Source organism: Zingiber officinale, chromosome 10A (genome assembly GCF_018446385.1).
Source record: "Zingiber officinale cultivar Zhangliang chromosome 10A, Zo_v1.1, whole genome shotgun sequence".
Lineage (NCBI taxonomy): Eukaryota > Viridiplantae > Streptophyta > Magnoliopsida > Zingiberales > Zingiberaceae > Zingiber > Zingiber officinale.
This window is the reverse complement of record NC_056004.1, coordinates 77652425-77724513: the sequence shown is the minus strand read 5'-3', so window position 1 is coordinate 77724513 and position 72089 is coordinate 77652425. Positions and strand designations below refer to the sequence as shown.

General features: G+C 37.7%; 2 protein-coding genes across 2 annotated transcripts; one reads left to right on the top strand and one right to left on the bottom strand.

Annotated features, from left to right (window-relative positions):
- Positions 1–12017: 12017 nt before the first annotated feature.
- LOC122026245 (UMP-CMP kinase 3-like) lies at positions 12018–49327 on the bottom strand. The gene is made up of 8 exons (XM_042584908.1): positions 49098–49327; positions 45769–45821; positions 45426–45477; positions 39813–39930; positions 39559–39718; positions 33124–33204; positions 32915–33022; positions 12018–12348 (listed from the first exon to the last, which is right to left on the bottom strand). The coding sequence occupies exons 2-8, from the start codon at positions 45799–45801 to the stop codon at positions 12208–12210; spliced, it is 693 nt and encodes a 230-aa protein (XP_042440842.1). The 5' UTR covers positions 45802–45821; positions 49098–49327; the 3' UTR covers positions 12018–12207.
- On the top strand, positions 21925–22908 carry LOC122026244. Its single transcript, XM_042584906.1, has 2 exons — positions 21925–22075; positions 22168–22908. The coding sequence occupies exons 1-2, from the start codon at positions 21930–21932 to the stop codon at positions 22775–22777; spliced, it is 756 nt and encodes a 251-aa protein (XP_042440840.1). The 5' UTR covers positions 21925–21929; the 3' UTR covers positions 22778–22908.
- Positions 49328–72089: the final 22762 nt, after the last annotated feature.

Genomic DNA, 72089 nt, shown 5'->3' with positions numbered 1-72089 from the left:
TATTGTATTTGATGGTTTAATCACACGCATTACTATGATCTTAGGATGTGATCTGCATGGACTCGAGGAATTTAAAGGTAGTTTGAGGATTGATCTGTAAGTTTTCTTAGCTATGAAAATGATTATTAAGGAGAGTGAGAGTTATTGTCTAGCTCTGAGAGGCCAGCTACACCTTCGACTACCCAATCTTGATGGCACCACCATCCAGCGCCAAGCTAATTGGCGCATGACCAATGTTGCATCGATCCCTGACCCCATTGAAATGGAGCTTCCTGATACCCCATCAACTAGACCCGACCCTACTAGACATTCTTTTGCTTTTGATGATTCTTTTGCAGGACACTCTAGATTTGACTTCTTAGATTTACGCACATCCATCAATTCCATCCAAGCCAAGCAGGATAAGCATAGACACTTCCAAGAGGAGTAGAGGCCCATCTCGGATGAGTGATACCACAACGTGCAGAACTTCCAGAGAGAGGATGATTTCAATACCCAGGTTAGTGAGTATTTCTGTACCGAGGTGAAACATTAACATAGTCAGGAGGAGCATTGGCGAAGAGCAAAGGAGTATCACCGCGAGATAGAGAGGGTCCGCTAGCAACTTGATAACATATACGATTGTCATGCTTATTTGAGTAACCTCCCTCGTTTCCCTCATTTTCCTCTTCCTTCATGGTAATTTTATTACCATTGAGGGCAATGCTAATTTGAAGTATGGGGGAGTTTTAGTTAGGTTTTCTTAGTTTTGATTAGTCTTTAACTTAATATTTGCTTAATTCACCATGTGTTTAGTTTTATTTTGTCACATCAGCATGTTTACCATGACATCATGCATTTATTTGCTTGTTCCTTATAGCACAACATTAGCATGATGAGCTTTATGTGTGTGTGAAAATCATACTCATATCTTTAGCGATTTGTTTTTTCCCCTATCTAAGGTAGCAAACATGAGCATTGTCAAGTCAGAAAATTTTGGTGTTGGCCTACTTGCTAGTATCTTTATACTGTTCTCACTTATACTTGATTTTGATAGTTGTTTATCTAAAAATAGTTTTGATTCATAGAGCTAAACTAGTACTTTTGTTTTCCTTAGTGGCCTCTCACTGTATTTTGGTTATTGGAGAAAAACTCAGATCATAGTATTCATTTGGAAAAATTAAAATTCAAAAAATTAGAGAAAAAATGTGTGTGAAGAAAGTTTTTTTTTTTTACAGTATGAAAAAAGGGATAGAAAATAGTTGTCGTAGGTGAAAATGGTATGATATTTCTTTAAGACCGAGTTAGGTTACTGGAGAAATTCCTATCAGTTTCTCTTGATACCGAGTACTCATTTGAGACTTTGCGTAGATATAACAACTTAAGAGGGATGAACCTTGTCTGTAGCAGGTAAGTGCCTATCATCGAAGATATTGAGAACACGATTAGATAACAATTTAACTAGGATTGGTAATTGAAACTTGAGAGTCGAGTCACATTACACTGTGCTCTTAGAAATTTCATGTCAGGCTACATTAAGATTATTTGTATGTCTTTGCTCACTAGTGAAACTATTAGATAGGATTTGATAAATTTGCTAGGGATTATGATGTATCATTCACGCACATAGGTTTAGATTGTAAGTTTTACTTGAGAACAAAAAAAAGTCCAAGTCTAGGGGTATTTAATGCGTGTGTTTCATGCATAGTTTTCGGTATTATTTTGCATGCATTTTATTTTATTAAATGAGCATATTTGGCATACATTCATTACCTTTACACTATTTTCATCCTTTTTACGAAAGTAGTCAAGACCTCTCAAGGGCACCATTGGCTATCACAAAACTTAATGGATTTAACTCCATTCGGCATCACAAAGTAAGTGATATCACCTAGAGGATCGGGTGCATCATGACAATAGTCTCCCTAAGAAAATAGTTACTCTAGTAGGTTACCTAGAAAAATATGCGTCACGTTTAGGCAGACACCCCTACCAACATCCTGGTACAGGTGTCAATTCGGATGGGTCTGAACCTGAATAAAACATGGAACCCCTAAATCCGAACAAGACCAACTAGAATCCGACATGAATAACACGATTAAAAATAATTTTTTTGCCATTTTTCCTATAATTTTTCTCTTTTATCTCAATATTTCATCATTATCATATTAATATTGATATTGATATACATAAATGCATCTTAATTTTAAATAAAATTTGATTTAATCTAAAAAACCAACTAAAATCTAAATTTAGGTCAACCTGGGTCAACCCTAGTCAACCTAGGTCAACTCGAATCCGATCCAAAAATCTCCAACCTGAAAACCTTCCAATCTGAATCCGACCTGAATTCAAAAACCCCCAACCCAAATTTTTTTTTTTTTCTGGTTAACTTGGGTTGAGTCATCGGGTCAGCTTCATTTTTGACACCTCTACACCCCAGTATCACTCCAAAAGAGGATTTTGGATACCTTAGGATAGACCACCTTCACATAATTAACGTAGAGGTAAAGGTATGAATTCCATTTAGGATGTTAGTAATCATTAAGACGAAACCAAAATCCTAGAATTGATCCCCATAACTAGTTTTTCCTTGACTTTCTTCCTTGTTTTCTTATTTCCTTTTCTTGTTTACACAATTCTTCTATGATCCTGTTGGGAAGCTGAGAAGACGAACCTGTCGGTGTGACGTGTCTGGAAGGTTGACCGTATCCCCATGACCCGGATGGTGATCTGTCTCCCGTGTTGACCAAGTCGTCCGATGTCTTCTGGTCAACAACACCTGCAACCAGTGACCGGGTTGCCCCGATCCCTGGTACCTCGATGCTCGAGGTGGGTCTCGCGCACAGATAAGCATCCATATAATAATAGGACAATAAAATAAGTACAAAATGAATACGACGACATACCCTGGCCCCGAGGGCGCCCTCGGATGGATGGGTGAGCTGATCAAGTCATCGCTCGACTCTGGATAGCAGATAAATATCCATTAGGTGGGTAGCTGGCACCGGTGGCTCGGATCCGAATGCGCTATGGATCCGCAGGACGACGCCCTGTCCGACTACAGCCTCGGCTCGCAGGCCGGAATACAATAACGGCACGAAGGCCGAACACACTCTCGGCTCGCAGGCCGGCACACGGCACGCAGGCCGGATAATATTAATAACAAACATAATAATGATGCAGATAACGTAACATAACGGCTCGGTGGCCGAAACTACATCGGCTCGCCAGCCGAACGCCCTCTCGACTCTAAAGCCGGCGTAGACAAATGGTATGAGCGGCATCAGCCGCTGGAGGGGGCTGCCCACTGCCGTAAGCAGCGGTCCACTACCGAAGGCAGCGATAATGGCTGCAAGAGGTGGAGGCGATGCCCACTAGGGGCGGCATCACTTGCTGGAGGGGGTGTCAACGACCCCTGGGCGTTATGGTACGTGCTGGCGGCGAAGCCCGCTGGTCGCAGTGCGTAGGGGTGACTGCGACGCGTGGAGGTGGCGGCAACCGGCGGCTGCTGCGACGACGCATGCTGGAGGAAACTTCGGGGGCGTCAAGAGGGCGTTAGGCAGCATGTCGGCTGGAGGCATCTGTCGGGAGGAGAAGGAGAGGGGAGGGAGATGGCTCGCCGGTGGCGAGGAAGAAACGGCCGCGGCTGTGCCTCCCTTGCATCGTGGTGGCGGCGAAGAAGCAAAGACACGAAGCGGCCGCTCGGTAGCGGCGTCGAGATGAGGAGAAGAGAAGAGGAGCGTCGACGACGAGGGAGAGGGAGGGAAGTTGGCCGGCGTCGGCGTCCTGCGCGAGGGGGCAGGCGGCGCCCCTTAAAACTCAAACTCCCCCCTTCCTGCCAGCACGATGAACAGTGCCTTTTAATACAACAAACCCTCAAAAAGCCAAAAGACCAAATTGCCCTTCCTCTTCCTTCTTATTCCCTCTTTACCCCTGCACTATCCGCATCACAAGCCTCCCCTTCAAGTCTAGTCGAAGGAGGCGCGAGTCTGACTGACTGGATAGTCTATCACAAAGCTGAATCACTCCCAATAATCGAGTCAAATCATTGGGTCGAACGAACGGTCGCGCGATACCAGTCGGACGACTATGAGAGTGCTGATCGAGCAGCACCAAGAATAGTCAACGGTCGATCGTAAAATACTGGCACGATAATCGAGTAAAGCTGAGTGGTCGATGCCTAACGGGCGCAGAGCCTTTGAGCTATCCCGACCCACGACCAGTGAGGACTCTTGTTCGTGACCATCGGCGATAGTTCGATATGTTCCGCGACTCGTGAAAACTGCTTGACCCCGAACGGGGGAGATAAATGCTCGTAAAGACTGCTCGACCCCGAACGGGGGAGATAGATGCTCGTGAAGGCGGCTCGACCCCGAACGGGGGAGATAGATTCTCGTGAAGACTGCTCAACCCCAAACGAGAGGGATAGAATATCTAAAACTAGTCCTAGACCAGTGACGAATGCTCGACCCCGAACGGGGGAGATAAAATATCCGAAGCTGGTCCGAGACCAGTGAAGAACGCTCGACCCCGAATAGGGGAGATAAAATGATAAAATATCCGAAGCTGGTCCGAGACCAATGAATAACGCTCGACCCCGAACGGGGGAGATAAAATATCTAAAACTGGTCCGAGACCAATGAATAACTCTCGACCTCGAACGGGGGAGATAAAATATCCGAAGCTGGTCCGAGACCAGTGAAGACCGCTCGACCCCGAACGGGGGAGATAAAATATCCGAAGCTGGTCTGAGACCAGTGAAGAACGCTCGACCTCGAACGGGGGAGATAAAATATTCGAAACTGGTCCGAGACCAATAAATAACTCTTGACCTCGAACAGGGGAGATAACATATTTGAAGCTGGTCCGAGACCAGTGAAGACCGCTCGACCCCGAACGGGGAAGATAGATGTCACTCGACCCCGAACAGGGAAGATAGAATATCCGAAGCTGGTCCGAGACCAGTGAATGCCGCTCGACCCCGAACGGGGGAGCTAGAAGATCCGATAAGCTGGTCCATGTAGCGGTCTTCAAGCCAGAGTTTTTATAGTCGCCGGTTCGACTCTAGAGTTTAACGTCGCCGCTCGACGGTCTTCAAGCCGGGGTTTTTATAGTCGTCGGTTTGACTCTAGAGTTTAACGTCGCCGCTCGACGGTCTTCAAGCTGGAGTTTTTATAGTCGCCGGTTCGACTCTAGAGTTTAACGTCGTCGCTCGACGGTCTTCAAGCCGGGGTTTTTATAGTCGTGGTTTGACTGTAGAGTTTAACGTCGCCGCTCGACGGTCTTCAAGCCGGGGTTTTTATAGTCGTCGGTTCGACTCTAGAGTTTAATGTCGCCGCTCGACGGTCTTCAAGCCGTGATTTTTATAGTCGCTGGTTCGACTCTAGAGTTTAACGTCGCCGCTCGACGGTCTTCAACAATGAGCTTACAGCTTAGATAATATACGCCCGGTCGATCGGCACGGGGTCTTCGACATCGAGCCGGTGGCTCGGATAATATGCTCCCAGTCGATCGGCACGGGGCCTTCGGCATCGAGCTCGTGGCTAGGATAATATACTCCCGGCCGATCGGCACGGGGCCTTCGGCATCGAACCCGTGGCTCGGATAATATATGCCCGGCCGATCGGCACGGGGTCTTTGGCATCGAGCTCGTGGCTCGGATAATATACGCCCGACCGATCGGCATGCGGTCTTCGGCATCGAGCTCGTGGCTCGGATAATATACGCCCGGCCGACCGACTCGGGGTCTTCGACATCGAGCCGATGGCTCGGATAATATACGGCTCGGATAATATACGCCCGGCCGACCGGCTCGGGGTCTTCGGCATCAAGCCGATGGTTCGGATAATATACGCCCGGCCGATCGGCACGGGGTCTTCGACATCGAGCCGATGGCTCGGATAATATACGCCCGGCCGATCGGCACGGGGTCTTCGGCATCGAGCTCGTGGCTCAGATAATATACGCCCGACCGACTGGCTCAAGCCCGTGGCTCTGATAATATACGCCCCGACCGACCTGGTCTTCGACATCGGCCGATGGCTCGGATAATATCTCTTCGGATAATATCGCCCCCGACCGGGGGTCTCATCGTCGCCGGCCGATCGGCACAGGGTCTTCGACATCGAGCCGATGGCTCGGATAATATACGCCCGGCCAATCGGCACGGGGTCTTCGACATCGAGCCGATGGCTCGGATAATATACGCCTGGCCGACCGGCTCAGGGTCTTCGACATCGAGCCGATGGCTCGGATAATATACGCCTGGCCGACCGGCTCGGGGTATTCGAAATCGAGCCGATGGCTCGGATAATATACGCCCGCCCGATCGGCTCGGGGTCTTCGACATCGAGCCGATGGCTTGGATAATATATGCCCGGCCGATCGACACGGGGTCTTCGGCATCAAGCCGATGGCTCGGATAATATACGCTCGGCCGATCGGCACGGAGTCTTCGACATCGAGCCCATGACTCGGATAATATACGCCCGGCCGATTGGCACGGGGTCTTCGACATCGAGTCGATGGCTCAGATAATATACGCTCGGCCGATCGGCCCGGGGTCTTTGACATCGAGCCGATGGCTCGGATAATATACGCCCGGCCGACCGACCCGGGGTCTTCGAAATTGAGCCGATGGCTCGGATAATATACGCCTGCCCGATCGGCACGGGGTCTTCGACATCAAGCCGATGGCTCGGATAATATACGCCCGACCGACCGGCTCGGGGTCTTCGACATCGAGCCAATGGCTCGGATAATATACACCCGGCTGACCGGCTCGGGGTCTTCGAAATCGAGCCGATGGCTCGGATAATATACGCTCGGCAGACCTGCACGGGTTCTTCGACATCGAGCCGATGGCTCGGATAATATACGCCCGGCCGATCGGCACGGGGTCTTCGACATCGAGCCGATGGCTCGGATAATATACACCAGGCCGATCGGCACCAGCGCGGGGGTCCTCGACCGAGGAACTAGGGAAAATCATATAACTGAAAGGGAGAAGATAATGCAAAAACTGACCGAGGTCATGAGGATGGTAGAATTTTCCGGCGTTGTCCATCTTCACGTTCCAGATCAGGTGCGTTCCCACAGACGACGCCAATTTGATCCTATCGGGAAGCTGAGAAGGGGAAGCTGAGAAGACGAACCTGTCGGTGTGACGTGTCTGGAAGGTTGACCGCATCCCCATGACCCGGATGGTGATCTGTCTCCCGTGTTGACCAAGTCGTCCGATGTCTTCTGGTCAACAACACCTGCAACCAGTGACCGGGTTGCCCCGATCCCTGGTACCTCGATGCTCGAGGTGGGTCCCGCGCATAGATAAGCATCCACATAATAATAGGACAATAAAATAAGTACAAAATAAATACGGCGACGTACCCTGGCCCCGGGGGGCACCCTCGGATGGATGGGTGAGCTGATCGAGTCATCGCTAGGTGGGTAGCTGGCTCCGGTGGCTCGGAGCCGAACGCGCTATGGATCCGCAGGACGACGCCCTGTCCGACTACAGCCTCGGCTCGCAGGCCGGAATACAATAACGGCACGAAGGCCGAACACACTCTCGGCTCGCAGGCCGGCACACGGCACGCAGGCCAGATAATATTAATAACAAACATAATAATGATGCAGATAACGTAACATAACGGCTCGGTGGCCGAAACTACATCGGCTCGCCAGCCGAACGCCCTCTCGACTCTAAAGCCGGCGTAGACAAATGGTATGAGCGGCGTCAGCCGCTGGAGGGGGCTGCCCACTGCCGTAAGCAGCGGTCCACTGCCGAAAGCAGCGACAATGGCTGCAAGAGGTGGAGGTGATGCCCACTATGGGTGGCATCACTTGCTGGAGGGGGCGTCAATGACCCCTGGGGGTTATGGTATGTGCTGGTGGCGAAGCCCGCTGGTCGCAGTGCGTAGGGGCGACTGCGATGCGTGGAAGCGGAGGCAACCGGTGGCTGCTGCGACGACGCATGCTGGAGGAAACTTCGGGGCGTCAAGAGGGCCTAAGGCAGCGTGTCAGCTGGAGGCATCTGTCGGGAGGAGAAGGAGAGGGGAGGGAGACGGCTCGCCGGTGGCGAGGAAGAAACGGCCGCGGCTGTGCCTCCCTTGCATCGTGGTGGCGGCGAAGAAGCAAAGACATGAAGCGGCCGCTCGGTAGCGGCGTCGAGATGAGGAGAAGAGAAGAGGAGCGTCGGCGACGAGGGAGAGGGAGGGAAGTTGGCCGGCGTCGGCGTCCTGCGCGAGGGGATTGGCGGCGCCCCTAAAACTTCAAACTCCCCCCTTCCTGCCAACACGATGAATAGTGCCTTTTAATACAACAAACCCTAAAAAGTCAAAGACCAAATTGCCCTTTCTCTTCCTCTTATTCCCTCTTTACCCCAGCACTACGCATCATTCTACTTTTGATTTAGATAGTCTGCTTCGCAATTTTACGAGTACTCAATTTACAATTCATATGAGATCGATGACAATAATACTGTACTTGCATCAGTAACCATATTATATAGATCATTATGTAAGCAAATGCATGGAATAGAAACAAGTTAAACCTGAGTTAGAAAATAAGTTAGTTAATTCTGGTTCAAATGAAGATTACAACAAAGTTAAGGATGAAAAATATAAATTTAAGAGAACAAGTAGAAAATCTTAAATTAGCTTTAGAAAAGTTTTATGCTGGATCTTGCAATCCGAACTTCTTGCAATCCGAACAAAATTTAGCTGACAAGAATTAATATTTAGAGGACTAAGATATAATTTTAGAAATCTTAAGGGATAAATTATAAAAACATTAAAAGTTTAATTCCTCAAAAATATTTGATAAATCCAATTTATTTTGGGTGCCAAGAACTTTGACCACTTAAGAGAAATCCTAGAAAAGTCAACCATAGAAAAGAATTTATTAAATGGTTATATGCATAATTGAAAATAATTTTTCTCTGGACTTTGTTTTTTTTTTTTTTCAAAATTATGTTTCTGTGAACATGTAATTAAAATTTCATGATTTTTCCATGTGTTAGAAATTTTTAAATAATTTTCTAAAGAAAAAACATGATTTATGGAATTTTAAATTTAATTCTCAAAAAATGAAATGAATTTTTCGTGCAAATCATTTTTCTTGAAAAATATGATAAGTTTTCTATCAGCTATCAAAATTGTATGATTTTTAGATGTTCAAAAATTTTCAAATAATTTTCTAAGTAAAATCATGAATATTAAAATTAGAAAATTAAAAAAAAACTTTCATGACAAATATTTTTCTGTGATAGTACTATTCATAGTGAGAGTTTTAATAATTTTCTAAAGGAATTCAGGTTTATTAAAATTAAAAAAAAATTAATTTACGATGAAAATTAATTGTGTGATAGAAAATAGTGGGCTCTATACCTGATAAATATTTCATATTTTTCTACTATATGGATAAATTTTACCAAATTTCTAAAAAGAGGGAGTAAATTTGTGTTTAGAGAACCCAATTTTGGTTGTTGTCTAAATGAGGCAGAAAAATTGAAAATAATGAAATTAGGGTTAAGCACTCTTTTATCAATTTTGTTTACTATTGATTTATCCTAAATTAATCTAATTTGACAAACAATAAAAAATGGGAGATTGTTAAAACCCAAGGGATTCGAACCACGATTGTTTTGATGTGTTGTCAAACTAGTCTAAGTTATATCTTGCTCATGTCACTAACTTGTGTGTCCAAATGTGCAAGAACTTAGAAGAACACATATGTACTAATGACTCAAGTTCTGGTGAAGTACAATGACAGGTTGTATGGGACACTCAAGGAATTAGAAAAGATGACGAACATCAGAGACGACGGACCTTGGCAAAAGATGCAAGCGAGCGTGAATGATGACATGGGAAGGGAGCCGACGGGCTCCTACATCTAAGGGACGAGAAGATGCTAAAGAGTACTCTAGTATCCGTGGAATGAGAAGCCAGGAGGAATTATGCACAAGGTAAGTTAGTGGCACGAGAGTTGAGTAAAATGTAATTAAACTAAGGTAGACTAAACTCTAGCTGAATTAGGGTATAATCGACTGAGTCAGGAATTTTGGGCAACCATATTAGTGGTTTGGTCAACCAAAGCAATGGATAAATGTTATCTATTCATAGGATATCGACGGAAACAGATCGATCAACCAACTGACAAGATCAGGCGATTGAAAGTCACATGGAAGTTGATTTGGTAGTGGAGATCCGATGTAAGCGAGATCGACTAAAAGCCACGTGGAAGCTGATCTGGCAATGGAGATCCGATGTAAGTTGGATCGGGAGACCGAAGATAAAGATCGAGCAACCGAAGGAAACGTCGTAGTAGATATAAAAAAGTTATTCGAAGTTGATCAAGTTTTGGTTGACTGGTAAGTGATAAGGTCTACCGAATTGATGTCACATTAACAAAGGGATGAGAGAGGACCATCAAGTGGATGAGCTTTAGCTGCCACATTATTGATTTTCGATCGATCGAATAGCCTATCCGGTTGGCCAAATGAGCCATGTCAACATCTCGAACAAAGACTATTAAAGGAGACGAGTTCAGTTGAAGTACAATACATCCATGATCAATGCTTCAATTGTTTTCAACAGAGCTCTCCTTTCTTTCTTATTGTGTTCACTTGTTGTAAGATGATTCTCGGCCTTTGACATTTTATCGAATAGGAGAAAGTTCACAGACAAGCACTAAACTTTGTATAAGAACTTGGGCGTAGCACCTGAGGGTTGTGAACAAAGTAAACGACTGCATCTCTCTTTTTATGCTTGCTTTTACTTTTGTCTAATGTGTTTGTCTTGGTTAAACCGTTAGCAAGAGAAACATATTATTTTAATTACAGATATGTTATTCATCCTTCCCCTCTAGCGATCTGAATCGTTTCCGTAGCACCAACATAATATAAATTAAGGATACAGTAGATACAGCAAGAAATGGAGAAGACATGAGCCTGACTAATAACTAGTCAAGTCTTGAGAGTGCAACTAACTTCTCGAATGAGAAAATCATGTGCGAGGGGCCACATATATAGATTTATATAGATGCTAAACATGATCTATTAATGCGGATGAACAAATACAAGATGTTGTTCCATGCAAAGGCTTCTTGGAGATATCAAGAAAAAGATACTAGAATTTTATCAAGTTGTTATACCTTCTAATCTGAGATTTGGCTTCCTAAGATAAGAAAGCCATCAATCATGATCGAATTGGTGTTTAGAGTTTAGTGAATTTTCTTTAATAAGTTATCGAATAATCACTTTGCACTAATAACTATTTATTATGTAGCTAAGTTTGGCCAAAGTGTTTCCTACCATTGAAACATTTACTTTGTTGTATCGATTGAGAAAAATTACGAGGCAAGAAGTCAGTTCAATTATATTTTTGTTTTGGGTTTGTTCCAATGCTTATGTTGATGTATTAAGGAGATATGAAAATGTTAGTTTAGTGAGAGGCATATTCTTTTTTAAATTATTCCCTAGAGGTTGAGTTGTTGTCATGTTCGGTTGATCTTGAGCCTTCTAAGTTGTTCGTACATTTATACTTATAGATATTCATAAATTTGAGGTGGGTGCTTCTATCTTTGAAAAGGGATTAAAACAACATTAAATTAGCACATGTTTCCGTTGGAAATATTTCATTAGCGTTCTTTTTGAATATCCTGATGTCTATTTTTTATAAGTAAAATGAGTATATTAACCCAAAAATATGATGCACAAATTAATCTTTGAACATTATAAAGTGTCAAATCTTAATAGATGTTTAAGGTCCTATACTCATTTTTTATATTAGATGGTAGTGTCCGGACAGAAAAAAAAATGCAGAGCATGGTAAATATTGTATCGAAATGCAGTCTACAGTTTGCTTTGGTAGATGAGAGAAAATATGATACATCTGTAAGATATTGAACTTGCAGGACTCACTAGCAGGCATTATATACAGTGACAGGGGTATTTCAGCTATTCTCCCGCAAATATAGAAATCTCAGTGCCGTTAATGTTTAACTGAAATCTCAATAATAAGTTTTAAAACTAATCAAGCGGGTAAGAGAGATGTATGCATTCATCCATGAGAGGTCAGGCATATTATCATGGAATAACCAAAGAGTTGACAAAAATCCAGCTCTACAGATCCTACCTTATTTTCTTAAGGAAACAGTTAGCCAAGGTAACTAGGAGAAAAAAAGAAAGAGCAAGACTACAACTTTCCATTAATGCAGGACCACTTTTTAACCATTCATATCTGGCTGGGATGCCTCAGGCAGCCTCAATCTGCTTTCATCCTTGCCTTTTTTAACTGCACTCTTTCCTTCATGACAATTTGTCAGTCTCCTTTGTTTGTCTGTGTCCATCCATCGGTACTTTTTGAGCTGCATTAACAGACACCTTGGTGAGAGCTAACTAGATAGAAAAGCATGAAGCAGATAAGTGTAATGGAACAAGCATGAGTTGATGTCAGGGCTGCTCTGCCATCACTAACCTTCAGTATGCTCAATCCTTTCTATCTTAGTCATCTTTTACTTAGATTGCCAGCAGATTATATTATACTGCTAGTGCTTCAGAAGTCAACAGTATCCCTTAGGATACTCTTGACTTGTAAGCCATATGTACGACCATGGCAAGTAAAAGTTCAATTAAATAGCAACAGTACAAAGTAATAGTTGAATCATATCTTCGATTGTAAGTACCAGCCTCATCCATCTATATGTCAGAATCCAAGATTTTATCATTTGTTTCTTGATACCAGATGACACAAGGAGCAGTAAAAATATGTCAGCCACTTCACTAATGACAGCAGTATGAGATTTTAACAGCCCTCCCATTTACCATCATTTAAATTTGAATGAATTAATAGGCAGTTTGGGGAGGTAGGCAGTTGACCCATTACCGAGCACCTAGGCAGTAGGTTGTCCCCTATGCGATCCCAATAAAAATTATTAAAATTATATATATATATATATATATAAAACTAACATATATATCTAACAACGTGGGTTAATCAATCAAAAATAAGTTAATAGTTATAAGTAAATAGATGACAATTGATAAGTAAATCATAACAATAATAGAGAAGCTCATATTTCACATTATAATGAAAAAAAAACTACAAAACACAATGAAATATATAACCACATAACAATCTATAGCCAATCAAATAAGTTATAAATAACATAGGGTTAGACAAAGGATGGGATGAGTTCATCTGGTAACAGATTTATTTTTTAAGTGAACCAAGTGCTAAAGATAAAGACTTCTTTTCTAATGAATTCGCCAGAATTGCTTATGGTTTAAGAAAGTAGCATATTACGGACAATTAAATGACTACGCAAAGTGGTCCCCTTCTGATCCACCTAGGCGACCACAGTGAGCTGCAGTTGTTCATAGGTGAGAAGTGAGCAGTAGTCGCACAACAGAAGCAGAGCACAGTGAGCAGCATCTAGCAATCGTGCAAAGCAAGAAGAATGATGAGTAGAGCAAGCAACAGCTGTATGGAGCATGTAATAGTTGCATTCAGCGAGCAACAGTCAAGCATAACAAATAGTTTCCCCTTACCATGCTCCCCTTGTCACGCTGATACACAATTCAAGCTCAGTGAATGTCGTTACAAAATGCTCTATTCTTTCTTGTTTAGGTTGGGTATAATGAATTTTCCTCATTCTTATATATGTGACATGCTCTTTTTCTAAGGCTATATAATTATCACTATAGATCGTAATGTACCTCTAAAACTTAAAGGAAAATTCTACAAACTGGTTAGACTTGCTATGTTATATGGAGCTGAATATTGAGCTATGACTCGAGTACATGTGCAGAAGATGAGAGTTGCAGAGATGAAGATATTAAGGTGGATGTGTTGACATACGAGAATGGACAGAATAAGAAATGAGAGTATTCGAGAAAAAGTCGGAGTTGCATCTATTGAGAAAAAACTCCAAAAGATACGTTTAAGATGGTACGGACATGTACTTAGACGACCAACAACAAATGCTCCAGTTAGGCGATGTAAAACTATGACAAACATGTATATCAAACAAGACAAAAAAAAACTTGGTTAGCAATAATAAAACAAGATAAAATTTATTTAAGTATAAATGATAATATAGTAGGAGATAAAGCTCAATGGCGTAAAAAGATTCATATAGTCAACCCCACCTAATAGGATAAGGTTTGGTTGTTGTTGTATATAATTATCACTGTAATCCATAGCAGCCATCCTCTCCTTGGTTATATTGGCTTGGAGTGAATTTTTCCAATATTTGTATGTCTTACAACCCCCTCTATTTAGGGGCAGCGGTTGTAAGAAATTTAAGCAGGCTCCTTCAAGCAAGAGGCCAAAAATTCCTTGTCAGTGTATAAGCTAACCTTGGTAAGTTTTGTTCTTCTACTCTCATGGGAGTAAAAAAAGATGATTTCTGCATATCTGATATTAGGGCAATAGCTTTTCTTTTGCTGTGAGTTTTGAGGTCATTGACTAGGAGAAAACTAGACGGTCAATTTGATCATTTTCCTTGTTGCAATTCAGCCAACTTGGTAAGTTTCTCTACTGCAATTTCTATGAAAATCGACAAAGTTAAAAGTCAAACTACTAGTTGAATTGTATGTTGTAGATTCAGTATCAGTTCTTTAGTTCTTGGGAGTTTTTCTTGCTGGTGGATAATTTCTTGAATCATCATTAGATGTTGATGAATTCCTACTTGACTCCTTTATAAATACAGTATGAATAAATACTTTGATGTTCTGGTTTATTTAACTGTCACATACTGCCCACTTTGGTAAATTAGGATGAAATCATGTTTCCATAATGTGTAAGTGCAGAAAATAAAAAGAGAAAACACTTAGAACACATAGCAACTTGAACTATAGTTGATTTTAACTTACAAGAAACTAATGCAACAAGTGCAAACATTCTTGATGATATTCCCTTAATAGATGTGATCTTTTTTGGCTACCATTCCACTCATTTTCTTTAACTTGCGCTCTTGTTATAATGGAAATTTACTTCTTTTAAATAGCTTAAATGTTGAATATCATGATAGAAATATAACAAACAAGAATAGGACTAGAGATAAAAGGAGAGATTTCCATATTACCCGTGTGTCCTGTTATTGTGGGATATGCTCAAATCATAAATATGATGTTCAGGGCATTGGCTCAAATTGTTTTAGTAAGGCTTTTAGCCCAATTCACCAGGATGCATGGCTATAGAATATATTGATTGATAGGTTTAAAAGGTGAAAATTAACAAAGTTGATTCATATTGTGATTTTAATTTAAAATGTTGATCCAATTCATAATGTCAATTTGATGTATATTTATGCATGTTTTATTAATACCAACTGGGCATAATTGTACTCAACACTTTTGTTTTTGTTGACCTCCAAATCCGCAGCAGAGTTGGAGTTGAGGTGGTGTTAGCTTTATGTCAACATCACGTAGAGAAGCTCAGATATTCAGGAAAACTTTTTCTACAGAGTTATATAGTTCAGTTTTTTGTCTTTGTTTTATTGTTGGGAAAGATTTATCATTCATGTCTATTTTTTCACTATTGTTATGGTGGTGGATATTTGTCCATGGTGTTGATTTTTACAACTTATTCCTGGTTAATTTGTGCTTCTTATGTGCATTTTATATTTATTGAAGATGTGATGTTTTCGTTGAGAAATTGTTGTGAAAAGGAGTGTTCTTCCCTTATATGAGAAAGAAAGACCCTTAACTACAATTTCTTAACATTATCACTGCTAAAAGAAAAGGACTGCCACCTACGATTTGCAATGTATTAGTGGTAGGGGACTGAGATTTCAACCTTGATAACTTCCCCTACAATTTGCAACGTACTGGTAGTAGCTTAATACTTCCAACGTACCATACTTTGTAGAAGTTTAGGAAGACCAGCTTAGCTGACTCTCTTTATTTGATAAGGAAACAACAAATCATCTTATTTTTCTATACAAACGACAGTTAGATTATATAGTTCATTCTTCAAGAGTCCAAAATTCACTTTTCTGATATAACTTGGTGAAGAAACGTAGAAAATTTTTAACATCAAAACATTGTTGTCCTTGTGTTAAGCAGTCATTATTGTTGCATACCTCAAGGAAGTAAACACTGGACGAACCCTTTGGAAAACCTCATCCACAGATCCCACTGCATTAATCTGCAGATTGATAACTAAGGTCAACATTGAAAAATGCTCAAATAAATGAAAATTTTAGTTATATTGCAGGAATCAGAAATTTATATATTAATTAGTTGGTGCAGAGAATTTCGTAGATGTTACTGTCACCAATAGAAGTGATTGTTTGACAAAAACATTTTCATTGTGTTTTTGACAGTTTTATTATTTTTCTTTTTTACACAGACAATGATCAATTTTCCCTTTAAACCAGGAAAAATATGTACTATAAAAAAATGTTGAAAAATGAAAATTTAGGGAGTAGAAATTCATAAGAAAAAAGAGACCATATGATATGGCTCTAATTATAAGGGGATCAAATTAATAATTTGCACTATAAATCTTCAAAATGGTGATCAATTCGAGAACAGAAGATGAAATAAAATTTTTGAATATCAATTTGGTTTCGTTCTCAAAGATTAACTATAAATCTTATTTAATTAACAAGATTATTACTAATGAAAAAATAGAGAATATAGATTATAAATGATGTTTAGAAATGTTTATTGACAGAAAAATTGATAAAGAAACTTCTAAATAGGTATTACGGTTTCTAGAAAGAAATATCAACTAGTAATAGAGAGGTAATATATTGAACATTGTGTTATGATGATACTAAAGTAAAAAAAGTGCAATCATCCAACTTTGCATTTGGTAGGATGTAAAGGACTGGGAATGTTTTATCCCCTCTACGATTCCATAATTTCTTGGACGGACAATTTAAGGAGAATTAACAATTCCAAAGAATGGCTTATTTCATTCCATTCATTCCGAGTGGAAAATTTTATTCCATCTCTCAAATAAAATAAATATAATGCTCATTGACAAGTTATTGTTTCGAAATTAAAATGGACATAAATAAAATTAGATAACGAGACAGGCTTGGAGGGTTAGTTTGGTCAAGCTAGCAAACTCTCTAGGTCAAGCAGATCGGTTTAACCTGAATGAACTTGTTGGGTGGTGTGAACTAGTTAAGCAACATGGATTGGGTAAGCGAAGCAAATCGATCAAGCTAATTGGTTAAGCAAACCAATAATCAATTAAGCCAAGTGGACTAGTCGGATAGATAGGTTAGACCAATCAAGTCAATTGGGTTGAGCAAGTTGTCCAAGATAACTAATTGAGTTAGGTAGAGTAGTCAAGTTTGGCCGACAAGTCAAATAGAGCTAGGCTGGGAGGATCAATCAAGTCAAGCGGAATGGTCGACCAATCGAGTTGTGAAGTTCCTACTCGGGTCAAAAAGACGTTGATTTAAACGGACTAGTCAAGTTAATCAATCAAATAGCATAACAGGGCTAATCGAACTAAAGGAGTTTAACAAATTGATAAGACCGTTGGGCTTGTGAATCATTTGAGTTGGGCTGATCAATCATCAACAGTGTCAATCAAGCATATGAGCAAGTTGGATAAGCCAAGTAAGCCAATCAAACCGAACATGTTAAGTGAATTGTCATTGCTAAGCATGTCAAAAAGATAAATAGATTGGACACACTAAATAAATTAATAATAAAAACCAAAAAATAATCCTTTTAAATTCTAATTAAACTTAATTATAACTATTTAAATTTAATTACATTAACATGTTAAATCCTAACTCGATATTTTTGTTGACTCGACTCGGATCGGTGGGTTGGCTTCATTTTTTACACCCCTATTTTTCAAGTCAAATTAAATTTCCAAAAATGTAAATTAAAATTAGTAAGACAAAAAACACAAGTTGAAACAAAATTATTAGAAACATTATCACTAAAAGTGTTTCCAAGGAAGTAGATGTAGTATGATTAATAGAGTTGTGTCCTAGATTTAGTCTGTATTGGTATTTTAGATTTATATAATTATATTTCTCAATTTATGTTTCATATCATCTTCTCATTATGATAAACAATGTACATTCTTTTATATAAAATATTCTTTTATTGGTTGATAACAAATCCTAATTGATTCTACTTGTTTCCTTTATAGGTAGCAAGTAAAAACTCACCAATTACCTAAAGAAAAAGTTATGTCACGTATGACTTGTATTTTATATTTAATAAGCAAATTTATGCCAAATTTGAGTTCATCTAGCATCAACATTATTTTTTTAGGTTAAAAATTATTAAAATAAGACCAATTTTTGTTGTTATAATTTTTTTAATCCAAAATAGAAAAAGAAAAAAATATTTCGTTTTTCAAATCTCAATTGCTTTCCTGGTAAAACAATGTTGTCTATTTACTAAGTCACTAATGTCATTTGGCAAAATATAGAGATTAGTATTTATTTAACTTTTTGTAATATTTTTAATATCAAAAAAGCTAAATTAATAAAACTATATTATATTTTTCCTTTTTTAAAAAAATAAAAAAGAAAATATAGTTTCAAATCCCTAATGGAACAAATAAAAATGGCTTACATGTGGTCATCTTTTTTTTTAAAAAAAAATTTAGTTGGCACCAAGTATCTCCAGCTTATGCCAACTAATCCTTGGGTGACCAGCACAACCCTATAGAAATTTTCCACCTACCACCAGGCATGGTTTAAAGTGTCGTGCCGAGACGGTCGAAACATCTCGTTCCGCTCGACAACCGACACCGGCACGACCTCAGCACCAGACCTGCAATAGCTGTGACATGTTGCGTGACCCCGTGGCCGCAACAGAGGGATTGCTCGACCTTGCAACAGCAACGAAGGGGTCGCATAGCCCTTCCGCTGCCTCCGCAGAGGCATTGCGCGATTCTGCGACCGCTACAAAAGGACCACCGCGGTCACGCTAGAGGAGTCACGCAATCCCCGCGGCCATGGTTGAGGGGTCGTGCAACCCTGCAACAGCGCCGAAGTCGAGCGAGCTCGCGAGTGGTGTCGAATTTCAGATTTTTTTAAATTAAATTTAGGTTAATTATTTTAATCAACTCTTAGCTATGATGAAAATAATCTAAAAAGGCTTTATTAAACCTAATAAACTTATCTAATTAATTTTATATTTCATTTATTTTAATTTAAAAATTATAATAAAATTTTTATTTATTTATTTATCTATTTTCATATCTTTTCCTTTTTTTTAAAGATTATTTTTTATATTATTTATTTTTTAAATATTTATGTTAAATATTTTATTTTTTAATTAATATATTTTATATTTAGAAAATACCGAAACTATATCGGCACGGAACGATATGGTATCGAAACCGTATCGTTCTGGTCACCGAAACCTCGCCACGGGTCGAAATTTTAAACCTTGCCACCGGGATAAATCAGGAAGCACTTACAGCGAACGACCCATTAGCCCAACATTCTTAGGTTAACTGTTCATTAAAGGAAATTCATTTGTTAATTCGCCGAAGCTAAGATACGATTCTTTGATGCTTAAGAAATTGAAAAGATGTCGTGTCATTGCCCGGGGGTTTAGGATTGGCTATCTTTGATAGGCAACAATGTGGTCTTGGATGTAAATTAATTGTATAAAAGCTTCATTTCCTTAAAAATAAAAAGAGAGAGAGAATAATAATTATCTTTGATCCAAAGATCACCCAGCCTTGCTGTCAACTTTATAATTTACATTTACATAATCACTAAGTTGGAAACATAGTGTCTCTGACTATGTAGCACGGACACCCCTCCCAAAAAATTTTTGGGTGTGTCGGACACGGACACGACACGGACACGGACACGACAGGCAAATACGTGTGTCGGACACGGCAAAAACCGTGTCGTTGACTTTTTCCAAGTTTGACCAGCCAGACACGGCTAGGACACGGCCAAGACACGTTTTCGGACACGTTTGGACACAATTGTAACAAAATTAAAAATTTCGAGAGAAAATGAAAAATAATAAAATTATGAGGACTACTTATTAAAATCACAAAAAAACCCTAAACTACTCTTCCCACGCCCCTGATTCCTTTTCTGTTTTCTCCATCGCGACAACTTCTTCGCCGCGTCGCCTGTTGCTGCTCGAAGAAAGTTCGCCACAGCTCCACTGCTCGCAGAACCCAGCAGCAGTTCGTAGCTGCTCGCAGAAGCCCAGCGGCCAGCCGCCTCTCTGCTCAAGCCAGCGTCGCCTCTCTGCTCAAGCCAGCGTCGCCGCCGCTGCTTGCAAAAGCCAGGCGTCGCGTCGCGTCGTCGCCTGCTCAACAGCAGCCCTCACAGAAGCCAGCAGCAACCCGGCGCTGCTCACTGTCTCCCGCCGCTGCTCGCAACAGCTCTCCCGTCGCTGCCCTCTTTCTGGTAAAGTGGTAAGTTTAGTTTTTTGTTTTTTCTTTTGAGTTCACAAATTTGTTTTTGCTTTTGGTACGATTTCTGGTAAGTTTAACAATAGTCTTCCCATCCCCTGCGTTGCTTCTTATTTCTTAGTTCAGTTAGTTGTTATTTTCAGTTTACTTGCCATGGAAAGTTTTCAAAATGAGAGTGGCAGTGCACATGAGGATGTTGATGATTATTCTCCTTTGTGGAGATTTGTAACCAAGGTGGAAAAGGCAGTTGGAGGAGGAAATGTTACTTGGTCATGCAATATATGTAATAAAGTGTGCAAAGGATCATATTCAAGGGTGAAAGCACACCTGTTAAAACAAAAAGGTGCTGGAATCGCAGGTTGTACGGCTGTTACAATGGATCAAATGAAGCGTATGCAACAACTTATTGATGATGCAGAATTGAGAAAGAAGAATTCTAAACAAAAAGAAGTTCCGCTGCCTTCGTCATCTACATCATCAAATATGGCTTCAAAATCCTCATTTTGTACTAGTGGTATTTTGCAAAATGATGATCCAACAAAGAAGAGGAAAGGACCACTTGGCCCGCTTGAAAAATCTTTTAACTTGAATGCCAGAGATGAGCTCCACTCTGAAGTTGCAAGGTTATTTTACACCGGGGGATTATCTTTCAATATTGCTAGGAATCCTCATTATGTTCGTGCTTTCAGTTTGGCTACTCAACGAACAATTCCAGGTTATCTTCCACCTGGATACAATTTATTGAGAACTTCACTTCTTCAAAAAGAAAAAGCTCATATTGGAAAGCTTTTAGAGCCAACAAAAGCTGCTTGGAAACAAAAGGGAGTTAGTATTTGTAGTGATGGGTGGTCGGATGTGCAAAGAAGACCGCTAATTAATATCATGGCTGTCTGCGAAAGTGGTCCTATGTTTTTAAAGGCGATAAATTGTGAAGGTGAGTACAAGGATAAAGCTTTCATCTCTAAGTTGCTCATTAATACCATAAATGAAGTGGGACATCAGAATGTTGTCCAAGTGGTCACCGATAATGCTCCTGTTTGCAAAGCTGCTGGGCTACTCGTTGAGGCAAAGTACCCAGACATATTTTGGACTCCTTGCGTTGTGCACACATTGAATCTTGCTTTGAAGAATATTTGTGCACCGACTGACTCTCTACAAAACAAAGAAGCCTTTGATGAATGCAAGTGGATAGCAGAAGCAGCAAATGATGCTTCAATGATCAAGAATTTTATCATGAATCACAATATGAGATTATCCATGTTCAACGATAACTCAAACTTGAAGATGCTATCACTTGCGGATACTCGATTTGCTTCTACGATCATTATGCTTAAAAGGTTCAGACAAATCAAGAAATGTCTTGAAAACATGGTGATTAGTGAAAGATGGGATTTGTACAAGGAGGATGATGTAGTGAAGGCCAGAGTAGTGAAGTACAAGATATTGGATGATCAATTTTGGGAACAAATTGATTATATACTTGCTTTCACAAGTCCAATTTATGAGATGCTAAGGAAAGCAGACACTGATCAGCCTTGTCTTCATTTAGTTTATGAGCGGTGGGATGAAATGATAGAAAAAATGAGAGTTGCTATCTCAAAGGGGCCTCATAGTGGAGATTCAAAGTTTTATGATGTTGTTCATAATATTCTAGTGGAGCGATGGAATAAAAGCAATACACCTCTTCATTGTTTGGCGCATTCTTTGAATCCAAGGTAAATCTCTAAAAAATTTTAACTTTCTAAGTTTTAGCAAATTAGAAATATTAGTTTATGAATGATGTTAAACTATCAATCTTTTTATGTAGGTATTATAGCCATGAGTGGCTCCAAGAATCTCCCAATCGTCTTCCTCCTCATAGGGACATCGAAATTTCAAGGGAAAGGAAAAAGTGCATTGAAAGATACTACTCCAATTCATCCGAACGAAGAAGTGTTAATGAGGAGTTTGCCTCTTTTTCAGCTGCCATTGATGATTTTTCTGATAATGATTCAATGCGTGATCGAGGTTTGATGTCTCCAACTAAGTGGTGGGTTATCCATGGTGCTTCTACACCAACTCTTCAAAGTTTAGCTTTAAAGCTACTTGGGCACCCATCTTCTTCTTCTTGTTGTGAGAGAAATTGGAGCACCTACAATTTCATACACTCATTGAAGAGGAACAAGATAACACCACAAAGAGCGGAAGATTTGGTATATGTTCACTATAACCTTCGTCTTTTATCTAGGAGGAGTCCACATTATAATGAAGGAGAAAGTAAGATGTGGGATGTTGGAGCAGATGAGTTTGATTCCATGGACATGGAGGGTGCTGCTATCCTTGAAATTGCCAATTTGTCTCTTGATGAACCTGAATTGGAGTCGGTCTTATTTACTGACGAAGGCGGTGTTGGCGATGAGACCGATATGGATGTTTGATTTTTTTTACAGTTTTACTTGTTTATTTAAGATGTATTTGGTGTGTTGCATTTTGTTATGTTTACTTTTTGTTTGTAATGGATATTATGGTTGATCTAATATGAACATGGTTTTCTATTATAGGATTTTTAATTTTTAATACGATATATATATATATATATAATATTTTTTATTTTTTAATAATCGCCGTATCCTAGCCGTATCGTGTCCTATATTTTTAAAATTTTTCGTATCCCCGTATCCGTGTCGTATCCAATACGATACCCGTATCCGTATCCGTGCAACACTGGTCTCTGATATTACATTTAGCATAATCTATAGTCGAAGACACTAATAAAGATATAGGAAATGTGATTCTAGCATGAGCTAGATAAAATTACTAAAAGTGTCTATCAAATGCAAGCACACACAACTATATTTATACTTTTTCTTCTTACAATTTACAAATTTTGTTGAACTTACTACGATAAACTTTTCTTTTATTGCAAGAATGTAGAAAAAATTACAACTTTTGTTATATATTTATGTTTTGCTTTCGATTAATCCAATCAAGACATTGTACCACTAGATCAAGCCAATGGGTGTCGCTACTTCCTCCCTTCTCTGATAAGTCAACCTCTCACTCCCTTGCATCTCTCACAAGTCGGCTTCACGTTCAACATTGGTGCATTGTTCTCAACATATTGTCGTCATCATCGTCCATGCAATATCAATGCCATTCCACATCTTTTTTATGTGGAGCAAAAAATCTCAGTTGCATTGACCAAACATGGCTCAAGGTTCTAATCCATGAATATGACCGTACATTGCTCTTCAATGATGTTGTTGGGACCACCATAGGTGACCTCTTTACTCTTTTCTATAGCCCAATGAGCTACTGATACAAGAGGATCCGAATATCTTTCATGCTTTTTTAGTACTTTTTGAGTTTTTTTAGTATTTAAGGTATTTTTAGTATTCCTAATATTTATGGGTAGATCTAGTCTATATCAGCATCCTGTTATGTTAATTTCAATTTCTGTTATGAAATTTACTTTTCTGGAAGGATTTCTTTTCTTTCTTTACAAGATAGGATTTGCTGTTCATATATAAGGATTTCTTTCCTTTCTTTTAGTCTTAGGATTGACACGGCGGATAACTATCGGTTTTGTTGATTCATGTATGAATACCAGAAGCGACAATCGAATCTGTTGATTCACACACAAATACCGGAAGCAACCTTATATAACTTGTTGATTCGAAGGGAAACAACAGGAAATAGGAAAAACACCACGTTCCAAAGAAAAGACGGCGGCTAAAAATAACATTAATCAAAATTATCCTCAAAACATGAAACAGGATACTTATATAGATCTCATACCCTAAGATTCGAAGAAAGGAAAAAAAATCCTCATATATGGACCTCAATTCCCATCTTTTACACAAAAAAGATAAATCTTACTAGAAAATTTTTTTTAATAAAAATCCTAATTAACAAAACATGACACTAACATAGACAAATCGTAACCCATATATACCAAAAATATCCTAAATACTATTAAAACGAAAATTATCAAAAATTGTAAAAAATATGTTCCGTGGCTCGATTGAGGGCCTAAACGGTGATTTTGGGCGGTTACAACCAATAACAAATGTAGATCTTTGAATTCTGCACGAGTGGCAACCGACAAAACTTGATTCCGAGTCCCAAGTCAAAAGTTATGGTTTCCGAAAGATTGCACTATCGAACCTGCATCATATCTGGAATTGGACAATCAAGATGGCAGTCTGAGTTATTCAAGTTTCTATTGAGTTAAATTGCAATTGTCACAAATTCTGGGCGTGCAAGCACATTGTCCACCACTGATGCTGCTGCTCCTACATTCAAGCGCTTCGAAAGAGCAGCAATAGCTGCAGCAACTCCTGTAACTTATCACTCCAGAGAGCTGTTACTAGTGATACATGAGCATCTACTGGCATCTAGTTTAATTGCTATGGCTACCTTGCTACAGAAAGAAGCTGACTTGACACCTTTGCCATCATTAGGAACACCAGCGCCATCATTACATCAAACAAATATCCAAAAGACTGCGTCTGTGCAATTTCAGTGGCCAACCCCTGGTGGATTCCTTCTTGATTCTACAAAGATAGCTTCTCAAGATGATGACACTTGTTTAAAGTCCAATTTGGCTTTTAGTTCTTTGAAAAGGAAACAGTCCAAGTATGCTTCCAAGTCCTCCCACGGGAAAGGCCAACTTTCATCACATGCATCATCCAATGTTCTGTCAAAAGCAACAAGCCCTCTCACTTTTGTCAAGTTGATGCTAGAGGATCTTCCTCTTAGGTTACCACCTAAACTCAAGGACGAGTTCTTTTTAATCCGAGAATGATGTAGGAGGATCCGAATATCTTTCATTCTTTTTTTAGTATGTTTTGAGTTTTTTTAGTATTTAACGTATTTTTGGTATTTATGGGCTAGGCCTAGTCTATATCAAGGTCTTGTTATGTTAATTTAAATTTCTGTTAAGAATTTTTTTTTTCTGGAATGATTTCTTTTCTTACGGAATTGAGATTCATATATGAAGATTTCTTTCCTTTCTTTGAGTCTTAGGGTCTAGAGTCTATATAAATAATTGTTTGGGTTATTGTAGGGGTTTTTTTATTAATGCTATTTTTAGTCGTTGTCTCCTTGGAACGTGGTGTTTTTCTTTTTCCTAGTATTCTTGCGCGAATCAACAAGAATTAGGTCGCTTTCGGTATTCGTGCACGAATCAAAGGATTCGATAGTCGCTTCTAGTATTTGTACGGAAATCAACTGAACCAATAGTTATCCGCTATATCAGCTACCTACTCTACAGACTATTTTTGCTTCAAACAAAACCACCAAAAATAAAACCTCGGACACTCTCTCTTTCTATGCTTTCTCATGGCAACCCTCATCATTGCAACCTTCCATCCCAAATCCCAACTGATGGTGAGTCATATTCTTGTTCCCACACAACATTTCAATTGCCTCTTCAACAAGTGCTCTGCCGCCATGATCATGTTTTTACTATAAATATATAACTTCAAATGACCACATTCTTCCTGCCTCACAATCACTCATCCTATGTCCTTTATGATGTGGGTTCGGCAAAGCAACCTTCCAAATGACATACCTTTTGACTCGGGACTCTGAGCTCACGTGTGTAGAATTTGAAGATCTATACTTGTTATCAAGAATTCGTAACAGCATTGTTTAGGCCCGTTTCGGAGCCTCCGATCAGTTCTTTACTATTTATAGTAAGTTGCGTATTTTGAATATTTAGGCTATTTTTGGTATTGTTATATTGCAATTTGGGTATTAGATCTATTTAAGCGTCTTATTTAATGTTTTGAGACTGTTTTGATTTAATTCTATTTCGAGTCGTTGTCTCCTTAGAACGAGGTATATTCCCAATTTCTTGATATTCTCTTTTGAATCAACAAGTTGTAGAAGTATCAATTCCGGTATTCATGTGCAAATCAAGGGAGTCATTAGTATCTGCTGCGTCAGTTGGTATCACAGCCGAATAGATCTTAAGATATCATGCCGCCAAGAAGACAACAACACGTTGACAACATCAACATGTATAAACGTGATTGGGAACAATGGTTTTGAGAGATGGTAGATGAATGGGTGGGGCAGATTAAAGGGGTCATGGACAAGATGGAGACATTATTCAAGAACCAACCTAGAAGAAATCCGGTCCATCATCATCACCGAGCGAACTCGAGTGTGGGAACAGGTGACAAGGATGCTTACGCAGAGGAGGCTTCCCACAGGCTGTTAGGTTGCAAGGTTGCAAACAAAGCTCCCTATTGAAAACACATAGGAAAGAGCATGGGTGTACAAGGAAAAGATATCTCCATTGGTATGAGGCCTTTTGGGTAGATCCCAAAAACAAAATCATGAGAGTTTATGTCTAAAGTGGACAATATCATGCTATTGTGGAGATATCTAAATTTCTTTTGCTCCTAACAATTGGTATCAGAACCCAGACTGTCAGAAGGTCTAACCGCTGACTGTGCACAAGAGCTATAGTCAAATTAAGCCATGTGAGTAGAATATTGACCTCAAACAAAGGAAGTGGGGGTCTCATATCCGAATCAAGAGGACCAGACACCACGCAGGAAGTCCTAATTGCGGCTAGGCAAGGAAGTCTCATAGTTCGGGTGGGGCAGGAAGACCTGGTAGGTTGAGGATCGAACGTTGGAAACTCGTGGTCCTTCATTTGAAGGGGGGATTGTTGGGTTATAAGTTGCAAGCAAAGTCCCACATTAAAAACACATAGAAAAGATCATGGGTATATAAGGCAAAAATATCTCCATTGGTACGAAGTATTTTGAATAGATCCCAAAAATAAAATCATAAGGGCTTAGGCCCAAAGTGGACAATATCATTGCATTGTGGAGATATCTAAATTCCTTTTGGTCCTAACACAAGCGTCGCAGACCAATAGTAGAGGACAATCGTAAGCGTTGGGAGTCAGTTATGAGTTTCATAGCAACCTACAACATGAGGAGTTCCTAGATTGGCTAGCCTAGAGGAAATTCTGGATTTTAAAGAAATACCTTAAGACAAGCATATGCCCTTGGTTGTAACTAGATTGCATGGGAGAACGACTGCGTGGTGGCAACAACTGAAGTTAACCTAGAATAAGTTGGGTAAGGTAAAAATTACCAATAAGGAGAAGATGAAGAAGCTCATGCAGGAAACCTTCTTACCATACAATTTCCAACGATTAATGTATTAAAGATTGCAAAATTTAAAGTAAGGCGTCTGGTCAGTTGATGAATATACCTCTAAATTTTTTCAACTAATTGCGAGGAATGAATTACATGAGACGGAAGATCAGTTAGTATCACGATATATAGGGGGGTTGAAATTCCAGATTCAAGACATGGTTAACATGTTTGACCCAATTTCTATATTTGCTGCACACCACGTTGGTGGTAGAAAAACGTGCATGTCAAAATAGTGGATTTTTTCCTATAAATCCTACGAGCAGAAGACGTAGTGGGGTGACTGTTGCCGTTGGTAATAAGGGTGTAGGGAAAATTAATAGAGAAAGTGGAAGCAATGGCGGCGGACTAAAGTGTTTGAACTGCGGAGAATTTGGGCACAAATAATCAAAGTGTAAAAAGGTTGCGACAAAGAAAGTACTATTCGTGGAAAATGAAGATTGTGAAGATGGCATAGCCAAATTTTCTGGAGACCCTGAATATGACGAGGCCACAGACGAATTGTTGTTGGAAGGAGATGTCCAGACAACCTTGATGGTTAGGTGTTCCTGTTTGACTCTTAAATCAATAAGCGATGATTGGTTACGGAGTAATATCTTGTGAAAATATTATATCTACTGAAGCTGTTCAAAAGTTAAATATTCTGACGGAAAATCATCCCAAACTGTATAAATTAGCATGACTTAAGAAGGGAGGTGAAGTATCGGTGTCACGAAGAGCTCTTATTTCTTTTTCTATGGGTCTAAAATATAAAGATACTGTTTGGAGTGATATGGCAGTGATGGATACTTGTCACCTATTGTTAGACAAACAAGTGCACAATGATGGACGAGCTAATACTTATAGTTTTGTGTTTCAGAGAGCCAAGATTGTGCTACTACCTAGCCGACAGACGATGGAGCAACCAAAGTCTGCAAGTGAAGTGTCGGCTTTATTATCCATGGCTCAATTGGACGAGGAGTTGCAAAAGGCAGAAAGGGGGTTTATGTTGATGGGCAAGGAATTGTATGAACATAGCACTATTCCAGATTTAGTGGCTCCATTAATTGCAAACTTTGGTGATATCTTTCCGAAAAAGCTACCTGCTGATTTACCTCCTCAACGAGATATTCAACAACATATTGCTTTGGAGCCGAGGGCATCTCTACTGCATAAATCGCATTACCGGATGAGCCCGCGTGAACATGAAGAATTGCAACGACAGGTCCTTGTATTGTACCTGCTCTTTTGCTGCCAAAAAAGGATGGATCTTGGCATATGTGCATGGAAAGCCATCAATAAAATCACTATTAGATACCGCTTTCCCGTTCGTTGTCTAGACAATTTACTTGATCAAATTAGTAGATTAGCCGTGTTCACCAAATTGGATTTGAAGAGAGTATTATCAGATTCGCATTAGGCGGGGGATGAATGGAAAATAACTTTTAAGACTAGGGAGGGGCTATATGAGTGGCTTGTGATGCCTTTTGATTTATCCAATGCCCCTAGTACCTTCATGTGTGTGATGAATCACTTGTTGCAGCCGTTCAACGATAGATTTGTTGTGGTGTATTTTGATGATATTCTGATATATAGTGCAACTCTAGAGCAACATCTAATAGCACGTGAGGGGGGTTAGTGTGCTACGTATGGAAATATTCTATGTTTCTATGAAGAAATGCGTGTTTTGGGCCCCCAAGTTGTTATTTTTGGGTTATATGATTTCAGGAGAGGGTTTAGAAGTTGACAAAACCAAGATACAAATAGTGAAAGGCTAGCCTACACCGATGACCTTAACTAAAGTAAGAAGTTTCCACAAGTTAGCCTTGTTCTAGAGGCGTTTCATTACTTCTTTAAGTAGTATTATGTCTCTGATAACAAATTGTTTAAAGGCTAGCCGGTTTGAGTGGACTCAAGCTGCATTGTCAGCCTTTCAATTAATTAAAGAACGACTCACAACGGCGCCAATCTTAATACTTCTAAATTTTTTTCAGTCTTTTGAGTTACACACAGATACTTCTAAAGTTGGTATTTGTGCGATACTCAGTCAGAACAACACACCCATGGCATTTTTCAGTGAAAAACTTTATGGAGCAAAACTTAATTATAGTAACTATGACGTGGAGTTATATGTCATTGTGCTATCAGTTGAGTATTGGCGTCACCACCTGTTTCACAGAGAATTTGTTTTATTTACAGATCATGACTCATTGAGGCACCTACACCATCGAGACAAGGTATCACTCTGGCATGCGAGATGGGTCGCTTATTTGGAGCAGTTCACTTATGTGGTTAAACATAAGGTTCCAGGGTTTGACTTTCTTTGTGATTTGCTTAATATTGATCCTTATTTCATATTGCAAGATATACAAACTGGGAAGAAATTAGATTTTTTATTGCATGATGAGTTTCTATTTAAGGGTAATCGGTTATGCATTCTAATTGTAGTCTCCGCTTGCAGATAATCAAGGAATTGCACGGTGAAGGTCATGTTGGTCGGGACCGAACATTCCATTTGGTTTAAACCTCCTACTTTTGGCCTACATTGCGACGAGAAGTAAAGAAATATGTGCAAAGGTACAAAATTTGTCAAGTCTCTAAGGGGGTAGCCACTAATGCGGGTTTATACATGCCTTTGTCAATCCCTTCTCGACTTTGGGTTGATATCAACATGAATTTTATGCTAGGTTTGCCATGTACCCAACAAGGTAGTGACTCCATCTTTGTTGTCGTTCATAGATTTTCTAAGATGGTTCACTTTATTTCTTGCAAGAAGAGTACTAATGTTGTTAATGTGGTGCAACTGTTCTTTCAAGATGTTTACCGTCTTCATGGCCTTCCGAAGTCGATTGTTTCAGATCGGGATACTTGTTTCCTTAGATATTTTTAGCACAATTTGTGGAAGATGGTCAATACACATTTAAATTTCAGTAGTGTTTATCATCCTCAAATAGATGGTCAGATAGAGGTTGTGAATCGATCACTCGAAAATTTATACTGTTGCTTAGTGGGAGATCATGTGAAGAGTTGGGACTAGAAGCTGTGTCAAGTGGAATTTTCTCACAACCATGCTGTGAATCGAAGTACTTATTTCAGTCCATCCTTGGTGGTTTACTCAGCTCAGCCTCATGGTCCACTGGATTTGTTAACACTGCATAGTATGGGTTTAGTACACATAGTAGGGCAGCTGACTTCGTGGATTGTTTGCAGGAGATCCATAAAACGGTTCACAATCGTTTGTCCATCTCTAATTCAAAGTACAATACACTACAGACCAAAAGCAACGGTACTTGGAATTTTAAGTAGGGGATTTTGTATGGGCAATTTTAACTAAGGATTGTTTTGTCGTAGCAGATTACAATAAATTATCAGCCAAGAAGATTAGCTCGATCGACATTATAGAGAAGATAAACCCCAATGCGTATCGGTTGCAGTTGCCTAGTCATATTCATGCGGTTGATGTGTTTAATGTGAAGCACTTGATTCCCTTCCATGGAGATTATTCTGATGTTGAGGTGGTCGACAATTCAAGGACGAATTTTCTCCACCCAAGGGAGAATGATGCGGGTTCGATAGAGCAACCTTCCGGAGGGCATAACTTTTTACTCAAGACTTGGAATCAGTCTGTCTACGCTCACACATACACAACTAGAAGATTTACATTTGTTACCGAGGAACTCATAACCGCCAAGTTTTGGGCCCAAACAGCATCGTTTAGGCCCGTCTCGGAGCCTCCGAACAATTTTTTACTATTTTTAGAAAGTTGTGTATTTTGGGTATTTAGGCTATTTTTGGTATTGTTATCTTACAATTAGGTTATTCAGTCTATTTAAGCGTCCTATTTAATGTTTTGAGACAATGTTGGTTTAATTCTATTTTGAGTTGTCGTCTCCTTCTTGGAACAAGGTATTTTCCTTATTTCCTGGTATTCTCTTTTGAAACAACAGGTTGTAGAAGTATCAATTCTGATATTCGTGTGCAAATCAACAGAGTTGATAGTATCCGCTACGTCACCTTCACAATAGCAAATTGTGCTTCTTCCTACTTTTCAACAGAAAACAGCCTCCTCTAGTATACCCATATCGTACTCTGGTGCAGCTCATGCCTTCCAACCTCCATGGCCTCCAATCTGAATCTCTGCATTGACTAACATATTTGACTCATCTTCATCCCTTAGTGACAGCAATAGTTAGACATTTGAGATATAAATTCTGTTGTGATTCATTATAGCTTGTCCCATGTTAAGTCGGTTCCTGCTCGAATCTTAGGCATCACTCTGGCACTCCATTCCAGAATCAGACACACTAGTCCTACCTTCTCCCTACTACTAATGATTCTTCTTGCTGCTACTTGCTTCTTCTGAGTTTTCTTGTCCTTCTAACAACTTTTTCCTTTTCCTTAGTTTGCACCTGCTGCATTTTACTTCAGGATTTGAATGCCTTCTTCATTCCAGACTTGTGTGTGTGTTGCTGTATGTGCCATGTCGACCCTTGGACACCTATCGAGTGTTTTTTCTTCTCCTCTTTCTTTTGTCTATCATGTGTTGCTGTATGTAGCACTCTATGGAAGCTCACTGAAGAGCCTTAACTCCACTGACTTTATCTCATTCTTCAAATATTTTTCCTTCTCCCCTTTTACATATTCAATGTGTGCTACTTTACGCACTACCATAGGAAGAAGCCTACTCAAGAAATTTATTCCCCGGATCTCACTTCATCCTTATGAACATGTTAGCCTGATTTTGATGTAATTGATGCTTGCATGCTCCGTTAATTTTTTCTTTTGTTCAATCTGAGAGAGAGTATGGTTTTTATTTCATTATTGTCATTTACTAGTCTACATTTTCTTATTTACTAACGACGTAGACATAAAAAATATTGTGTTCTAGTTTGAGGTGGAGTATCAGAGGTACTAGTATTATTAAGGATATCTGCAGTGGGTTTAGTCCCATATTGGCATTTTAGATTTTGGATTTCGTCATGAGGCCTATGGTGGCATATGTAATAGTTTTATGTCACTAATAAGCAACAACATTAATTTCTCCAATTTCTACAAAGACTAGATCCTGCTAAGCAAAATCAAAAATCATGAGAATAACAAAAAGAAATTTAAGGGTAAAATCAAGCTACTCTGAATGAACTTTTGCATTATACACGCAAGGTGTAATATGGTATACTCTTAACAACTCATAAAAAAAACTAATAAAAGATTAATTGAACTAAGAATGGACACTAAGAAGGAATCATATATGGCATTCAGGTATTATTAGATGACACAACATAAAGATTGAATCCATAAAGGATTACATGATAAAAGGAATATATAAAAATATGAAACCAAATTGAAGAGCTGGATCTTCACAAAAATGATAAATGACATGAGGAAAAGTGGATGAAATGCTATTTTTGAAATTACCTTGTAAACTTTCCCTTTTGCAGTATAATGATCTATTACAGGAAGACTCAGTTTCTTGAAACTTTCCAACCTTTTCTTTATTGTGTCAATGTTATCATCAATTCTTCCCTAACCCCAAAATAAGCCCAAAAAAACAGTAAAAATCAGCTCACCTAAATGTAGTTACCTTAAAACTTGAAATTTTTTAGCATTATGGTTTAAAAAACTACCTGATTCCGTTTTAGTATTCGTTCAACAATCTCCTCCTCAGGGCAGTCAAAAAAAAGCACAAGGTCTGGTTCTACTCCAACCTGCATTTAATTGAATTGATTTGCAAATAAAGTTTTTATTTAAGATGCAAAGGGTTTGAGAAACAATATGCTTTATTACTAAACCAACCAAGATAGTTATGTATATATTGTTTACAAGTTTAAAATATGCAGTGCCTGGATACTACTAGCTAATGGGATAGTTAACTAGTGCTACCTAGCAATTTTTTGCATGTTTTAATCCACTGGCTACATTATATCTTTCATTAATTGTCTTGTACTTTCATGCAAACTAATAAACTTCTTATGTACTTAGTTTCAACATGGTTTCCATAAATAGGTCACGCATGTAATTAAGTGTTAGTTCATGGAAACATGTTTACAATCATTTAGTTGTATTCAGCATTTGACTTGGTGAAGTCTTGTGAGGGTTAGATTGTAGCCCAACGCCTCCAGGCCCATGAACCTAGGGGTCTTTTTCACTTAGGGTGATATGCATAGCTTGCAATTTCCCCTTCTCAAAAGAGGTACAACGTGGCTACGTTTTTGTATTTAAAATGCTTAACATGGTCGATCCAATTTTGACATGAAGAAAGACAACGATGTTATGGTTAAAGTGGGTATTAAATGTACCTTCCAAGCATAGCTCCTATCAACCATATTTGGACCTACTCTTTTATTGGATATAGCACAAAAGTAAATCAAAATTCACATAGGAATATGATATGGCATCGTATAGCATGGAAAATAATCAATCTCACACAGAGAATGAAAACTCATGAAAAGAAAACATCATAATAGATCAGAGTCTATTTCACGCATGGTATTATGTTCTAGTGCTTCTTTTGGAACAGATCTTTGGTCCACGCAGCAGGTAGTTGCTCCAGTATCAAGGATTACTTTTAATTTGAATTTTGAAATTCCTGGTATATCAATTTCCACTGTTAGATTATAGAGCATATTTTTGACTAACCGTGGACTTGATGTGGCTGCTATTGTTTCTTCAATAAGCATATTTGCAGCTTCTTCTTCGAGTTCCTGGAAGTCCTTTTGTAAGTCTTGTTCTAACTGAAGGGCTTCGCATTGAGATTTATAGTATGCAACTTCTTCTTTTAGCCTTTTAATTTCCTCTTCACACCGTATTATGTAATTCCTCTGCTCCTGTATTAAATTCATTGGATAAAAAGGAGTTGATGGTGCGGGAGTAACAGGTACCTCTTTATTGAAGTAATAAGGTCCGCATAGGTTGCATACTGCCAGAAAACACTCTGGGCAGTAGTGTATCCATGCCCTTTGGATAGTAGCTCTTTTACAACATGTGCATATGTGTGACTGGGTTACAGGAATTTTTTCATTGTGTTTCCATTGGTGCAGACAGTTTGACTGGTCTTCCGATAATCTAACTTGTTGCCTGTATCCACCATCTTCCAAACCAAGCATATATATGGAATTTAATTGTAAAGTATGAATAGATCGTTGTACCTCAAAGGTATCTTCTTCTCCTTCAGTGATGCTGAAGATAACATCACTTCGTGCCTCTCCTTCTTGTACAGAGAGAATATCGCAATCATCTGGTAATTCAAGTTGCTCAAAGATAGCAACTCTTTTAACATTTCTTCTTTCGTTTGGACAGTCTTTGGCGAAATGACCCTCTTGTCCGCACAAATAGCACTTGCAGTTTTTATTTCGGAGTAAATGTTTTCGTTTTTCTATCCTTGCATGGGTATCATGTGGTTTACCTTTGTAGGTTTTTGACTGCCTTACGCCGACTTTCTTTGCTCCAGGTTTCTGATAATATCCTGGAATAGGAATCTGACTGCAAAAAGATAAATCTTTCAAAAATCTTTTAAAGGCTGCATCCTTACATTCTTGCTCCAGAAATTTATGAGCAAAGATAATTCTTGGGAAAACACCAACGGTTAGGCCTGGATGCTTTGCTTCAAAAGCCGTCTTAATTCTATTCCCCAGATCACCGGGCATCTTTAACCAGAATTTTTCTGATAGTTCTCGTCCTGCATAAAGTCTTCCTGTCTTTACTGCTAATCGCATATAATCATTGATGTACTGAATAATATTTTTAACATTATCACAAGATAGTTTTTCCAGGTCCCTATATGTAGAATTTTGGATTTCAGTAGAACCCTAAGTTGGGTCTTCTGCCGAAAATACTCATCTTATTTGAGACAGAATATTTTGGGTTCCTTCTCGCCCTTCACTTATAACAATAAGGGCATCATATTCAGTGGAATAAGTCATTCTCCACTATACCCAAATAATTTTTTTCAATTTCTCCTAACAGGTTTTCAATAAACTCAATTTTTTCTTTTGAATCTGAGAATGCCTGGATGCCACAAAATTCTTTGTGATTGATTCCCAACGAGAAAAAGTATCATCAAAAAGATTTAACTATTCTAGTATAACAAATAGGGCTCCACTCTCCTGTTGTGCAGAAGGTAGAGTCCATAATTCATTATTCATACCTCCTTTGAATTTAGCCTTAGGGGGTTGTTGTTCATATATGGGATGAAAATTTGAAGGCCCAATTGAGGCGTTTGTCGAGGGATAACCAGGTGGTCCCATTGCAGTATCCGTAGGTGGTCTATATGGAGAGATAACTGTACTAGTGGAATAAATTTGTTCTGTTGGTGCCACTTCCTCCGTCAATCGCTGTAAACAAGGATACTCCATTTTGCAATTAGCTGCAATTAATTCACTTACCCCACCACCTTCGCTGGCAAAAGGATTAAGAAATTCAGTATCTGAGTTAGGATAATCGTCCCAAATTGGTTTATTGGTATAAGAAAGGGATGCCAAATATTGAATATAGTCTAGGTAGGAGTCATCGTTCTCCTCATAGTCAAGAGTAGGTTCCATGGACTGCGGTACAGAGGCCCCTAGGCTTGTAGTCGCTGCATGGTCTTGCTCTAGGCTATTTTGGCAAGATGCATTCTCAACTAGGACTGCTATCTTTTCTTGTGGCATTAGAAGGGAGAAAATATCCTGAGTTGTAAAATATTGTGGTTGCTGTGAAGATGAAGCTTGGTTGTTCTGACTTAAGGTGATTGTAGTATCAGTGGAACCAAAACCCTTTTCCCCACGTTCAGTATAACTAAGGTGTGGTACCTCATATACTTCAAGGAAAAGCTATTTTTTCCAAAAATAACTATGCAATCCTTTGCTGTGGCGATATAAGAACCGGGATGTTAGTTCTATTAAATAGAAGGATTTGAACCTCACCTCGGTAGTCGGAGTCAATTACGCCAGCTCCTACTTCAACACCATTTTTCCATGCTAGCCCTGATCGTGAAGCTAAACGACCATAATAACCATGGGGAATTTCAATTCGAAGTCCAGTATGAATCAAATCCCGCCCATATGGTTCAATTACTGCAGCATGGCTTGCTGCTATATCAAGGTCTGCCGATCCTTTAGTCTGTCTTTTGGGCAGTACTGCATGTTGAGAGATTTTATTTACAAGAATATGGGGTTCAGTTTGTGAGGAGTACCTTTCGTCTGGATCAACAATTTGTTTTCCTTTTGTTATTTGATCGTCCATATCCCCGTATATTTCATAATATTCTTCAGTCGTTCCATCAAAATAGGAAAAGGTTCCTGGTTGGGTTTCTATTAGAACTGCCAAGGTCTCATATACTTCTTCATCTTTATTATTGTAATTTGGTGTTGGTGCTTCTGATGGTTGTGCAGCAGCATAGTTACTGAAGCTTAAGGATATACGTCCGTCCATCATTGTTTGACTATTCACTTCAGTTGGCTGCAATGATATTGAAATTTGGGTGGGTTTAATTACCCAATTGAGTCCTTGCAGACTCCTTGTTGAGAAGCTTCGTCCTGGTAGGGCTTTCACTCCATGGGAGGTTAAATAATCCACCACACCCTGTATCTCATAGGCAAAGCCAACATTAGGAGTGTTAGAGAGTCTACCTACCAGTCCTCTAGTAATTAATAGATTGGCTTCACTATTCTGCCAGGCTTCGTATCCTCTTGTGAGGACAGAGATTTGGATGTTTCAGTAGAAGTCACCAATAGTCATCATAATTTCAGGAATAACATAGATCATCTGGCTTCCGTGTGTAAGGTCGACTTCCATGGTCCCAAGTATGGCTTGATCTCCTTGCCATCTATTGTCTCTGAAAACAATAAGAGTCATCATACCTTCCCTTTGTCGATGCAGTATTTGTACACGTACCTGGAGGACTCCTAAGTGAATGTACTGCATCCCGCTTCGTCTTAGTTGATTGAAGCTTTCTTCTTGGATAAAGCTTCTGTCTACTTGATGATTATCAGTCACAAGCATAGCTTCTTCAGATCTATGCACATATACTCGATGGTGCGCATCATCTCTTCGGGAATGATAAAGTACCTCGGCTGATACTATTGAAGCTCGCTCTTGCATGGATAATTGTAGTTGAGCTTCTGGTTCAATTTGTTGTTCCAAGGTATGTCTTGTAGAAGAACCACCAGTAAGCGTTTGCCCTATACGCCTTGCTGCTTGCTGGGCGTTATAGAGTCTTCGTTGGTTTCTTCTATAGCTCCTTATCTGGTCTTTAAATAAAGGGGTAGTGGCTACTTGCTGCTGCTCCGTTCTGGTGGCGGTCATACTCCTTTTAATTTCTCCTGTTCTTCTTTTAGGATTTTATACGGATCTTTGAACACACGAAGCTTTCTAGCCTTTTCTTTAGGTTTAGATGAACCAAGAGATAGGTTTTGAAGCTTGGAAATAAGGTCTTGTGGTAAGGGAGGAGAATTTTGCTTTTGAAGAGTGGATTGAATTTCCTTTAGGGTTTCAGATATTTGAACAAGCAATTGGATTTGGGTATTATTTTGTTTGATAATGGTGGCAATTGCAGGAGTAATACCTTGGTAATCACTGGGTTTAGCAAAACCAACAGAAGGGGTTTCTATGGGATCGGTTGAAATTACTGCTTCCTTATAAGATGAGGTGTTTCTTGTAATAACAAAAGTATTCATAAAAGGTTTCAGGACTTACAGGGATTCCTGAAGCTCGGGCGAGGGCAGTTCCTTCCCTAAGAATCTCATGTAGATGTGCCCTTGGTCTTACTTTCGGCCTTCCCCCTCTTTGGTATCAGAGCCTTACATATTCTTGTTGGTTGGGCTTGTTGGTATTATGCAACCTTGAGAAACAAAAGGATAGATCCTAACTTGGCAGCAGAAGGCACATGAGGATAGAGAACCCATAGAACTTAATTATTCACTCAATTAATATCCTTCCACTAAAAGTTACCATAATAACTATTCCTCTTATGGTAACCATAGCCCTCTCTCATGCATGATCTCCTCCATCAAGTTCTTCCTTCTCCATGCTATAGTCTCTGGCACTCGTGGCAACTCATCTCATCCACGAGATCTTGTTGGTCTCTCTTTCCTTTATCTTTTGTTCACTCCCCTATGTTTTACAAACTTGAATAGAGATCTCGATGAAGTTTCTATTGATTTGTTGCAATATATTTTTTCCATCCAATTTCCATTTAGTTGATATTCTAATCAAACATTATGTCCTTCAAAATGCCTTTTCATGTTGTTGATTTCCAAGCAGAAGTTGGTTAAACATTGTTGTATGCTGTATTGTATACTTTATGTTTTGTGTCATATATATATTGCTTAGATTTGTATACAATTTATATGAAATTATAAATGGGCTAGGATGATTAATCTATGCATAAAGTGAAAGATGCAATTATATATATGGATTTATTAAGTTGGTTAGCATGATGTATTATATAGTATATATAAGCTCATAATTTTTAAATGCTATGCATTATTTTCAATACGTCTAAAGAAGTTTATAAAAAGGAAAAATTATGAACATATAGATAATGTGCGCATTTGTTTATGTGTCCGCATAACAAATATTATGCGGTGGTCATATCCACCTACATACACTTTTTAGAATTTGGTTGCAAGTTTAATAGATCGTTGATGCTTCAAAGCATGTGACTCTCAAAAACTTGCCCCTTGTGATTAAAACCCTTCAATGTATTTGATTAAAATAACCTTGATTAACAATGCATTGCAATATTAGTTTATAAGAAAAATCTAGTAATAATCAATATCACACCTCAACAAGTCCTAAATACCATTAACATCAATAAGGACACACAAACTTGATGCAAATAGTATTTTAATATATCAATTGCATTAGGGATAATGCTTGAGAAGACATAAGCCTGAAACATCAATAAGAATAGTGATCATATATACAGTAATCATATATATTGGACAACTCAAGATAATTGCACTGTACAAAAGGATAAAATACTGGAAGATTTGAGAGGAAGGAATTGTAGCATTGCATGAACATAAGTAACGAAGAGCATTAATATCATGTACAAATAGATGGAGTTGAAGAAAACTTACAATCCTCTCAAAAGTTATGCGATTTTCTTCATTTCTAGGAAAACCATCAATAAGAACCTTATTATTGTTCCCACAAGAATGAATTTCTCTCTTGAGTAAGTTGATAGTTATTTCTGAAGGAACAATCATCCCTTCCATGATTATGCTACGGATCATTACTCTGCAGAGCACCATTCAAGAAATAGGCATGGTTTCTCAATTTCATCTATCAATAATTAAAAAAAGTATAATAAAGACAAAAAAACACCAGATACCCATTTTGACTATTGGAGGACATTTCCTCTCTCAATAGATCACCAGCACATATATGTTCAAAGTTGAAGGCGTCAGCAATTTTTTGACATTGAGTTCCTTTCCCACTGCCAGGACCACCTATACCAAGTCAAAACTTTAGTAAACTACAGTAATTTTTAATGAATTAAAAACAAGAAATTAGGTCCACTTCGATAAGGTAATAGGATGGATCAAACTACCGCATTCTGTCATTCTAAGGTTATCATTAAGCAGAATCAGACTATTATTTCAGTTTCTCATATATAAAATAAAACTAATTTTCAAATAAACTAATAAGATCTTCTCTTGTAGTAATTGGATAATATTTGAAGAGTCAGGCATACATTCAAGTCTCTGCCAATAATATGATAGAAAGAAAGATCTAAAGTATTGTTTTGTACCAGAGTTTCAATCTTCAGTCAAAATGGTCTCAGTACTATGCACTACCAACATTCAGCACATTCCAATTCAAAGTGTCAAATTCAACTCAGATAACCCGGGACCCCACATAGCGGGAGCTTCTTGCACCGGGCTACCCTTTTTACTTTTCCAAATATAAATACATGGCAATTAGAAAGGTATATTTAATTAAAAATTTAAGCAACATATTATAAAAGTAGTTTTTGACTAATGATTTTGCCTTATAGATAACAAAATAAACATTGTGAATTTGATAAGAGCGCTTGTTCTTGTACCATCTAGTGAGACCAATCCTATAATTTTCTAAGACCTAAATTTATGAATACTTGCAAAACATTTGGTGTAAAAATTAATTTTGTGGCTTAAACATTAACCACCGAGTTAGAGTTACCACAATTGAAACTCGAACTAGCACGAGTATAGGACATATAATATGTAGGCTGCTCCAACTATAGTATTACTCCTCTTTAATGTTGTTCATGCTTTGACTACTGATTTCCCTCTTTATACCCTCCAATTTTATAATATTTTATCTCCTCCCTATGATCAATAAATGATATCAAGAGATGTTATAAGAAAGAAATAGCTAATTTTGAATGATTCCAGCTAGGGGTGAGTATTTGGCTAATTACAATGTCAATCCAATCATCCAATCATGACAGTTCCCTTTTCCATATAGAATACTCATCCATAAGATGCTCAAATCCTATTATGGTAACATACACATAGGGTGGCTATCTTAAAAAAATTATCTTGGATCGAGATAGACAATAGAGAAGGGTGAATAACGTAATCAAAAATTATCTTGAAAATTTTATTTTAATTGCAAAGGGAAAAAAGTATTTTCATGTTCTACAAGTGTAGCTAAAATAGAGAGATTTTAAAATATTTGAAACTAGCAATGGAAATAAGAAACGTTTTCAATTTAAATTGAAAAGGTTTTTCAAAAAATCATGATAATATCTTGAAAAAACTTGCATATATTGTAGTAGAACAAGTTGTGCAAATAACAAGGAGATTTAAGAACACCACACAAATAAAGAGAAAAGTATTTTTACATGATTCGGGACCCCCGATTCCTACTTCATGACCTATGGACTTGCAAAATGAATTGTCCCTCAAAAACCACTATCCTTTCTTCCTTTTGAAAACCTTCCAAAGGTAGAGAAACCTTTTACAAAGCTGATTACAGCAGAAGAATAATAGTAGAGATGAAAAAAAATTGAAATGGAAGTGAAACATCAGTAAGAGAACTGTGGAATAAAAAAGCTGCAATGACAAACTTAAAAGTCACCAAATCTATAAATGGAGCACCATTCGCTTTTCCTAAATGCAGTAGAATGAGTATTGGATGTTCTGTTTGAGCTATCTTCATTCAATAATTATAGAATCTATAGTCACATTCTCTATTCTTAGACTTGATCTGCAACGACGTTTAACTAAACAATACTACTTTCAGTCGATTGTTTGATCTTCAGTTGGTTGGATTCAATGACTAGTTGGTTGGATTCAATCATATCCTCAATTAGATTTGATCCACAACAACTGTTAACTAAATATTACAACTTTCAGTCTATTATTCCATCTTCAGTTGGTTGGATTCAATTACTAGGCAATTGGATTCAATTAATTTTTAACATATCCTTCGTTTCACTTGGATGTGGACCTATTCATCAGTCGACTTTTATTCTTCAGCAGCCGACTAAACCAAGTAGAACTGTATCCGAATCCCTTGGATCATGATTTCGTCACCATCTGACTGTGTCATCTGCTGTACTCATCATATGTTGACTATGTTATCAATTGATTGCTTTATTTTATTATGATTGATATCTTGAATCATGACTAAGTCATCTACTAATCGTATCTTCTACTAACTACGTTATTAGTTGCCTTAATTATCATCAGTTAGCCTGTTTAACATTTGAATTTAAACAAATCTTTGCTTTCAGTCAACTAGACTTCAAACAAAGATCAATCTGTCGCAAGTCTAGGTTAACCAAACAGTTTAGTCAACTATTCACTATCACTACTAGTCAATTGACTTAAAAACACTTATTTCTTAGTAAGTCATCACCTAAGTAAGAAAGTTACCCTTGCCCCAAGCATAGGTAGTTCTCTCATATCTCACTTGTCAAGGGTTCACCTCCTAGACTTTTTTCATGTTGGTATCTGGGCATACTAGGACTTCTCGTCTGCCAATATGATCAGGCTCGATTTCTTGGTGTATGATTGCACCAACATAGATAGCTAAATAGCAACTAATAGCTAAAACATCAACACTCCCCCTCAAGGTGGTGTATATATATCTATCTTACCATCTTGTATATAAAGATGAAATAGTGTGTTACATAAACCCTTAGTAAATATATGTCATCGATGCTATTGGAAGATAGAATAGGTGGATGTTGTCATCGAGTCCTTAATTAAAATGACTTTGTTGCATCAATCTGATCTAATATTAGATGTTATCGCTCACCTTAATCAAGACTTTTGTCCCAATCACAACTCTCCAAGTGCAGAGATCAAGATATAGGACACGAGGGAGAGGAGGTTAACTAGGGTTAGCAGTCCTTCAATGGTTGTGATCAAAGTTCAAAATCTCGAGTTGTGCCAAAAATTCAGTCATTGATTAGAACGATATTGCTGAGTGTCATGCCGATATTTCAATGCATGGTGCCAATAATGGATTAAAGTTGAAGGAGATGAAGCATTGGAAGGAGATATTGCCTATGCTAAGTATGATTTTAAATCTTGTACCATGCCATGAAGCAATTGAAATATATCATTTCATTAAATTATCGAACTTATCACTTAGCACATACAATGTCTCTTTGTTTCATCTCCTTTTCCTTCCTCCTTTCTCCTTCCTCCTTCCTCCTTTAATCTATCATAGAATGGTATTGTTCCAATCAAAGACTGAAACTATGAGACTAGAGATTTTAAATCTTAGTGTTGAGTGATATCGAGTTTCAATGATTTAGAATGATATGTTTAAACTATTTCGCCCGACACGGTACAAGATTATGGTTGTGATTGTGGCAGGATAAATAGCTAGGGTTAGAAAGATGGAGTGGTCCGCAAATGCTGGACCAGCCCCAGCATTTGCATTGATGGGATTTGATGACCCCCACTTGTTAGCATTTGCATTGATGGGATTTGATACCCCCACTTGTTTAACAAGTGGGGGCCATCGCCTCCCACCCATCCGCCTATCCTGGTCTAGGAGCAGACCAGGACAAGCAGTCCAGAGGACCTCTACTGTAGAAAGATGGCTAATACCATGTAGAATTAGACATAAAAGATTTTGTAAAAGAAAATAGGATTCTATTCCCTATTCTAATTAACTCTTATTTACAACAAACTTAAGATATAAAAGAATTACAAAAATATACCTACTAAATAGCTAAAATATATGTACCCATATCAACACTAATCATCCTTTTAAAAATTCTCCTATTATTTTTAGTTACCTATACAAACAAATCAAAATTTTAATTTATTGAAACTATTTCAATCTTGAATATTCTTCTATTTATTTCTTTTTATTATAAAAGCACCGATCAATCTGATATCTTTAATTTATTTTCTTCAATTATTAACTTTTTGATGTCAAATTGTTTCCTCATTTACATTATCTAGTACACATAGAGACACAAGAAATAGCGAGATAAGATCAAGCAATGTAAAAAAAACTCTAATATTTCACATGAAGAGCAAAAGAGGTATACCAAATTAAGAGAAAATTACTCGTGCTACTTTAGGTACACTCCCTCTAGCTTTATATATGTATTATTAATATATATTATTTTATCAATACACACCTATAATTTACATATTTTATATGAGGCCATGACGGTTGTATTTTAAAACATGGTTTGAATTCTCTTACCATGCCAAGTGAAATGATCAAAATGTATAGTTCCAGTAAATTACGAAAACTTAGTAACACAAATAATGTCTCCTTCTACTTCATCTCTTTCCTCCTACAACCTCCAATCTATAACTAGCACAATTCATTTGTATGATACTCAATCAAAGACTGAAACTTCGATATAACTTGATATTGGGAACCTTGGTCTAAAATATGAAATATTTCATTATTGTTATGTGCCTAGTGTTTATTTATAATTTATAACTTATTTATTTATGATTATAAAGTTATTTTGATTAATTAGAGATACAATGGTGATAATTCTTAATTTAATTTACTTCTCATCCTTATATTTATATTATCTTAATGTTGACCACCTAAGCCCACCTACTGCAGCAAACTGCCTAGTGGCAACCAGCTTTTAATACCTTAATATTCTTATCACTTGGAGCACTTTCCTTCATTTAGTTACCACCTCAGTTAAATATTCTCATCTTTTTAAATAAAGGTCCTAATATCATATTAAAAGATTAGGTTTTCTTCTTTGTTTGTTGATCTGCCCATAGGCCATGCTCCCACAATTTCTACATTAACTTTTCGTCACTCATTATAGTTGACTCTAAATTTGAGAGGGTCATTAATACATAGACAGTGATAGCTCCCGTGGAAGCATACAAAGATGCCTATTCCACTAAAAAGGAATCCAGAATATAGAGGATGTATGGATACTATGATAAAATGGTTGCCAACATATTTGTTGAAATTCAACAACATGCTCTAGAACTGCTTTCTTAAAAACATACTTCCCTCCTCCTGATCCTCCACTTTGCACTTATTAAGGCTTGATCATCTCAACAGAGCCAGATAATGCTGCCTATTTGTAAGTTTTGAGTGCTTAAGGTAGCCTATATTAGCATGTCTATGCTGTGAACGCCTTTCACGTAGCAATCTTGGGAATTTATTTCATGATATCATTATAAAAGAATATCTTAGAAGAAAAAGAAAAAAAATAATACCCTTGGTTGTGTCTAGCAAGTTACAGTATATAAATAAAAAAGAGTAAAAAAGGGAGATACACATTCTAGTTAAAATTTTAGAAGCCCATAACTAATTAAAAGAAGTGAAAAAAAAAAATCAACCTAAACAAATCATAGAGGTGTAGAATGTTTTCTGAACCAATGTTATTTATATCCTATAAAATACTGACAGCTCTAGACTTAAAGTATCTGCAAAAAAATAAATTGCATTCGAAATGAAGAAACATATCAGGAATGTTGTGTTTTGAAAGCCAATTATTTACCCAAGACAAACGTTATGAAAGGAGTTTTTCTATTAGATATAGCCTCTGTCGCCTGCAACAGGAAAAGGAAACACGTGAGGAGACTAATACCTAAAGGCAAACCATAAAGAAATTTATCATCAAGAATATTTATTTCCAAATTAAATTTAAACAATGAGGTTTAGATCATAGATCGTCCACATTTCCATTAAGTAATGCAAACACATAGTTGGAAAAGTGGAAACATGGAAAAAGGAAGAATTGAATGAGCAAAGAGGTTGAAGGTGTTTTACTTGTTGATGCCTTAAAGCTCAATACAAAAATAACAAAACCAGGAACCAACAAGATGAACATAGGAGCATACCAACTTTGCAATTCCTTTTCTGAAGAATGCCATAAGCTTCAAATCATTGGCAACTGCACTCAATATCCACATGTCAATCAACAATGGTTGCTATCCAAAAGCAATTAAAAGATGAAATATCTCCAATTTGCCCGGCAAAAGTAAATAACGATTATATTAGGACTCCAAACATATAACCCATATAATTTTTTATTGATAGGAATTCAATTTGAATTATTCAATGGTTCCAAAAAATCCCACAGTAGTTGGAGACAATTGAGAGCTGCACTAGCCAAAACAAGGCCACTATTGAACAAATGGACAAATAGGCTAACAAGGTTGACAGAGATTGTTGTTACTTATGGACCAGGAAGGCAAAAGGATAGAAGGAAAATAGAAAGGAGCAAGGTGGCATAATTGATGAGATCCAAGGGGAAGACCAAGAGCGACTGAACAAACAAAGGAGGAGGAATCAAACTAAAGCCACCAAAGGGAAGGAGCAACCTGTTCCAAGGCAACTAGGAGAAACTTTACACATCCCAGGAGACCAATCACAAGGGCCCAAGCTAAATATGAAGGGAGCACTCAATAGACTAATCAATAAAGTCAAAGTTTGGGTTGGGGCAGAGGCTAAATTTTAGGGTTCAAAATTTTCTTAATTATCACCGGCGAGCCATGATCTCTCATGACCTCGACGCCAAAGCTGAAGTACCATCGTGGTTGTTGCCTGGGACAACGTCGCTGGCTAACCTCCTCCAATGGAGGCGGATATTTTGTCTCATTGTACCACTTCATCTTCCTCCTTGAAGTAAGCCTCCTCCTTCATTTCTTCTTATTCCTCTTCTTATTCTTATTCTTATTCTTCTTCAGGATTTTTTTTTCTTCCCAATTCAACGAAAAGAAACATAGTTTCCGTTGCTGCTTTCAGCAACATCAGAGGCATTAACAGCTTCAACATGAGTCTCCAATTTCAACACTCTTAATAACATTACTGAAGTTCCTGACTGCCCCTTGCTTGGCAAAGGAGTTCATGCCCTACTTGTGTTCCTGCAGCCATAGTTTATTAATTAGTAAGATGTGATACGGAGTTAACAAAATTTCTGCCCTAACATGACCAACATTATTGAAGTGAACCTCAGGAACTCACATCAAGAAAAGAAACCAAGAATTGCAACTGAATCAAAAGAAAACAACAAGGAACCAGCTATCCACTGCTAGTTTGGAAGCTGAAACTGCACAGATAAGGTAGAAGGTGCCACAATCAGTGGCGAATGTTGATGAGCCAATGAACTAGACACTACCCCTTGAATGTCACTTTTTTATAATTATTCTCATCCTTAATATAATAATATATCATAGACCACTTGACCTTACACTTATACCAAAGGTTTTTTTAATCTAACATTAACATTGTTATATATATAGGGTGTTGATCCGTTGCGCGTCATCTGTTGTGTGGCAGTGTCCACGAGTGAGGCACGTAGCCACGTGGCGATCAACCCACCCACATGGGTGCACGCCTCTTAGTCGCGAACGCTATCGCGCACATGGAGGCGTGCAGCGGATTAAAAAAAAAAAAGAAGAAAAGGGCAGCCCGGTGCACGAAGCTCCCGCTATGCGAGGTTCAGGGGAAGGATTCATTGTGCGCAGCCTTACCCTGCTTTTTGCAAGAGGCTGTTTCCAGGATTCGAACCCGTGACCTTTTGGTCACAAAGCAACAACTTTACTGCTGCGTCAAGGTTCCCCTTCAGCGGATTATATATATATTGTATGTTCGATGATAGTTATAAGACCGATGGTCTCTATTATTGAATATATCATATGAGTCAAATGGTCTCTATAAACTCAATAAGTTAGGTGTTGGATGGATAAAAAAATAGAGTAAGACCAATGAGAAACCTACTAAGAGGGCTAAATGAGATTAACAAATTGAATGTGTTAAAGGCGGAATAGTCTATATTAGAAAACTTAAAGCAAATAGGTTGAAAAATTGACCTCAATAGAAAGTTGGAATAGTCCCACTTTGAAAATTTTAAAGCTAATGGGTCGGTTTATATTGAATCACATCACTAATACCATTAAAATGTTATTAGTATTATTAAATGTGAGGTTCCCCTTTTATCTAAACAGTTAAAAAAAACAACTAATAATTTTTTTAATAAAAATGCTACATTTAACCCTTAGTTCAAACCGTCATTTCAATGGTTCCTTTTAGGCTGGAATTGTAATTAACCCACTGAATTGGGTTAACAAGGACTGACCTGTAGACTTGGTTCCGGGCCGGATTCAGTTCGGACCCCACCTATGACAATTGCCTTATAAGTTCAAGGTTCCATTCAAGAACTAACAAAGTGAGAGCCTCACCAATACATCACTCCACCAACTCATTCTTTGGCCAAATATTCCCCCTTTTATAAGGCAACATGCTAGCTCATTCTTTGGCCAAACATTCCCCCTTTTGTAAGGCAATATGCTGCCCTTACATCCAAGAAAAAAAAAACCCTCAAGGCCAAATAAGGTTGAAGCCCATTACATCTTGTTGAACTTTAAATTATTCAGTTAACCTAATTGATGGCCCGGATTAAGCTAATCAAGTCGTATGATTTACTATTTGCTGCAACAACTTCAGCCCCAACCCAAGTTTTGACTTTATTGATTAGTCTATTGAGTGCTCCCTTCATATTTAGCTCGGGCCCTCGTGATTGGTCTCTTGGGATGTGTAAAGGGTGTCCTAGTTGCCTTGGAACAGGCTGCACCTTCCCTTCGGTGGCTTTAGTTTGATTCCTCCTCCGTTGTTTGTTCAGTCGTTCTTGGTCTTCCCCTTGGATCTCATCAATTATACCACCTTGCTCCTTTCTATTTTCCTTTTATCCTTTTGCCTTCCTGGTCCATAAGTAACAACAATCTCTGTCAACCTAGTTAGCCTACCAAATTTTCTACAAAAACTGAATAAACCAAACCGATATAGCCGAACTTCAAAAAAAAAAAAATCCTCTCGACCAGCATTCCATGATCCATTCTAAAACTTAGAAGGTAAGCCGGTATTCCTTCTCAGCACATACACAAATCCAGCAATCATTGCAATGTGTAGACGAAGAAACAACTAGAGTTATAAAACAAATGCTTCGATAGAAGAACAGCTAAATTAGGAGAAAACGGAAATCAAGTAATCCGATCATCAGGCAGAACAATCAATTCGGAGACGAATGCTTGGAGGAAGGAAAGGGAAGAGATCGAGAGACATCAGTAAGGTAGCAATCTGCCACATGGACGCTGGTGATAGCTGCGGCTTGCCTGAGGACACGAGGGGACACAGAAGGTTGCTGGCGACGGTGTTGCCGATGGCTCACCTGCTACAACCTGCGTGAAGACGAGGAAACTCAGGCGACGGTCTCGCCGGAGAGAGCGGAGAGGAGGAGGCGAGTAGAACGGGAGACAAGAGGGGAGGAGGCGAGAGTGGCGTCTGGAGGAGGCGAGAGCGGCGTCTAGGAGTCTGGAGGAGGCGAGAGCGGCGTCTAGGCGTCCGGTGGCGAGGAGAGCTGGAGTCGCGATACGAGAGAGGGAGTGGGAATGTGGAATTGCCAATTAGATTATTAGGGATTTTATTTTAATTTTTAAACTCCACTCGGTCCGATTTAATCAGTTTAACTGATTTTGATTTTTTTAGAAAAAAACAAAATCGATCAAAAAATTAATATATTTTTTTAATAAAACGAACTTCGGAATTAATCGAACGGGATTTATAATTTCTGCCGGTTTAACAAGTTAATTCAATTTAACTGATCTCTTATTCATCCCTAATAATAATATGATTATTCTTAAATTTAAATATATAAATAAGATAAATTCACATCATATTAACTATAAAATCATAATTATTTTAATGTTATAACAGTTACGATTGTAAGATCAAAAAAAATACTAGAGGGGTGGGGTGAATACCACTTGTAGTTTTTTATATTTTTCGTTAAAACTATTGAGAAATCGCAGCGGAAAGAAAGAATTAAGCGAAGAATAAAAAAATAATAATAATACTTTTGGTTTTACTTGATTAGAAATATGTGACGACTCATACTCCAAGGTTCATGATCGACGATCACTTTTATTGACAATTCACTAGTAATTCGATGATTACAAAGAAACTTCGATTACACGTAATGAAATGCAATTAATAGTAAAGAGACAATTTCATTGACAACTAAAAAAGAATAGAAGCTTTGGTGTTTGTTGTTGGATCGGTGTTCGGACATCGTTGAGAACTTTTCATAACAGCACAGAAGCACGAAAATCATATGAAAAGTTGGGTTTGAGGTGCTAATCATGTTGGTCCTTGTTGGGCTAGTTAGAGAAGGGTGAATAGCCTAAAATCAAAATTAGAATAATCTCTTGCTATTTGAACTGAGCAGGGATGCAATATTAATTAAGCAATTATAACATTAAAAAATAACAATATAAAAATATATAAGTAATAAAGTTATAGTATTTTTACTTGGTTATAATGCAAGTGATTGTTAATTTAAGATAGATGAAAGCTCACTAAAATTCTCTTTCGTTGAATGCGGAGAAATCTTTTATACTCTTTGATAGCTCAGAAAGATGCTAGGAAATAAATACAAAAATTATTGTTGATTTCCTAATTTCAAAGGTCTTTTTATAGTTCTTGGAAAATTCTATTCGTAGCTTAAATGTGTCTTTAATTGGATCCAAGCCGCCTTTAATAGGCTAAGTTTTATCCGCCAAAGATAAAGTTTTATCTTCAGCTAACGACTATTAAAGGTTCCTCCAACAAGTTGGAAGGCACCTTCAATATTGTTCATGTGAGGTGCCTACCAAGCCATTAAAGGTGCCTTCCATGAAGTAGATCGACCTTTTAGCTGATCTTTGTTCTCTTAAGTGATGCTTGGGTTATTCGGAGTTGAGCTCACCCAAACTTAATTCTGACATTCTCCTTGAACAGGCTTCCTTCCCGGTTTCTCGTCCATCGAACATTGCACATATCCTTCTTGTCCACCGGTGTAGTCTTCCACAACTCCTCATCCCTCGGATGCACCAAGCCCGTCGACTCTTTTCTCGTGTCATCTTTCTTGTCCGCTGCATTTTCCACTTGACTTCTTGTGCTCCTAAGTTCCTACATACTTAGACACAAGGCATCAAACACAAACAGGACATAACTTAACTTGGTTGATCATATCAAAACTACCATAAGATACTTACAATCTTCCTTTTTTTTTTGATATGCATCAACCCAAGTTAAAATTAAGGTCAAACCAAAATGCAATATAATAAACTAAATTATAAAATTAGTATAATGATAAAATAGAAAAATATCATCCTAACTTTGCAAAATTAGTACAAGGAAAAAATAAAAAAATATCATCCTAACTCCCCTTGACTTATACATATTTCTCCCTTTTTGATTATATATAAAAAATTAACAAAAAATAAATAAATAGTTAGGAAAATTTGAAATATTTTTCTAGGGGTACATAACAAAAATTAGGCTAATATTTTTTAGAAATAATTTTTAAAAATATTCTATTTTTACTAATTAATCTTATGTTTTGACAAAAATAATTTAAAAATTACTTTTCGATTTCAAAAAATTCTAAAACTTTTTATCAAACATAAATAGAATAATCTATACCAGTAGAAAAAATTTCACAATAAAACATTATTTAATTAAATAGAACTAATTTATTTTAGTAGAATAATTGAATTTTTAAAAATAAATCTTGAAAAATATTTTTTAATTATAAAAATTATGCTAATTTTTTTAATATATAAAACAGATTGTTTAAGGCTATAAAAATCAAAATTTCTAAATTTCTATTTTCTTAAAATTTTTAATATTAGAAATTAACTTTTCAAAAAATAATTTGAAATAATTCAGATAATATTCAAAAACTATTGAAAATTTTTATTATAATAAAGAACATCATGTTTTATCACAAAAATAAAAGTTTTCAAAAGCAAATTTACAAAATATTTTAAATTTTCAAAATACGATTTTTGTTAAGAACATTCATAGAAAATAACTTAATGGAAAAAAAATTTCAAAACTTTTTGTGTTAGTTGATAATACTTTTATTTTACACAGATAAAATTTTGGGCAATAAATATGATCAGAAAGTTATCGAAATAATTGATTTTACTAAAAAAATAAATCAAGTAAATTAATTTTTCAGCATGCATAGAAATTAATTTATTGAGTTAAGCATGATTTTGGTATCCAAAGTAAATTGTTTCCTACTAGATTAATCAAAAAATTTTATAGTATATCATTTCTAGGGATTTTTTCCAAGTTGACCCTTGTGAAATCTAAAATACTAATTAAGCTCTTTAATTTTGAATTTTGAAGAATATTTGAATTTTCACCTGCATACTTATTCTTTAATTTTTCTATTTGTGCTTTCAATTTTTTATTTTTTATTTTTAAATTATTATACATATCTAAGTGCATGAATTTACTAAGCTCAATTTTAACCTAATATTATCTTTTTCTAATTGTACTATATTCTTAGAAAGCATTTTAATAAATTGAAACGATTATTCAGGAGGTAATGCACATACCTCAATTACCTCGTGGTTTGATGCTTCCCTTCATCACTGTTTTTCTCTGAAGATCCTCCCTCTTTATCAATACTCATCTCTAAGGAACTTTCGGTATTCCTCTGATGGTCTGCCATCAAGGTTAATCCGACGTACTCTTCTAGATCCAATTCTGCTGATGATGATATGTCCCATGTCGCCTTCAAGTATTTGTGTTTTGTTCTTGTTAGTCTTTTGCCCTTGTCTTTCTTCTTCTTCAGTTTAGGGTAATTGTCCTTGATGTGCTCATCTTCTTGGCAGTTGTAGCATCAACCTTCCTTTTTTTCGAAGGTACTTTTTCGCTTACGACTTATTAAATTTATTAGATTTAATAAACTTACTAGGTGCCTTCAATAAGCTAAGTTTTATTCGCTGAAGATAAAGTTTTATCTTCAACTAATGACTATTATGTTGGTCCCTTGGCGGCCGGCTAGAGGGGGTGAATAGCTTGCACAATAATAAATGAATCTTTCTCGAACTTTATAACATTATTAAACTAACACTTGCATAAAAAGAAACTGATTAATTAAAGAAATAAACGAGGCATAAAAGAAGTTACTTAGTTTACAATCAGATGATTGCTAATCCAAGGCAGTTGAAGCTTACTATCAAAGTCTCCTTCAGGCGAAGAAGCCTCTTAAAGCGTTAACAGCTCACAAACAAGCAGTAGAACAAAAGAGAAGTGTTTACAAGTGTTGTTCTAAGATACTAGGAGTAGGGTTGTATTTATAGCCCTAGTCGGAACACCTGAAATGGTTCAAGCACCTGAAGGGGGATAAAAATTTATCCCAGTGGTAATAGAATGCGCCATGTTGCATTCTGATAGAATTATTGGTCCAAGTGCCCGAAACCAAAAAGTCAACATCCTGTTGACTTTTTGGTCTGGGTCTTCCACTTCGGTTTCACTTCACTTGGGTGATTTTGGCCATCTGAAATAGGGCTCACCCGAACCCATCTTTTGGCCTTCTTGAATAACCTTCCGTTCCAACTTCTCATTCCTTGGAAACGCCACGCGCCTCCTTCTTGTCTGCCAGCGTACTCTTCCGTAGCACCTCGTCCTTCAGACGCACCGAACCCGTCGACTCTCTTCCGTGTAGTCCTTCTCTCTAGTTGCGTCTTTTACTTGACCTCCTGTGCTCCTAAGTTCCTGCACACTTAGACACAGGATATCAAAACATAATAAGGCCTAACTTGACTTGATTGATTACATCAAAACTACCACGGAGTACTTACAATCTTCCCCTTTTTGATGTGAGCAACCCCAAGTTAAGTTAGGGTAAACCAACAACAAATAACAGTTATAAAATTGTAAGTACAAAAAAATTATACTCTCCCCCTAGACTTAATATCTAATTCTCTCCCTTTGATCACATTAAAATGGAGTAGTCTATGTAAATAACTGGGAATAAATGAAGCAAAGTCTAATGGATAAAATATAGTGACTATAAAGAAAATCAAAAAGTTTTAAGTTTTAAAAATTCAGGTTTTTCAATTTATAAATTATTTTTGTAAAATTTTTAAAAAAATTAGACTTGGAAAAAGTTTTATAATAGTTGAGCAGACATAAAATTTTAAAAAAATTATGTAAGCAGAAATCAATTAGTTTCGGCATAAATACATATTTTCCAAAAATAATGCTCAAAAATAGTTATTAACCTAAAGAAATTTTGAAATATTTTCTGGAAATGTATAATAGCAAATAACTTTGCAGAAAAAATAAAATTTTAAAAATTAAAATTTTGAGAGTTTTTAATATTAAAATTTTTTATTTGGATAGATAGTTTATAACAAATTCGCCAATAGTCAAAAAAAAAAAATTAAAACAAATTCAATTAGATAGAGAAAATGATATATTTTCACAAAAAAATAAATTTTGCTAAAATAACTCTGCGAGATATTTTTAAATGGACAAATATAATTTTTTAAACAATTCATACAAAATAATTTAATGTTCAGAAAATTTTAAAATTTTTCCTATAGATAAGTGATGAAATTCTCTTTCTCAGAAAAATTAGGATCAAATTTATTTCAAATAGAAATTATACAAAAAATGTTTATACAATTTTAAGCAAGAAAATATTAAAATATAAGACATGAATAAAAATTTAATTCAACCATGATTTTGGAATCCAAAATAGATTCCTTCCTACTGGATTAATAAGAATTTTTTTTGGAATATATATTTGTGATATTTTTCTAACTTGGCCCTTATGAAATATAAAATACCAATTAAGTCCTCGTTCATATTTAAAATTTCTATCATTAGCATATAGAAAATTTGCGTATGAATCATCTTTTTCTAGCATTTTAATTTTATATTTTCATCTCTTAGTTTTTCAAATTCTTCTTTTATGCATGCATGTTCTTTCTTTGACTTTATATACTTTGTTCTCTTTTTATATAATGAGTTACTTGACATTTGCACAATTTTAAATAATTACTCTGGAAGAAATTTACTTACCTTACTTACCATATATTCATCGGTAGACACTCCCCTTTCATTATTACTTTCTTTTGCAGTGTTTCCCCCTTCATCGATGCTCTCGATGCTCATTTCCGAGGTTCTTTCGTCGTCTTCCGGTAGGTACTCGCCAATTAGAGCTGTTTCGATAATCTCCTTGGATTCGGATGCTTTTGAAGATGAGTCGCTATCCATAGCATAATCAAATTCTTCTTTTGTTGATTGTTTGTAGAGCTCCAAGAACTTTTTCCAAAGTTTTTTTGCGCTTTGGTAGTTATCGATTTTGTTGAGTTCTTGAGCAAAAAGAACACTCAGTAGATGGAATTCGGCCTTACTATTTGCTATGAATTTGTTGTGCTACTTCTGATTCCAAAGATGCTCCTCGAGTTCTTTTCCATCTTTACATTTGGGAGCATCAAAACCAAATTTCATATAAAGTATTATTTCAAAATCAGTTCAAAAAAATACTTCCATTTTTCATTTCCAGAATGAGAACTTCCCCTCAAATGTTGGCGGGTAGATGCTAGCTCTGACTATTTCTTGTGCTTTGATTAGCAGTTAGTCCTCCTGAAGCGTCCTTGCTCTAATACCAATTGTTGGCCCCTTGGCATCCGACTAGAGGGGGTGAATAACCTGCACAATAATAAACAAACCTTTCTCAAACTTTACATCTTTATTAAACTAACACTTGCATAAAAATAAATTGATTAATTAAAGAAAGAAACAAGGCACAAAAGAAGTTACTTGGTTTGCAATCAGATGATTGCTAATCCAAGATAATTGAAGCTCACTATCAAAGTTTCCTTCAGGCGGAGAAGCCTCTTACAGCGTTGACAGCTCACAGACAAGTAGTAGAACAAAAGAGAAGCATTTACAAGTGTTGTTCTAAGCTACTAGGATCAGGATTGTATTTATAGCCCTGGTTGGAGTGCCTGGAAGGGTTCCAGGTGCCTGGAGGGGGATAAAATTTTATCTCAATCGCAACAGAATGTGTCACGTCACGTTCCGATAGAATTACTAGTCCGGGTGCCCGGAGGGGTTTCGTGCGCTAGGAGTTCAGGTGCCTAGAACCAAAGTCAGCATCCTGTTGACTTTTTGGTCTGGGTCTTCCGCTCTGGTTCTGCTTCTCTTGGGTGATTTTGGTCATCTGAAATAGGACTCACCCGAACCCATCTTCTTGCCTTCTCGAGCAATCTTCTACTCCAGCTTCTCATCCCTCAGAAATGTCGCGCGCCTCCTTCTCGTCCGCCAACGTACTCTTCTGTAGCACCTCATCCCTCGGATGCACCGAGCCCCGTCGACTTTCTCCCATGTCGTCCTTCTCGATAGCTGTATCTTTCGCTTGACCTCCTGCGCTCTTAAGTTCCTGCACACTTAGACACGTGGCATCAAAACATAATAGGATCTAACTTGACTTAGCTGATCATATCAAAACTACCATGGGGTACTTACATATTAAAGGCACCTCTAATAGGCTAGAAGGTGTCTTCGACACTGTTAATGTGAGGAGCCTTCTAAGCCATTGAAAGCACCTTCCATGAGGTAGATTAGCTTTTTAGCTGATCTTTGTTCACTTAAGTGATGCTCCGATTAACCAGAGTTGAGCTAACCCAAATCCAACACTAGCCTTCTCCTCGAGCAAGCTTCCTCCCTGGCTTCTCATCCCTTGAATGTCACACACATCCTTTGTTAAAGTAGGTGCCCTGTAAAGCTAATTATTGGCTAAGGCTTTGTTGACTCTTGTAAATAAGTAACCTTTATTTTAATATAATTTAATTCAGTTTGACATTTACTTTATCTTTATATTCATGTTAAATGCATAGATAAAGTCGTTGAATATACTATAGTGAGATCTGGTGGTACATATGATGGTCATCATGAAATATATCAACATTCACTGTATATTCTAAATTTGTTCCTAATCAATTGGGTCACCTAATAAACAAGGGTAAAAGGTCACTCGAGCTAGAGACTAGCATCTATGATGTAGTGTACCTCTAGGATTTTCACCTAGAGTCCTCAACTCTAGGATTTCACCCAACGTTCTCGACTCGCCAAGACTTCACCCAGTTCCCCGAACTAGGACTTCGTTTCCTAACTGCAGCTAAGACTTTCTATAATCTAGGGTTACCTCCCCCTAGGATTTTCTACCTGCTTATAATCCACTAGGACTTTTACCTAAGAACACTTAAGACTTTCCTGCAAGCTCAATCACACTTGTTAGATCATAAGACACCTTAACTCTTGAATTCTTTGCCATTATCAAAACTTAAGTTCAATTGTCTGGTGCTCCCTGTACTAACAATTGTTGGTGCAATCATGCCCTGGAAGTTTCAATGTATTGACAATTATTTAAGTTTAAGTTAATACGTTGGATTTAACATGCATTGTGAGTTTGCAGGAGGAGTTTCTTGTAGGTCGGAATACCAGATACAAGAGAAGTCCAAGAAGGTCGAGGAGGACTGGATTCTTGGCAAAAGGAAGTTCTTGCAGGTCAGAAGATCAGATGCAAGGCAAGAGAAGTCTAAGAAGGTCAGGGACCAGATTCTTGGCAAGAGAAGCTCCTGCAAGTCAGAAGATTGGATGTGTGTTAAGCCCACTGTCAGAAATTGATTTGTAAATCGATTCAGACATAACTGTGAGTCAGAATGCCTCTGAATCGATCAGTCGATTGATTGAAGGGAAGTCAATCGATCGGCCGATCGATCAGTAAGGTTCTATGCAAAGCACAGAATCATCCTGAATCGATCGGCCGATCGATTCAAGGTATTGAATCGATCGGCCGATCGATCGGTTCAAGGTATTGAATCGATCGGCCGATCGATAGGTGAACGATCGGTGCGAAGCACAGATTCCTCCTGAATCGATTAGCCGATCGATTCAAGGTATTGAATCGATCGGCCGATCGATCGGTGAACGATCTGTGCGAAGCACAGATTTCTCCTGAATCGATCAGCCGATCGATTCAAGGTATTGAATCGATCGGCCGATCGATTCAAAGAGGCTCTGCGATTCTGCGATGAAGCACTACACGTCTGAATCGATCAAGGTAAAATCCCAATCGATTAAGGTTCAAATCAGATGATCTACGCCATTGATCTTAACGTGACAACACTCAACGGATACCTTTGAATCGATTGGAATACAAGCCCAATCGATTCATGGCGACGGCTACATGAGAAACGACTAGTTTTCTCAACGTTTAAAAGCGTGGAAGAAAAAGAAAATAGATCATCCAAAAGAAAATACTGTTCCATTGCTCTCAAAGGTTTTCAGAAATCCTTCAAGTGATCAAGATTTGAAAAGTGCTCAAGCTCTCCTCTCCGCCATTTCCTGAAGTCTCACTTGCAAAGAAGAAGCCGGTTAAAGTTTGTGATCCTTCTTCTCTTCTTCATTGTTGTGTTTGTGATTTTTACTTTGGAGAGGGAGAGTTGTAATCTTGTAAGGTTTCTCCACCTTCGGTGTGATTCCGAGAAGGAGGGTTTTGATAGTGGAAGAGTGGTGAGTGGTGTGGATCCTTGGACTAGTCACCTCATTGAGGAGGTGGATACCAAGTAAATACAGGAGTTAGCATTGCCTTCAAGTGTCCACTGCGAAAGAATAAATTGATCAAGAAAACGAAGTGAGCCATTCACCCCCCCTCTAGCTCAACCGATCCTAACAACAATCTCTCCCTTTTTTATTATAGTAACTTGATTCAAAAGTTAAGTAAAACATATAGCAACATATAGCAAAAGTTAAGAGATTCATTTATAAAAAGAATTAACTTGTTAGCTCCCCCTTAGTCCCTTAAGTTAAGTAAAACATATAGCAACATATAGATAAAGTTAAGATATTCATTTATAAAGAAAAGAATTAACTTGTTAGCTCCCCTTAGTCCCTTAACCTTCTCTCTTCCCCTTAACTTTTGAATATTCTTTCCCCTTTTGACATATATCAAAAATAATTCAGGGAGGAAAAAACATTTAATTTTAAAATAAAACATTTAATTTTAAAATAAAACATTTTAGTTCTTTTTAAATACTTGGAAACAAACTCTGATAGTAGAATTTTACATTAAAAAACTTTTGAAAGGGAGAGTTAAAAACAATTTCAAATATACTATGTTTTGAAAGTATTTAGCATTTTTTGTAAAAGCTTTGAAGAAGAACTTGACTTTTAAAAAATAGTTTATTTTTAAAAGATATATTTTTTAAGATTTAGTATCTTTGAAAGTATACTTAAAGGCTTTGAAGAAAAAAAATAATTTTTTCCTTAAAAACTTAGCTAAATTCTTAGATTTAAAAAATACTTTGTCAAGTACTTAGCTTTTGAAGAATTTCAAAGAAACTTAGCTTTTGAAGAATTTCAAAGAAACTTAGCTAAGTACCTAGTTTTTTGAAAAACATAGTTAAGTAAAAGATTCCTAAAAAGCCTTATTTAAACTTTTTGAAAATATTTCATAAAAACTTAGTTAAAAATACTTTTTCAAAAACTTATTTTTCCAAAAAAAAAAAACTATTTAAACTTGCCTTTTCAAAAACATATTTAAGGTTATTTTTCAAAAATGGTTAAACTTTTAAAAATAGTTAATCCAAAGAAAAACTTAACTTCCTTTTGAAAATACTTTGACATTTGAAAATAAAAATATTTAACTTAACTTCCTTTTTTCTCCCCCTTAGTTAATACCCCAAAAAAATTAGCTTAATTTTTCATCTCACCCTTTCTAAGTTATCAAATAAGTTAAGCTTATGAGTTTATGTGAGATGAAGTTAAGTTAATTTTGATTTTGAAGTTGATTTTAAGTTTAAATTAAAAAAAAAAAAATTAAGTCTGAATTTGAATTGTAAAATAATTAAGTTTTAATTTTGAAATATTTAAATTTAAATTTTAAAAATATAATTAAAATTGAATATGAAAATTTAAATTTGAATAATTAAATTTGAGTTTGACAATTTAAGTTTGAATAGTTAAATTTGACTTTGACAATTTAAATTTCATTAATAGAATTTGAATTTAAAAATTTAAGTTTGAATAATTAAATTTGAATTTAAAAATTTAAGTTTGAATAAAAAAATTTAAGTTCAAAAATTTAAATAATTAAATTTGAATTTGAATTTTGAGATTTATATTTGCTTTGATTTAAATATTAAGTTAGGTTTAAGTTTTAATTAACTAATTTAAACCTTAATTCATCTCATCCTTTTATAGATTGTTAATTAGGGAACCTTATCTATTTTGTGAGATGGTTAATTTTATCTTTAATTTAGATTCAAATCTAAGAATTGATGTATACATGAGTTAGACTAAATTTTAATAGTTAGTCACTTAAATATTCAATTCAATAATTGGCTTCCAAGCTGTGACGAAGTACTAGACTTTCTTGGATATTGGAACAACAATCATTTTTAGACAAAGTCTTTTAAAGAAATTAAATATTTAATTTTTTTCTAAAAATCCTTGGTCTAACTAAACAAGTGTCGATCAAGTCTAAGTCTTTATCTATCATAATCGAGTCATAAATAAGAAAAAAATAGTAAATCAAACATCAATCATGTTTATCTAATGAAAATGCTCTTTCTATTGGCTCTCTCTAGATCATAGTCTCGATAAGGTCTATCAAGGTAATAGATTTTATCCTTAGGGATTCAATATTGATCAAGTTCAACTTGATTAACCAATTTAGTCTTGGAGACCCATGCTTAAACTAGTATTCTATTTGGTCGATTTACTAAGGATAAGTAAGATTTAAATTTATATTTTGCCTTACCTTATATCTGAGTCTAGATCGATTATGTATGACTCTTTGTCTTCTAAGGATCAAATTAAGATTCTTGGAGCCTAAATTGAATCATTCCAATGAGTCCCTAAGTTCCTTGACTTAACTTTTCAAGTTGGAATTTTCTTCCTCAAGTTGTTAAACTTGAGTTGAAGTTCTAGCTTGAACAGATTCAGTCAAAGAGCTTGGGTTAGTTACTTCCTTAAGGGTTGTTACCTCTTTTTAGAGTGACTTGACCCAGATATTGGATTTGGCCAACTTTCTTAATAAATATGAAATTAAATTCTGTAGATCATCTACTTGAGAACTAGCAACCAGAGAACTTACAATATTATTTGGTCCTTCGAAAATGGATACAGATCCGTGACTTCTTTCAGACTCACTTTCTGATTCAACTCTAGTTTTAGACTCACACTCAATTTCAGCAATGCAAGCTTGTACCGGTAGAGCAAGGAAGCTCACATGTTCGTGTTCTTTGTTGGAGTCTTCCGAGAATTCAGACCATGTTGCTTTCAATGGTTTCCTTGTCCCTTGCTTCTTTAGAAAATTTTGAACTTGGCTGACTTGTTCGGAGGTGATCTCCATGTCTACTAATTTGAATTTGGGTTCGAGTCAGGATTTGAGCTTTGATTTCTTAGTCTTGCTTGTGCTTGCAACCAAAGTAATACCTTTCTCGGCCAGGCATTCATTAGTCTGTTCGTGTAACTCAAAATTGAAAAATAATTCATCTAATCTAATAATTGAAAGATCCTTGGAAACCTTGTATCATCTATCATGGATGCCCATAAGGTATTCTTAAGAAAGGATTGTAGTGTATACCTTTGTAACACCCCACCCTCCTCACTACTAGTCTGTGAAGGCGGAGCGCTACTGGACTACTAACTTATCTTAACTAACATTGCACACATGTGAATATCAATACATAAAACTCTCTAAACATGCAACTGATAGCAGCGGAAAACATAAACAACTATCTCTACATACTACTCCAGCATATGAACACAACTAAAACTATACATCAATCTAATCATGCTGAAATATATGTATTAATCTGAACATACATGCAACCATTGTACAACTCAGATAATAGATCTAATGTGCATAACAATTTAAATGAAAGAATTCTAAATACATGGCAATCTTAATAAATTCTTATGCTAAATCCCAAGGCTTCTATAATCCAGGCATCACACATCCATCCGCACCTCCTTGTCGCCTTCCTTTGCTATAACTTTTCCTTTCCTTTTATCTGCAGTAAGAGGAAATGCAACTAAAAGCAAAATTGCTTAGTAAGCGCTATCTAACTCACAAAACTCGAATATGCATGTGAATAAAACAAATCTAAAACTGAATGCTTTAAAGGAAATACTACACATGCTCATCTAATAGCAAAAGAAACAAGACATGCTGAAATGCTAAACATGTAAAGCTTATTTCACTTGTTCAAAACTTATACTTTTATACTTCAGAATAATAAGTTTAACTGAACTGATACATAAGATGATAGGCTAATGCTGAATCTGAACTGTATTCACGTAACTGATTTGTGAAGTTTTGAAAACTATTTTCATAATAGATAAAAATAATAATCATGCTATTGATGGGCCCGACAACTGTACTTGCTATGCGCGCATCCCTAACTAGACCCGAGGTAGCTAGTCCCGAATCTAGTAGGGTTTACTAGGTTATCTAAACCTAGGAACGACTATGGGAGCCCAACCCAAGGACAACTAAGAGTCCAGCACAGTGCCACTGATAAAAGTAAAATACTTATTCATAAGCTGATTTATCTTATCTTGCTCTTACTAGGTTATCTGAACCTAGAGCTAGGTTATCTGAACCTAGGGGCGACTATGAGAGCCCACCCATTGGACCGTAGTCCCATATAAACTGAAGCAAGACTAAGCATACTATTTATAAGAATTGTAGAATGAAATGCTAACTATCAAAACTGCAATGCTAAACAATTCAAAATCTGCAGTATAAACTTTAAAGAAATCTGCACCATAAGCTCTTAAGAAATCTGTACTACAAGCTCTAAAGAAATCTGCTCTAAAGGAATCTGCATTTTAAGCTCTAAGAAATCTGCACTATAAACTCTAAAGAAATCTGCACTATAAACTCTAAAGAAAACTGCACTATAAGCTCTAAAGAAATCTGCTCTAAAGAAATCTGCATTTTAAACTCTTAAGAAATCTGCACTACAAGCTCTAAAGAAATCTGCTCTAAAAGAATCTGCATTTTAAGCTCTTAAGAAATCTGCACCACAAGGAGATCTAAACTACATTAAAACTTCCAAATTGATTTCAATTATTTCAGTTTCCCCACTCATCTAGTATCAACAACTGCTTTCTAAACTTTCTGTTTCATCATCAACATGATCCATTTATAATTAGAAGAATATTTATTCCAATTTACACCACTTCATGCTCTAATAACTCAACAAAGGATCTATAACTGACATGCAAAAGAAATCTAAAATCTGAACTACAAGTTCTACCAAAAATCTGCACTATAAATTCCACCAAAAATCTGCACTACAAGTTCCACCAAAAATCTGCACTATAAATTCCACCAAAAATCTGCATTACAAGTTCCACCAAAAATCTGCACTATAAACTTAATTAAAATCTGCACTATAAGCTTAATTAAAATCTGCACTATAAGCTTACATAAAAATCTGCACTATAAGCTTAATTAAAATTTGCACTATAGGCTTAATTAAAATCTGCACTATAAGCTTAAATAAAAATCTGCACTATAAGCTTAATTAAAATCTGCACTATAAAAATTCGAATTTCTAATTACAAGGGAAAAACAAATCTTGGATCTACTCTAAATTCCCAAGCAACCACAATCCTTTACAGCATATTCCGAAAACTAAAAGGAACACTAAATCAAAGCTCGAAACTACCCTTACCGCGGGTGAGTAGCACTTACCTTGGCGTTCTTGGACTCACTACCGAAGAAGAAGGCTCCTAGGGCTTCGGTAAAAACTCAAGCTCTCGGTAACTTCTTCGCATCTACTTGTTCTCCTCGCTAAGGTGATCACGATGGTGGAGGAAGCCCTCGGATTTGGTCCTTGGTCGGCCGCTGGAAATGATGCCCTAGCTCCGGCTTTGTTTCCCGCCCAAGCACCGCCGTCACGAGCGAGAGGAGAGGATGGTTTAGGTCACCGCAACATGACCCCAGCTTACCCCCTTTTTATAACTCCCATATTCTGTTAACTAACTATCCTTTAAATTATTTTCGCTCGATATTTGCTCAGCACCGCTCGCTTGGGCGCTTGGTCATTGTGCTTTGCTTAAGGCGTGGACCGGGTCGAAGGTTGCGGGTTCGAATCTCGGCCGCAACTCTTTTATACTTAATATTTTCTGTTTAACTACTACTACTTAAAATATTTCCGCTATCTTTTCTAAACAGCACCGCTCGCTTGGGCACTTGGTTATCGCGCTCCGCTTAAGATTCGGGTCGGAGGTCGTGGGTTCGAATCTCGGCCGAATCCCTTTTATTCCTATTTATTTTCTGTTTATTAACTACTACTTAAATAAATTTTACTCTTCCTTTAATCAGCAACGCCCGCTTAGGCACTTAGTTAGCCGAGACAACTTAAGGCTTTGTTTGACCGGAGGTCTCCGGTTCGAACCTTGGCTTAATTTCTTTATTTTTTTGCAACTTGTTTCTTTTGGTAAAAATACCAAACGAACTCCAAAAATTACATAAAAATATTCTAAATTTTTTTAAAAATCTCTAGAATATTTCTAAAGCATTTCTAAATATTTTTAAGTGCTATTAGGACTCAGAATGAGGAAATTTGGGTCGTTACAACCTTATAATTAAAAGATCAAAAAGAATTTAGATATCTCCATAATGGTATGATATTGTCCGCTTTGGGCCTAAGCCCTCATGATTTTACTCTTGGGCTCTACTCAAAAGGCCTCATACCAAGGGAGATATCTTTTTCTTATAAACCCATGATCTTTTCCATGTATTTTCAATGTGGAATTATGTTTGCAACCTTGCAACCCCAACAATCCCCCCTCAAACAAAGGACCATAGGATCTCCCTCAAGCATCAAGTCACTCTTGACCTGCTCAGGGCCTCCCCTCAAGTATCGGATCACTCTTAACCTGCTCAGGGCCTCCCCTCAAGGATCGAGTCACTGACCTGCTCAAGGTCTCCCCTACTTCATTCAAGGTTTTACCCACATGTTTTGATCTTGGATCATGGCTCTGGCTTGTGCTTTTTGTAATGCCATAAATTTTCCTCTATGTCAAAAGAGAAAAAATAAATAGGAGATAATAAAAGAAATAAAAATAGATTTATAAATAGCCTTGGGCTAGAATTGCACCCAAGACCTTTTATTTAAGATTAGTTGAAGTTGTCATTAGGGTGGTGGTAAAGTATCACATTGAGAATAGGAAATAATTTATTATAAGTAGATTTTGTGTGAAAAGATACTTCAACTTCCACCTAGTATAAAAGGGAAAGGAAGAGATAAAAACCTAGCTTTTCATCTTCCTCTTCTCCTTTCTAGCCGAAATCTCTCCTTCCTCCTTTCAAGTTTCGGCCAAGAAACCTAGGGCTTCAAGTCTTTAAGCTTTTCAAGGGAAGAATCTAAGGGGAGGGTCTCTCTCAAGGAAGTAGAACGTGCAGGAAGGTGTTTTGGAAATTAGGGAGGGCAAGAGAAGATTGTCTTCCCTATATCTTATACTAGTAAGATTTAGCGAAAGGATGTAAGTACTTCTCACCTGCGGTATAAGTTGCTTCGTCGATGCATGTTGTAGTATGTATCTATGTAAGTTAAAAGAAGATTCATGCCATGATATGTTTTATGTATGTTAAAGGAGATAGATGTTATGATTGTAAGATGCCCTCTAAAGGTTGGGATTAAGAGCACGTTTAGAGTATTTGATTTGTTTCCCATTAAGTTTTGGGACTAATAAGCATAATCAAGTGCCCCAAGGTGCTTCCCTATAAGTGTGAGGGATTAAGTGCACACAAGGTGTTTGTTGAAATGACAAGTTAGTGTAAGTATAAGAAAGAAGTATTAAAAAGAAAGTATTTTACTTTAAGATGACATGTACTAGACACAAGGTCCATGGGTGGGCTCCTAGATCACCCCTAGGCCCCTAGATCACCTAGTAGTACCTTAATAAGTTCGGGATTAGCTACCTCAGACTTTATTAAGGATACGCGCAAAGTGGTACAATGTCGGGTCCAAAGCAAGTGATTATTATTTTCACTAGTATGTAAGATAAAGTTTTCAAAGCTCATTGATTTTTTAAAGTGAAACATTATTACGTTGAGAACTAGAATTAGAGAGTGCAGGGTTTGACCTCTACAGCATAGCAAATTTTATGTTTTTGCATTGCATGGTTTTAAGTGGATATTTTGCATGATAAACTGATTTTAAAATGCATGCCATATACATATTTCCGAGTTATGTATTTTAGCATAAATGATTGTTAGTGCATGTTTTGGGTTTCTGTAAGCAGTTTGAAAAACATGTACTCTTTGAATGAATTATTTTATGAGTAGATGATACTTACTAAGCATTTGCTTATAGATTACTTTTCTTTATACTGTAGATAAAGGTAAAGGAAAGCTCGAGTAAGGAGGGTAGCAGGAGCAATGTTGCTGGTGTGTGTGACGGAACAGTTGGAAGTGATCTTGGAACTTGCTAGTGCATGGAATATGTTAGATTTTGGTACTGATGGACCTATTTTCTTATCTCGCTTAGTATAAAAATACTATTAAGAATTGTGTATGATGGAATTGACAGTTTGTTAGTAATTAGCATGTCAAAGAATCTTCCTAAAGAAATGGGAGAGAACGGTAAGCCAAGAGGGAGTACAAAGGGGAGAACCAACCTCCTTTGTAGTGCTGTGTGTGACCCCCTGCACGGCTCGTGACACGGTCATGTGGGTTCACATGACCATCACCTGCTCCCTCTCGGCCAGGGTGACATGGTCGTGTGGATTCACACGGTCATCACCTGCTCCCTCTCGGCCAGGGTCACATGGTCGTGTGGCTCACACGGTCATCGCCTGCTCCCTCTCGGCCAGGGTGCTACGGTCGTGTGGTTTCACACGGTCGTGCACCTCTTCCTGTCGGCCGGAGTGACACGACCGCGTGGCTTCACATGGCTGTGCATTCCTCTTAGTCTCGGTCAAGGTGACACGGCCGTGTGGAGCTCACGGCCGTGACCTCTTCTTCTCGGGTAAGATGACACGGCCGTGTGGTTTCACACGGCCGAGTACCCCTTCATCACAGTCGAGGTGACACGGCAGTGTGAGCCACACGGTCGTGCCCCTCTTCCTCACTGCCCAGGTGACACGGCCGTGTGGAAGCCACACGATCGTGCCCTGCTCCAGCAGGGAAGGCCTTACACAGCCATGTGGCACACACGGTCGTGCCTAAACTTGGGTCTGGTAAGGCCACATGACCGGTCATCACCACACGACCATAGCATGCCCCTTCATGGGCAAGGCCACAGGGCTGGTTAGGGTCACATGGCCCAGATCCCTCAGCAACTATAGAGTTTCTTTCAGCTCTGCTTCACTCCAAACCATGGCTTAATAGTCGAAACAAGTTCCGACTAGATTTTTGAATCGAGCGAAGTACAAATAACCATGTCCTTAGAAGGTATACAAAAATACATAAGTAATGTCTATGCTCTAAGTTAGGGTTTCAGCCAGGCGGTCGTTACACTTTTTCTGACGGTTAGTCCAGTGAAGAGCAACCTCGCTCTGATACTGATTGAAGGATTGAAAAGAATTTGGATATCTCCACAATGGTATGATATTATCCACTTTGAGCCTAAGCCCACATAATTTTATTCTTGGACTATACCCAAAAGACCTCATGCCAATTGAGATATCTTTTTCTTATAAACCCATGATTTTTTCCATGTGTTTTCAATGTAGGACTATGTTTGTAACCTTGCAACCCCAACAATAATATCATGATTCTCCTTCTGGCCAATCGCGTGTAGTCCATTAAGCAGGTCTTGCATCCGAGCATGTAGTTGACTTGCTGATTCTCCATTCTACATTTTGATATTATATAATTTATTTAACAATAAATGTTTTTTACATACCTTAGCATCGGAGGTTCCTTTGTGAAGTTTGATTAGCTTTTACTAGAGATCTTTTGCGCTGCTTAACGATCCAATTCGATTTAGCTCCTCTTTGGTCAAGCCGCACTGTAGGGTCTAAGTGACCTTTGTGTCTGCCTTGATCTTCCTTTTTGTTGGTTCATCTCATTTATTGTAGGTGAGTGATTCTCCATTTTTGGTGGGGAGTGTGAATCTAGTTTGGATTATGATCTACATCTCCACCTGCATCTTAAGGTGGTACTCTATCCGACCCTTCTAGTATTTGAAGTCCTTGCTGGAGAAAAGTAGTGGGCGTGCGGTGTTATAGCCTTCTTGGTAAGTCATTTAAGAAGCAAATCTTGCACACAATAAAAAATGGCAAACGTCCTAAGACTTGGTCTTGGATTAATAGTGCTGGAGAAAAATAAAATAAGGGTATTTCACTAATTTTGAGAAAATAATAAAAATAAATATTATGATAAATTTCCTTAAATGTGATATTTCACCAACTCTGACTAATGGCGAAAAAATTAAACTAGAAAAAAATGAGACTTTTTCAAAAAAAAAATGGAGGAAAAAGACGAAAGGCGTAAAAATATTTTTTAAACAAAAATGATATATAATTTTCTTTTTCAGAAAAGGAACCTCTTGCTCGATTGGTGACTTCACTAATTCAAAGCGACCTTCCTCTGATACCAATTGTTATGACAAAAAAAAATAGATATCTCTATAATGGCATGATACCGTCTACTTTGGGCCTAAGCCCTCATGACTTTACCCCTAGGCCCTACCCAAAAGATCTCATGCCAATGGAGATATCTTTTCCCTATAAATCCATGATCTTTTGTCACGCCCCAGAGGAGTCTCTGTCCGAAGAAATTTTGGCAGCACCTCCCCTGTACCGGTGACAATCTGAAGCATTTCTACAGACATAATATACATCAGCCACAGGCGGCTGGAATATACACACAACCACGCAGTTATATATATATCTTCAGCCCACACGGCTGGAACAAAACCAACACAACGAAAATGACAGAAACCCAATACTAACCAAAGCACAAAAACTGCTAGCCGGCTAGGCTTACACAACCAATAACAAATACAAAATACCACATAACAACATCAACACTCCAAAAATAAAACCAGAGTACTGAGCTAAACAAACTGATACATAAAACAAACAAAACATACGTGAAACCGATAAGTCTTCTGATGTGACGTGGGGACCAGCAGACAGGATGCTCCAAGCGACACCATAAATAACCTGGTACCTGAAAAAGATAGTGTCAACGGGGGTGAGTTCAACAACTCAGCGAATACTAATGGACATGAGTAGTAAGATATATCTAACAGCAACAAACATGAAATACAACTTTCTAATCATATATATAGGGAATATGCAAAACTGAAAGATAACTGAGGAAGCTGTACTCACCAGGAACTCCTATCCAGACAAAAGGGTCGTCAAACCGAAAGTGTCAATAATCCTGTATGCAGGTCAAAGGTATGCATCCAACCAAAATGCAGCAACCAAATGCAGCAAACACAATCACAATAATATAAATACATCAATGCATATGATGCTAATGATGCGTCTGGTCACCCCTGATCAGTCCTCTCACACACAAATGGCGAGACCGAGTGGGTAGGGCTATGACAACTGCGCACTCTGTCATCGCTCTCATGAGTGACCGAGTGGACGGGATCTTGTCGGAGTACTCTGTCCTGTGACCCCAAATCATAAATGGGGAGCTCAATGCTCTCAACTCCCGATACATGACGGAAGTATCTTTGGCTACCACACTGAGTCACCTGACCAACGGAGCCAACCAGAGTCTACTACGCTGCTACACTAAATGTCAGCGGAGCCAAACAGAGCGGAACTGACTGCCGGCTACCACGCTGGGTCATATGACCAACGGAGCCAAACAACAGAACCGCCACACACCTGCTTGATATACCACTAAACCATGAGTGGGGGTGTGTGCAGTACATGTAACTGGCGATGGGCTCAACCATAGTGGAGCCGACAATCGCACAGCATGCAATCATGATGCATGTCACTATGCATAACAAAAACTGATCAACATAACCATATCCATATATACAAAATGGGTACTGTAAAGGCGATGGTCACATACCAAAATCTATAGTACACAGATCAGATAGAATATCAAAAACCTATGTCTTGAACATAATAAGTATGGAATATCCTGATCAGCATAGAAAAATCCATATATACATAATATGGGTACCACAGTATCAGTAGGTCAATCCACGGATCTAGGGCATACAGGTCCTCTATGGTATAGCAACCTAGATCCTAAACATATCTCCTTCCATAACATATGTACCAATCATATGCACATATCAAGAATCAAGGTCTAGGTACACGAATCATATATGATATACAAATAGAGGTACACAAGCCAGTCATGGCATAAAACCTAAGTATCAGACAGTCTCGATACACATGACTGAAACCAAAAGTCCAGAACCTAGTCCTAACCTCAGTAAAGCATGGTATGTCACTTATTCTAGAAACTAAGATACTCATGGTAATTAAGTACTCATGGCAACAAGATACTCATGGTAACAAATCACGAGATATAAATACTGATACTTCACAGGCGACAAATCTAACATGCTATGGATATCAAATAGTGACATACCAAAGGCAAACATGTTTATTGCTTGTAGTTATAAAATACTATGCATATCCAATGACAATATCATAAAAGATAAGTCAAGAGGTACCCGCCTCCAATAGAAGGGTCCAATCCGATCCAAATCCGACGTCGAGATGCTCGTCTCGCGTTAAAGTCCTGTAAATCATTTAATGTACAGTTTAGCTAATCTTATAAGCAACAACTAGCTAAACTAAAAACTCAATCCTAATTCGGTTAGGTATTCTCGTTTAATTCCACCTAACAATCCAAATCAAATTAGATAATTAATCCATCCTTAATCCATCGAACAATTCCTTAACTTCCTCAAATTAATCACTAAATCAAATCTCATCATTCTATCACATACTCCAATTGAATTAATATAGAAGTAAACTAATAACCCAAATGGAAATATGTAAGGAACATATCACCCTCAATAGGAATTCAAAGAGAGATCACAGAAACAAACTCACCTGAATTTTTGAACCATGATCGGATATCACACCTCAGCAACAGCTTAGTCTCATAGATATCAAAACCTAGAAATCAAGCAACCATACCCATGACCTGCTTCCACATCTAAATCAGCGTAATTAAATTTATGAATCTTGGAAATCACAAACACAACCTACCCAATTTAGTGCGCTCTATTATTGACTTTTGGCTGGAACAATAGTTGCTGGAAACTCTGTGCCAGAGCTATGGATCACCCACGTACAGAGATTTCCGAAGCTAGGTGAAAGTGATGCCCTCCGAATCAAATAACTCTAAACCCACATTGATCATGGATCAACCACTCAAACAATCTACCAGGATTAGTTGATTACCTCCAACATGACCGCAAAGTAGTGGATGCTTGGCCAAAGCTAGGGCACAACGACATTAACGATCAACCGATGGGGAAGAGGGCTCCAACAACCGACTAGAGAGGCAAGTAGTCGACGACGATGCCAAACCAGGGCACGAACACAAGAAGGGAACTCGGTATCTAGGGCATAAGCGCTATGCAAAAGAGAGGTGCTCGGCTGCCGGCGCTAGGGCTGAGGAACCGCGGCGGCGTTGCTCGGGTCCAGAGTCGGCGGCAGCATCGACACACAAGGGTGATAGTGGTCGGCGATGATGCTGCTCGGCGCTAGAGGGTGGCTCGGCTTCACAGAGAAGAGGAAAAGGGAGATAGACGGCGCCGGTTAGATCGCGAGGAGAAGGAAGAGGCGTGAGGCTTAACCACTGCTCTCGTACCGGAGAGGAAGGAGATGAAGGCTCGGCGCTGCACATTGGAGAGGATCGGAATGGAGAGGAAGGGAAAAGGAAACTGCCGGTGTCGCATGGGTTAGGGCACGAGGTCGGGGGAGATCGGGAGAGGGAAACGGCGTGGGAGAGGAGAAGAAATTAAATAAAAGGAAAAAGGAAAAGAAAAGGAAAAGGAAAAGAAAAAAATTAACTTTTCCTCACTTAAATGGGGTAGCCTAAACAGGCTTTACTGACCCCATTTTTATCCCCGTAAACTCATCTATACGAGTTCCGAAAAATTCCCGAAAAATTTCTAAAAATTCCAGAAAATTCCCTTATCAATATTTGCCTATTTTCGGTATTTTACATCTTTCCCATGTGTTTTTAATGTGGGATTGTATTTGCAACCTTGCAACCCCAACAGTTGCTTCTCCTCTTCGAGAAGCATTGTTACTGCCCACCTTCTTATAGAATTTTAGAAGGCGTAACCCCTTGTTGAGGGCTATTAGACATCCCCTTGTGAAGGGGTAATTA

Excerpts from the sequence above, each read along its gene's own strand:
- LOC122026244 (XM_042584906.1), top strand. The coding sequence starts at position 21,930 with ATGATAGAAAAAATGAGAGTTGCTATCTCAAAGGGGCCTCATAGTGGA. Across the intron at positions 22,076-22,167 it reads GCGCATTCTTTGAATCCAAG|GTATTATAGCCATGAGTGGC; the intron begins GTAAATCTCTAA and ends CTTTTTATGTAG.
- LOC122026245 (XM_042584908.1), bottom strand. The coding sequence starts at position 45,801 with ATGGCATTCTTCAGAAAAGGAATTGCAAAGTTG. Across the intron at positions 39,719-39,812 it reads TCCTCCAATAGTCAAAATGG|AGTAATGATCCGTAGCATAA; the intron begins GTATCTGGTGTT and ends GGTGCTCTGCAG. Across the intron at positions 33,023-33,123 it reads GAATACTAAAACGGAATCAG|GGAAGAATTGATGATAACAT; the intron begins GTAGTTTTTTAA and ends TTTTGGGGTTAG.